The 71,676-nt window shown below is 44.2% G+C and overlaps 5 protein-coding genes and 3 non-coding genes across 9 annotated transcripts in view; 6 read left to right on the forward strand and 2 right to left on the reverse strand.

Annotated features, from left to right (window-relative positions):
* celf5a (cugbp, Elav-like family member 5a) overlaps positions 1-4,356 on the reverse strand; it is a gene marked incomplete in the record, with an annotated part of 114,830 nt that extends 110,474 nt beyond the window's left edge. For both annotated transcript variants that reach the window (XM_030373164.1, XM_030373163.1), the window contains 1 exon segment: positions 3,875-4,356. In XM_030373164.1, coding sequence (XP_030229024.1) covers positions 3,875-4,232 — 358 coding nt within the window.
* A 1,182-nt stretch (positions 4,357-5,538) lies between these two features.
* trnay-gua (transfer RNA tyrosine (anticodon GUA)) lies at positions 5,539-5,625 on the reverse strand. Its single transcript is given in 2 exon segments — positions 5,539-5,574; positions 5,589-5,625. It is a non-coding gene; the product is annotated as a tRNA-Tyr (tRNA).
* Positions 5,626-14,451: 8,826 nt separating this feature from the next.
* On the forward strand, positions 14,452-22,383 carry creb3l3a (cAMP responsive element binding protein 3-like 3a). The gene is made up of 10 exons (XM_030373406.1): positions 14,452-14,576; positions 15,040-15,156; positions 15,286-15,532; positions 16,760-16,896; positions 18,052-18,162; positions 18,730-18,836; positions 19,710-19,778; positions 20,006-20,090; positions 20,912-21,005; positions 21,614-22,383. Exons 1-10 carry the CDS (start codon positions 14,556-14,558, stop codon positions 21,919-21,921), a joined length of 1,296 nt encoding a protein of 431 aa, XP_030229266.1. The 5' UTR covers positions 14,452-14,555; the 3' UTR covers positions 21,922-22,383.
* Positions 22,384-28,293: 5,910 nt separating this feature from the next.
* Positions 28,294-29,803, forward strand: rxfp3.2b (relaxin family peptide receptor 3.2b). The gene has a single exon (XM_030371701.1). It carries the CDS (start codon positions 28,583-28,585, stop codon positions 29,801-29,803), a length of 1,221 nt encoding a protein of 406 aa, XP_030227561.1. The 5' UTR covers positions 28,294-28,582.
* A 32,308-nt stretch (positions 29,804-62,111) lies between these two features.
* Positions 62,112-69,424, forward strand: LOC115555426 (elongation factor 2). The gene is made up of 13 exons (XM_030372278.1): positions 62,112-62,241; positions 63,703-63,917; positions 64,054-64,235; positions 64,856-65,067; positions 65,212-65,390; positions 65,479-65,584; positions 65,845-66,097; positions 66,252-66,447; positions 66,851-67,217; positions 67,569-67,922; positions 68,023-68,205; positions 68,831-68,963; positions 69,081-69,424. The coding sequence occupies exons 1-13, from the start codon at positions 62,239-62,241 to the stop codon at positions 69,272-69,274; spliced, it is 2,577 nt and encodes an 858-aa protein (XP_030228138.1). The 5' UTR covers positions 62,112-62,238; the 3' UTR covers positions 69,275-69,424.
* LOC115556453 (small nucleolar RNA SNORD37) lies at positions 65,694-65,763 on the forward strand. The gene has a single exon (XR_003979030.1). It is a non-coding gene; the product is annotated as a small nucleolar RNA SNORD37 (small nucleolar RNA).
* Positions 68,353-68,421, forward strand: LOC115556452 (small nucleolar RNA SNORD37). The gene has a single exon (XR_003979029.1). It is a non-coding gene; the product is annotated as a small nucleolar RNA SNORD37 (small nucleolar RNA).
* Positions 69,425-71,289: 1,865 nt separating the features above from the next.
* Positions 71,290-71,676, forward strand: part of hmg20b (high mobility group 20B) — a 6,758-nt gene continuing 6,371 nt past the window's right edge. The window contains exon 1 of the mRNA XM_030372279.1: positions 71,290-71,402. The gene's annotated coding sequence lies outside the window, so the exon portion shown is untranslated. The remainder of the gene's footprint in view (positions 71,403-71,676) is intronic.

The raw sequence follows: 71,676 nt of genomic DNA on the forward strand, positions 1-71,676 counted from the left end.
TTTCAAAGCCTGCTGATGAATTCAACATAAGGAAATCCTCTACCTACTAATACCAATTTGGGACGACAATAATTGGCAGACCATCGACAGCGTGGGCAGAATTAATCATGTGAAGAAGCGGACTAGGCCGCAGTTTTTAATTGGTAGAGGCAGCCACTGTTGAAGGGGGGGGGGGGGGGGGGGTGGGGGGGTCGGGGTAGGCCAGCGTCAGCCCAGGAGACGGCCGCCTCACACAATGCACACTTACTAATCCCCAGGAGTGAAGTTATCATGGCCACACATTATTATCGCGCTTTACAAAATAATTCCGTGTTTTCCCCCGTGGATTACCAAGAGGGAAAAAAATGAGAGTAAAGAGAATGGGGGATAAACACCAAAATGAAAAAAAACTCAAACGCAACACGGCACGGACGCATTAAAGGGAACGCAGGGGTGATTGTGGACACACTGGACACACTCGCGGATTTGTCACTGTTTAGGTACGGTCTTATTCGGATGTCATCGGTCAAGCCACATACGTAGTATGTCGAAGATCTGTGCCGATCTCTGGGGACAATGATTCCACGCGACGACAACATCAAGGTTCCAAGGCTCACAGTGTCTTTTTCTTACTAAGATAATTGACAAAATAGCAGCATTCAAAATGATTGGCTTCTAATGGTTGCTTGATTAATTGTAGGCAAATGCGTAGGCAGGACTCATTAAGTACTAATCCAATTATAATAAACTACATTTTGCTAAACCCAACATATTTTTGAATAACTGATTAGTAAGGAAATTAAATAGAATTTGAGGGGGACGTGGTGAACTTGGTCCAGACACTTTCTTTTTTAAATAATTTGTATTACTCGAATACTTCTGGGATTATTTAGGGGCATATAAAAAAAGAAACAAAAAAGAAAATACTGAGGAAAATTCATGGCCGTTCTCTCTCATATCTTGAGTAGAGAGTATGTATGTAAAGTAAAAAATTGTCATTTTTTAAATGTGTCTATTGCACTGTAGGTGCATCAATAGGAGTTCAAGTCATAACACAAGCTAAGCAAGCTACTGCACTGAGCAAAACTCTCTTGAAAACCCAAACAATCTGGATTAACAATCAAAAGCAGTCAAAGGGTTCCTTTTTGTATCATTAAGCAAGCATATATCAAGCAGCAAAGCGTCTTTATCTGAGAACAATAACACCAATAGCCAATGATCACTACTGTTCATTAATAAAATGTATATTTTATTTTACATGTACTCTTTTCAATGTGTTTTTACACATTTTGATGGCCTGATCCCAAAGATAGGCAGCTATAGGGGATTTCTCAATTCATATAATAGAGTTCATGCGTGTTGCATGAATAATTCCATATTTTACTAATAGCCCAAAGCAAGGGCAAGTACTAAATAACTTTAATGAAAGAATTTGTATTCAAGCTAGGCAATCAGTTTATAAATGGGTTTCATTTTAAGTTACAGCCTGTCAACAATAAAACACTTGGCCAACCCAACCACAACCTTCTTGGTTAACAAAATGAGGTTAAAGTTTGTATAATAAAAGAGAACTGGATCAGGAAGTACCAAAGTAATTTATACTTCGATGCATGCGTATGTTTAATACGAAACACATTCAATGCATAAGAACGAGAACGTTGGAAATTGGTCTCTCAATTTAATGACAATACTATTATCCCCACTGAGTGTACCCTGTGTTGAAAAGAAGGCGTGCACATAGTGTACACACATTGGATGATTTAGTAGCCATTACTATGCAGTGAACACTCCCCTCATAGGAAAACATGCAGTGAGACTCAAAGACAGCTCAGCAATCCTAATCCTACAAATTCACTTTTTGCGAAATTACTCAAAACTTTGAAAGGCAATTTCCTCCCTAATTCTAAACTGCATACCGGTGGCTACGGTCTCTCTGGCTGGTTCTTGCTTGATGTTGGAGCCACCGTTTGGAAAATTTGGCCACGAAGAGCCAAATGCTGGTTTTCATTCTTGCAACGACTAGTGAGTTGTTGTCTATTCATGTGATAACCTTTGGGAAATAGACACAACACTGGAGAGGAACGTGTTTCTGTCCATGAACTAAGTGCTACTATGATTACACACCGTGTCAAAAAATGCATTAGCATGATGTGGATTGATGGTTTGTACTTTCTAAATATCACTCCAATGTAAACAAGGGACTGACTTATAGCCTGCAGCCCTGTATCATCGCAGCATCGGCAGCTAATGAGAGTAGTAGCTGACAAGGCTATATGTTCATAACGTGGCCATAATGTTTATGTACTATTCGGAATATGGTGGAGGTCAATGATTATCATGACTCCTTTTAATGTTACTAGGGAATTCCAGCAATTCAAATAAGAACTATTCTAAAACTAATTGTATTTCAAATTCACCCACAAGAGGAGGATAATCTATATGTGATGCTCAGCCTCAGAAAATACCTTCTCTTTCAGCTGGCTTAAAGCTGTACCAATGACTGTCAGCACTACACACGTGAAACTGAATGCAAGGAGTATCCTGCTTTCATAGCATCACAGATTTGGATATTAAGGTGGGAGAAGGGATAGGAGGGATGTGATCTCTCCTGGATTTGATTGGCCAGCGTGGGAGTATCCTATTGCCCATGACTTACTTTCTAACTAGATCAGGCTCATTCCAACCTATTGGTTAGGAAATGGTGTCAGCCCACGCCGACTAGAGTGGGTTAGGAGGATTACACTTGAATGTAGAATGACTTATTACTATGGTTTACTTTATTGTAGGCCTATAGGTCATAATTTAGGATATAGGATGTTGGGAATTTTCACACAGTCCCAATCAACGCACCCCTCAGACAATGTAAACACTAAACTTGAGAAATTGACTAGAGAGCATAAGTCTAGTAATAGCAGCAGTGGTTGTAGTCGATGCTGTAGACGTAGGCTATGAAGGATCGTGCAGGCCTACGACACATATGAAGGGGGGGGTCTCTGTTTTTAGAACATTAAGGTCGAATCAACGTTGGTCTGCTAGGGAATAGAATAGGAATATAATGCAACAGAATAGAGGGAGGGAGTCCATCACTCTACAACCCCACGAACCCCACGAGCACTGCCATTTCGCCACGCACGGAGCACCATCATCGCTCGCGCTGTGGTGACGTCCGTCATCTTGAGAGAGTTCTCTCTCGCGCTACTATTTTGGAGATATCGTGGCGTGAAATTAATTTCCTCGACTCAAAATCGCAACCGGCTCGTTCCCTTTTGCACATCGGGGTGATGTTAAAGAAAGCATATGAATTAATTAATGATGCCGCCCCTTCTCGATCCGCAAAAGGATGGGACTGGCAGAGGAGAGGGTCTTTAAAAATGCATCTCCGGAGCGCCTCTGCCCCACTTATCGGAGCGCCATAATAAACACAGCGAACGGCCACAACCTAACGGGCGATACGCGGACATATAGTTTGGGATCCCTCGTAGTTGGAAGCACTGTTTTTAAGGGGAAATGTAGACGATAACCAAAATGAAACAGGGTTTGAAATTCGGATCTGAGAATTTCCTAAATAAAAAACATGGGAATAGGCTGCATGGAATATCAGGCAATGAGTGCATGCACGGGGAACGCACGGCGATGGTAATTACACAACCGGTGAGGAGGCTACACGTTATGTAATTACGTAATACACTAAATATGCATTCAATATATTTCGGTTACAGGTTTTTGGAAGTCCACCACTCCATAAATTCGAATAAAAGTAGCATAGCGGTGACATGGAAAGACAACTTGTGCATAGATCGATTTAGTATTACAACACTTTTGGAGGCAGAAGCCTAATGACGTGTGAGTAGGCGACAGGGCTGCAGGCCTACTGTTGTGAGGAGCTACACGTTACCTTTGTGCATGCCGGTGTAGCGGTCCTTCAGTACTGTCAGTTCGTGGATTTTCCCAAACTGTTCAAACAGAGGTTTCAGGTCTTTCTCCTCCAAGTTCCGCGGGATCTGCCCGATAAACAGCTTAATGGCATCTTGGTCTTTCATGTTGCCGTTTTCCGGATGAATTGAAATGGATTCTGACCCGTTCATGGGTTTCGGAAATGTGATCGGAGGGTACTGGTGCTGATGTGGGATTAGGAAGAGTGGTTGTTGGGTCGGTGGTGCCCCCGGTCCGGCAAAAACCAGGCTGGAGTGAGCTGGCTGATGCTGCTGTGGATGCTGCTGCCTTCTGGTTTCAGTCTGAGTGAATCTGGCCATTCTGAGCTGGGAGCAGAGTGGATAATAATGACAACACACACACACGCACACACACTGTGGGAGAGCAAGCACTCAGCTGGAAACCAGGCTGACTTTCTATCCGACACACAACACGCAGTACGAGGAAGAGGGTGTAGATGGAGGCAGCGTGAACACGTGAAGGGGCGATATGCGCCGCTCTAGAGCGACACCCACAGGTCGTTGGGAGAAACTGCAGCACAAAAAAGCCGATAAAGCAAGTCATTGAAATGGCAGTTGCCTAACTGCAGGATAGTATAAAAAGGTGATATATATAATTGGCGGCAGGATTAATTGGAATATTCGCATTTCATTTGAACTCACATTTAACTTAAACAACGCAAACATAAACAGTAGGCCTATCTCATTTTAGATCTCATAGAGGTCAACAGACAGGCAGCACGTCATTCCTTGCCCATCATTACGATGCCCATTCGACGATACGTTGGGTTTATTTAAGCATTATATTTTATGATCTCTAAACAATCTGTAGGCCTACGATCAATACACCGCCTATTTTTTGCACATACATTCTGTGTAGGCCTAAAGGCCTGATAAACACATGTTTAATTTCAGCGATTACTTTTCCCTTAAACTAACGCTTTAAAGCAGACCTAGGATTATTATTTTTTTGATTATAGCAAACTTCCAACACATGTCTTTGATGTAGGAAGATCGGAAGGTGGAGATAGCCCTCTATGACACTGAATCTACGTCCAGTGCAGAGCTCTTTCTACAGCATCTTCCTTTTTCTCTTCTGTAGGCCTGTGGCGTCGCCAGGAAGAGCATTGATCAATATAGAAGCCTACTGCTCCCTCTACCGGATTTCAGAGAGAGAATTAATCATTTTTTATACACAGAACAAGCGAGCTTTGATTTGCCATCCATCCTCTACGCCTATCGACTGAGTAATTATTTTACTAATTGTTTTTGTGTCCGGGTCCTCCATTTCCCATGCATGTGCGTGTTATAATGATAATTAAAAACGGTTTGTATTTCCACCCCTCTACCATTATGTAGCCTACTCTATAAAGTGCAGCATCAAAGTTATAGCAGTACGTTTGATAGGGTCGGCCTGTGTGTTGCGGACATGCACGCAACTGGCTTCCGATTCAGGCAGCGGTTAGCACCGCCCACCTACATAAACGCCGTCCTCCATAAATTAATGTAAATAAATTCAACCGACATTATCGTGAAACCTAAATTAGTTAGACCAAAAGTCACATTGGACAATTAATTACATGAAGTACCTCATTGTGGCTGTGCATGTCGTTTGAGTGCGGAAAAGTCCTTCGAGCCGGATTTGAACCAGCGACCTAAGGATTTCAGCATTAGCCACTACAGTCCTCCGCTCTACCAACTGAGCTATCGAAGGGGGTGGCATGGAACACGGCAGAGATATTGTTCAAAGTACAAACACCAAATTCATTCTGGTCTACTTCTTTCTGAGAAGTTCGATAGCAGCATGAGTGTTGCGAGACGGCCGCACGCCGCGGGGGCGCGCATTGATGTTCCCCGGTCAATAAAGCAGTGGGTGACGGCTGCACAGAAACAAGGCTTTTGTTATTGTCAACATTTTTTTCAGGATGGGGTTGGAAATGCGAATTGCATTCCCTGTAACAGCATGTCACAGAAAGCTTTGTCGGGATTACCCATGGTGGCGTCTCCTAAAATCATCCCCTCCCATTCGAGGCACGCCGCTGCATGCGTTGTCCTCCGGCAGTGTTGCCAGAATGGGGCAGGTTTCCCGCCCAATCTGGCAACACTGCTGTACCAAGTTGCTAATGGGTTGCTAATTGATTGCGAATAGCGAAGGATGCAGTGATTCCGTCTGGACGAACGTACGCCGACAGGGAGAGACATCGCGGTAGTCGTGTCTGGCGGGTGGCTGGCTGGCTGCTTTTAGCCTTCTGACTGGTGGAAGCGGTAGACTGAATCTGATTTCCGTCTCTGGCCCACTGAACAATAAGAAGTCTTAGATGAACTTCTAGTGGGTAGAATGTGGTAGGCTATGAGGAGGAGTCGTTGCCCACCTTCTCTTTTTTTGTTGTTATTTCCCCTGCCTTATTATATTTATTGACCATTGCCTATTTGCCATGGAAGCCAACGGCAGGGTAGCGGCGGGGGGGGCTGGACCACCGGGTACCGTTCAGTCATATAGTGTTCAGACTTCAGAGCAGAACAGAAGGGAAACCTCTTACAACTGCTTACCTTGAAGCTCCTTCTTGGATATATGACCATTCATCGTAGGCTAGTTGTACTGCCACAACTGCAACTTGCAGACATGGACCATAATAAAGTCTGGAAAACAATGGACAACAACACCAGTGGCGTGGCGTGGGGATTTTTTTTTTAGGAAGCCAAGTGAGGCCAAACCAATAGTAGCCTACGTTGCAGCTTGGATGTATTTAATGCAACTACAAGAGCTATTTGAGCGCCTGGTCATTTACCAGGACTTACACATGCCTGTAATCTGACACACACACACACACACACACACACACACACACACACACACACACACACACACACACACACACACACACACACACACACACACACACCTAAACATCTCATTAAATTATACATTTTATTATAAATGCAACCCCTCCCCGACCGAAATGTACAAGCCGCTAGTAGTCAAAGAATCGACAGCGCGGCTGTCGGCTATTTCAAGTTTCATTTTCACGTATAACACGACTCACACAATCACAGTATTTTATATGATAAATAACATGTGGCTTTTTGATTTACCGTGCCTCTCGATTGCCCGGGACAAGTTGGGAAGGTCCACGAATCCTGTAGTGACCCAGGGATTGTTGAGGGAGCACGAATCCTTGTCAAAAAGAAGACACGGCCAGCAAAATAGTCGCTGAGGTTTGCTGCTGCCAGCTAGCCACTCCGTTCGTGTATAGTTTTTTTCATTGAACGTCCGAAAGAAGCCTTGCTTTCTCTCCAAGCGCAGTTTCAGCTTCGGTGTTGGCCTGCCATCGGATTTTATTTTGATTTGCTGCTGTTGTGGTAGTTTGGTAAAAGTATTATTAAGTAAATAATCTAAATCTCCACCCTCCATAACTGCACTTGCTAAGTAGGCTACTCAAAAATGAGAACAATTCAAACATGCTAATTTCGCGCTATTTGTTTTGTTATTGATTTTTCGGTGACGTTGATAATGATGCTTTGATTTGATTGGTGTGAAGCCAAGGGCCGAGCGGCTGCCCTTGGCACCCTCCTGACACCCTCCCGACCAATAAGAGGAGGGCAGTGTCATGACGGTAGCCTCACCTGATTGGTCAATTCTTTCTTTCTTTTTTCAGATAGAGCCCACTGCTCTATCTGAGAACTGTTGTTTTTTTCTTTTTTCAGATAGAGCCCACTGCTCTATCTGAGAACTGTTGTTTTTTGAGTACGCAAGGCAGAGATTTGAAATTAATCAAGGTGAACCAACAGTTGAGCCGCTTGACGCAATGCTTACCGTTTAATGGGAAAGAAGGCTCGTCGCCATTATTATGTCCATGGTCGTCGCATGGACTATACGTCATCCAGCTCAGGTTGCGTAGCCGTGCGTGTGCGCGTGTCGGCTCATTAGCATCTGTACCGTGGCGGCCCTCTCCCAAGTGGCCAAGTTGGCCTGGCCTGGCCAGACTGGCCACACTCACACTGGCAGATTTGACCACGGTTAGGTCTGAAGATGGCAACGGCCAGATGGCCTAGTGTGAATGAACCCTTACATGAACTTAAGTGCCCCCAGCAGGCCAGCTTAATACCGTGACGGGGCTTCCTTCTGTCTGCGACCTGCTCTTTTCGGACTTCTGGACCTGGGGTCTTTTCAACAAGCCCTCAAGACCCCCCTCTACACTTCACTGCGTGGGATCCCCTGCATTTAATTAACCTCACGGTCGTTAACAACGGCCCTCCCCCCCATGTTCTCACTCAAGGTAATGAGTCTACAAAACAGCATGCTTCCAGACAGTCGTATCCCATGATGCAGCTCGTTGCTGTGAACCGCTTCCACTTTGTTTCTAATGGGTTTTGGTTTTCTGTTTCCACGCGGACTCACCTACATTTGGAATGCGTTGTGTAATAACTGTCCCCATGTCTCCATAACCTTGATAACCACCTCTTAATCACCCTCTACATCGGATTACTCATATGGCTCAATGTCATATACCACACAGACACAGTCAAGAGCTAATGTGAAATAGATTCAAAGGTTAGAAGGGTGAAGGGAAAGTAGATCCTAACCCAAATTGAGTGGATGTCTGGTTTTATGGAGGCCTACTCCTGCCCAAAATCACTGTTACAGCTACATGTCTGATATCTGGAGGCTGAGAAGACGATACAAATTCATCATTCTGGAAAGATCGACACAGAATGACACTAACTAGCACTGAGGAATATTTGTATTTTTCTCTTTAAACACCATTGGACTATTTTAGCACCTTTGCTAAAAATATATTAGTTTCCTCTTGCCTCCTCATATGGTTAGTTGGTCCTTAACTATTGGAAGGTTGTGGGGTTATGGGAGGCCCTCAAACTATTTTGGGATGGGGTCCTGTGAAGCCCTCTGAGAATGTGCTTTTAAAAATAAAAAATCGTCAACATTGTGGTTGTAGCTATAGTTCTGGCGGGACACTCATCACACAACGATTAAGGCGTTCCATTCAAACGCACGTACACCGATAGGCGGTCGCTTTAAGACCTTCCATCTCAAACACGCTTCTCTGCTTCCCCACCACCACCCCCGCCTCTACCTTGCTTTGGTTCCGCTCTGTATTGAGTGTATCCTCCACAGTGGGTCGAGAGGTCTAATGTTACTCATGGGGGATTGTGTAGTGCTCCCTTTTGTCAGATGTGGGTATGCTGTTGGTATTCTGTGTCTGAGTCATGCTTTGAATCCTACAGTAGAGAGCACCACAATAAAGTGGCTACCATACCGCCAAATCAAACTGTGTGACCTTTGTATGCAATAAATGGTTTAATCAATGACCGGAGTGATCCCTGACAGAGCTACTTAAGTGTTTGTGGTGGTGCGGTGGGGGGGCACTACCAAATCGCCGTCCTTTGTGGGTTTATAAGCAGAGAGAGTTGAAGGTGTCCCCTGGCACCAAATGCACCGTTGCACGCAAAGCATGCGCACTCGACTGTGAGGTGTTGCTTGAGAGAATGAGGGTGTGATGTGACGAAGGCATATCACACTGGAGACACACTTACGGACGGACGGCTTCATAGGCTAATGAGATGTGATCAGAGCTAGCGAGCAGAGATTTGGTTCTATGTGCGCTTCACCCGTTTCCTTCCTCAGACTCCACGCCCGCCAGTCAGACCCCAACTTTAAAACCAAAACCTTTTCTGCCCATCAGGAAGAAGGGAACGTCCCCCTCCCCTAACAGCCTGGTCATTCAGCTCTGTTTACAGATGATCAGGGGGAAGCCATTGATCAGCCAGGTTAGAGAGACGCCTCGGAGTCCAAATATCCGCTCATCTTGGAAACTTGAAGTATGTAAACATTATTAACATAGAATAGGATTTAAACAAAGATTTTGGGCCTTCATTGTCATTGACATTGTCTCAAGGAGTTGGTTACAAACATGTGAATAAGAAATTTAGGAAGGCAGAATAAATCATGTTTTACCTTTGATCAATGATATTGTTCATTCAGGAGAATCAAGCCAATCTTGGAGTGGGTCATTGTTATTTGGTTGGTAAGTATCTTGCCAACGGACATTCAAAGTTAAAAGTCTCCAGGGTCACCTCTTTGTGAGTTTCTCTGTCCAGTGGAGGAACACCACAATGCGATATGCAACTGCAACATCTGCCGATTGACGTCCTTCATGGTTAGAATTCCTTGAGAAGTTGGCTCCAAAGAGACCAGCACACAGTCGTTCATTAGCATGGAAATATAAAATTTGTTGGCTTCTTAAAAAATGGGAGCATTTAGTTTTCAATGAGTCATTTGAGAAGCTAAGTCCCATCATCAATTTGAACAAATTGCCAACTATCAACATTAAAACACTCTAAACAAAGGAAGGCTTTAACACTTGATACATTAGTATGATATTAATTACTTAATTTTAAATCCCACATCTGCATAATACCTCCCTACTGTACTCTAGGATGTGTATGCCTACTAGGTTAGGTGTTTTTTTTTTTTTCCTTCCATTAAAAAAAAAAGGAATACATTGAGACAACCAACCTCACAATTGTATTACTAAAACACAATATGATTTCCATCATATTATCAGAATACATTTAGCCAGGGGGAAATTACAATGTGTCAATGTGTGTGCTTTTACTTTCATGACGTTCTCCTAAACATATTGACTCGGTGGCAAGATGCACCTGCACACTATGACCTTTAGGTGGAAACAGTACTCTGTTCTCTGCTTGGGTTTCTTGCCATAACCTGCGGTAACTACAGTATGTCCGGGCAGTAGGCTAATCAAAATAATATAGCACATCCATTTCATTATATCAAAATAATACATGTATTTTTTAATGTAGGCCTATTTGCTGGGGCATTCGGTACATCAAGGTATAAATATGCAATGCATATATTTTATTTGTTCAGATGCGAAGTGAACGCATAGAAGAGGATGCATGGTCTCATTATCTTGGCTGTGTGTGTGTGTGTGTGTGTGTGTGTGTGTGTGTGTGTGTGTGTGTGTGTGTGTGTGTGTGTGTGTGTGTGTGTGTGTGTGTGTGTGTGTCTGCTGAGTGGGATCGTGATATAAATAGATATGTGTGCATCAGGACAATATGCCGGGGTAGTGGTGTTATTGTCAAGCAGCATACTGCCTATTAACCTATCCATAACCTTATCTCTCCACAATGTGCCATGATGGACATACTTTAATCTATGAGATAGTCTCTGCAAGATTGAGTGTATTTACAGGATGTGGCATTCCCAACGGGTGCAAAACCATTTAGCAGCATTTCGTAATTATCACGTCACGTTAGAAGGCTTACAGCTGGCGAGTAGTTAATTTTATACTGACATTTAGGGTGTGTATAATTGACATTTAGATCTACATTATCGTTCTAGAAGCTACGGTCGGGCCCGTTCTGACACGGCGCGGTCTGACCCCATTTTTTAATTTATGGAAAATGAAACGAGGGTAGAGTGTATCATTCAAATGGGGAAATAATAGCGCTAGGTCCGGCGACATGCAGCCCCACAGACCCGAGACTCGAACCGACTCCACTTCAGATACATTATGCATGCTTGTTATACCTCCACTGTGCTCTGGAAGTTAAATTAAGGACACTTGTTGTTAGAATAGGGAATGGATGGAGAGACACGAGCGCGTTCCCTTGTGCTGTCGCCAAACGCCAAGCACACGCAGGCTTTTCAAACGGCCAGAAGGGGGGATTTTCTGAGGCTAATTGTGCAACGTGAGCGGGGGCTGAATGAAGAGTCGCAGATGGGTGTCGAGGTTTAAGTGATGCTGGCGCTGGTCATCACCATACAGAATGCCGTGGCATGTGGTAATGAGGGAGCCTCAGCCGAGCTGCAATCATATTTGGAGGTGATGTAGTTGATGAAAAAATTATTATGGATTTAGGCCTACTTTGCTAATTCCCTGAATGCTAAAATATTTTCCACTTGAATTGACACTTCAAGGGGAAAGCGACGGACGGTTTATAATGTAACTTTGAATCTGTATGCATTGGCATGTGATCAACTGCCTCCGAGAGAAGGTGATGGGCTTGGGCTAACGTTCTGTTTTCTTGACAAATATGCCCACGTACATTTTGAGCATTGCAAATGTTAGAAAGAAAGTTAGAAAATAAATATGGTTTTGGTTTTGGAGCCATGTCGTTTGATAGTAAAGTTATTTAAAAAGCTATACTTCCATATTCATTATTGAATTGTAGAAACAAAAACAGAATGAAATTGCTTCACTGTATCTGCAAAAAGGAAAGTAAGGGCAAATTAATTAAGGCTTTCATGTTTCAACAAAAGCTGAAAGGGTGAAGGTAGATAGTAGAGAATGAATAGCAAGGTTTCCTCAGTCTTAAGGATGGACAATCTAAACAGCATGAAACAATGGGTTCTATTTATAGTCCCCGGGCCTTTCATATTCGTGCCAATAAAGAAACAATTAAGCTTCAGAAACTGAACACTTTCCAGAACAGTGCTCAGCTGCTCATTGGCTTGTAACCAGGGTTAAAGTTAGGTGGTTTTAAGTTAGAATAGCAAGGCGTTGTCCATTGAAGACTGTTTTCTGTCCTGACCCCTATTCCTACATTTATTAAATACAATTAGGCCTAAAAATGTAAAATAAAAATACAAATAAGTTCATAAATCAGCAACTTCTTGATACATTATGCCGGTTTGGAATGAGGTTTAAGTGTATAATGGTGGCTTGGTTTGCTTTGAGGGCGATTTTAAAGATGGCGTTGACTTAGCTCTGAGTATAAGCCTTTCTTTATAGGTCCATGGTATAAGCTTGTCAGGGCAGATCCCCCTGGAGTCTCCCACATTATCAGTCTAGACCTTGGAACGACCAGAAGAGGATTCCCCTCGGACTGAAAGCCACTTCATTGGTTTGTTAAACAGAGAGACAGAGTAAAGGACCGCTTCTAGTGCAAGACCCATAACAAGCAAAGAAAGGAAACAGCTGATAAGAACAGCCTAAGTTGGTGCTGGTGTGTTGGGAAAGAGAAAACCTTGTGACCGCCGAGCCAATCAGCGTTATCACAAGGTGAGGTCAACAGGACTGAGTCATCAATATGAAATCTATCTGTATGGTTTATTATTGTAGGTAAATCAGATAAACATCTGATCTGTCGATTCATTATCATGCACCTCGCCTTGTTTTTAGGAAGAATAAAAAAGTTTATAAATAATAATATTATATGATTGTCTTTTCTTTTCATGAGTCAGAATAGGTTTTTTTTACATTTTGAAAGAACACTTTTGTGATCACTGTAATCCTCCTTTGTATTCTAAGATGCTTCCGTGGCTGTTTTTTGTGTGATGGAGATTACCAACAATTTTGGTATCTTTTAAAGTCGGCAACAGTCATAATTTGTGGATTAATCAAACCTTGATAAAAACCTGGCTGGGCTGCCAACTTATTTGTTGAATGTTGTATAAGGTCAGTCCTGACAGTTTGGATAATGGTTTGAAAGTGCCAAATACAACAGCCCATCACCATGGTATGTTCTTGTGGATTTCTAGTTTAAAAGATTTCTTCTAAAATTGCAAATCTTTTAAGCTGTGAGCTTTTGCAATGTGATGACATACACAAATAAACAATAAGCCATGTGAGATTTGCCTTCAAAAATGATTCCATGGTTGAGGGAGCAATCATTCAAATGTATTCCAACATTTCAGTAAAGGCTTAAAGTGGTAATCTCAAAGATTTTCATATAAATAAATGTCATATTAAATCTGTCGATCACCGATTGAGGTAACACAAAAATTATTTAGCCAATGGTCCTCTTATGAAAGCCTTACATCGGCTGTATATTGAATGTTTCCAACTGGTTGTAGTGGCGATACCGTTTGCATCTCTGTGAAAAATAACCGCTGATCGAAGGAGGTATCGCCAAAAAGAAACAGAAAATCCTCGCATTTGGAAATTGAACAATTTGTAACTTTTCCCCTGCAGCTATTCAATTTCACAACTTCTCATTTCTCATCGACAAGTCATTCCATCCTGGGAATATTTCTCAATGCATCCTTTCATTCTGGTCCGCTATTTACATAATGAAAACAGTGATGAATGTCGTGGTTTATTTTGTCCATGCCTCGGCTGACATTGATGGATGTGAATACTTTAACCCCGAGACTTGTATGATTAAGATGGATCCCTCCATCTTGACGAAACTTGGAAACCGAGAAAGTTTAGAAGTGTATCTTAAATTTAAAACATGAACCAATTGTAACTCCATTCACCATTATGCCACAAATGCTGTTCAACAAAAGTGTTATAGACATCGATGCTAGACTGATATCTTTCCACAAATCAATAATCGATCTGTAAAAGGAAAGCACAAAATTCTTCTCTTTCCCAATACTCCCAATGCATCCTAACCACCTCGATCATTCTCCCTCTACCGATGAACAAACTTTCTCTGTGCGCCCTCGCTCTCGACCTGCCACTCAAACGCTATCTCGCCCTGCAGCCAATGGGGAGGCAGCTGTAGCAGCTGGTCAGGGTGTGCTGTGTTGGAGTTTCAACTTTGGACCCGGCACCTAGGATGAGCATTACAGTATAGAGAGGTGTCCCGTGGTCTGGCACAAATGTTCCCTCTGTTTTGGGATCTCTCTTCGACCAGCCAAGGAGTGACAACATGTCCCACCGATCAGACCAGGTAAGAGTCTGAGTTTCTTTGCCATATTGTGTTGTTTATTATTATTATTATTATTATTATTATTATTATTATTATTATTATTATTATTATTATTATTATTATTATGTGTTAGTAGGTACAGTTAGTCTGTTTCTATTCGGTGAGCGGAAAGGCAACACATTCTATAAATCTTATTTCTGACCCTGTTGATTCTGCCTTACGGATATTTAATACTCGGATATTTAATAATATTTAATACATTAATGAAAATAGTGTAAAAATGTTAACTGTTAAAACACCAATATACTTGACACTATGGTATTCTGAGTTTGGGTACAAGTAGTCCAGAGAGAGCAGATAGTGCTGAGCACAGAAGGTACGGAGGGAGGGCCTTTTACGAGCCTCCACCTGGGTGTTATCTCCCTGCCGAGGTGGGCTAGGCAGACGGAGCGCTGTGTCTCTAAACGCCGTCCCGTCCTCTCAGGGCGCCGACGGGGTGGAGTGGCTCGACTGGCTGTTTGATCAGAACGAGGGCATCCTGCGCCACGAGGAAGCGGGAAACCACGGCAACCAGTTCGCCTGGCTGACCCAGGACCCCAACGTGCGTTGGTTGGACACACGCTGCGCACGCCCCCGTCCCTGACGGCGGTCACACTGCGCCACACACACAGCCCCCCCCCGTCGTGGGCGCAGACTAACAGCTGTTCGGTTCTCCCTTCGCTCCCGGCAGATGTTGCAGGCGGCGGCGGCGGGAGCGGCAGACAATGACTTCCTGAGCGCCCTCCTGAGCGGGAGCGACTCCGCCTCGGGCTCGCCGCTCTGGTCGCCCTCCCCGAGCGACAGCGGCATCAGCGAGGACCCCCTGTCGGACCAGATAGACAGCCCCCCGCGGCCGGGGAGCCCCCCCCCCGTGACGGCGCAGTGCAGCGGCAGGGCGGTGCAGCCGGCCCCCACAAACCCCTACTCCATGGACCTCAGTAGGTCCCCCCCGCGCACACGGCCAGGGGATCCACACGCACGACGATGGACACGCACACACACACACACATGCACAGATACACACACATGTACAGAGAGACACACATGTACAGACACACGTACAAATGCACCGACACACACACACAGATGCACCGACACACACACACACATGCACGGACACACACACACACACATGCACAGACACACACACATGTACAGACAGACACACATGAACAGACACACATACACATGCATCGAGACACACACACACATGCACAGACACACACACATGTACAGACAGACATAGATGTACAGACACACATACACATGCACCGACACACACATGCATGCAGTGACACACATACATGTACAGACAGACACACATACGTGCACTGACAGACACACACGACATGCACTGATCCACACATACATGCACCGACACACACACACTCATGCAACGACACACATACACACATGCACAGATACACACTCAGACACACGTGCATAGACATCAAGATCACAACACACAGACATCAACACGCCAACCCATGAATGCCCAAAAAGCCCACACGGATACACACGCACACACACGCATATGAACATACAAATGTAGGCATAAACAAAAACACAAATGCATGCACACACACGCACGCACGCACGCACATTTATCAACACGCAAACACATGGATGCACACAGTCCAATAGTCGCACAAGTATAAAAAACTGACAGACACACACACAAAGCCACAGACATCTAAACACACACACGCATGCATACACAGACACATGCGTGCGCAAACACACACTTTGATAAACACACACACAAAAAAAACTTGCGTCAACTTCCAGGGTTTCCAGGAAAAATTTCTCTTTAAGTCAGCACAAGTGAGCACGATCCGTATAACCAGAAAGCAGGCAGGGACGCTAAGGTAGGATAATGTGAGATGAAATGGGATATAGCTTGTCTACAACAGTGACTGATCCAATTTCATTTTGTGCGATTTTATGTGACAAGCAAGCCGCCCTTTCAGCAAAGGATTCGCAGATAGGATTCAGAAAGGGAAACTATAACGTATTTATATCCTGCAATGATAACCAGACAACCTTTTGCCCTGTAAACCAACGTCGCTGCTAGATTTAATCAAAACCAACAGGTAGGAGGGAGACCGGAGGAGGAGCAGGGGGGGGCCCTGTGTTTACCTGTTTATCTTTCTGCGGGCGTACAGACGGCTGGGAGGCTGACCTCGCACCTGGAGGGATGGGCAGGACGGCCTACCCAGGGGCCTTACAGCCGTCCCCTTTGCCGGCCCCCGCCTTCCCGCTCACTGTCAAAGACCTGCTGCTCTCCGGAACCCAGGAGCTAGTACGTACCTGTGTGTGTGTGTGTGTGTGTGCGTGTGTGTGAGTGTGTTTGTGTGTGTGTGTGTGTCTGCGTGTGTGTGTGTGTGTGTGTTTTATTTTTTGTGTGTGTGTGTGTGTGTGTGTATGTGTGTGTTTTTGTGCATGTGTTCTTATGTGTGTGTGTTCGTATGTGTGTATGTGTGTGTACATTTGTGTGTGTGTGTGCCTGTGTTTTAAATTTTGTATGTGTGTTTGTGTGCGTGCGTGTGGGTGTATTTGTGTGTGTGTACATTTGTGTGTGTGTGTGTGTGCCTGTGTTTTCTTTTTGTATGTGTGTTCGTGTGTGTGCGTGCGTGCGTGTGTGTGTGTGCGTGTGTTGTGTTTTTTTGTGTGTGTGCGTGTGCGTTTGTGTGAGTAGTGTGTCTGGGTGTATGTGTCAACAAATCATAATGTTTTTCTGGAGCCACTAACCTTCAGAAACGTGAGGGGATAAGGACGGGGGAATAGTGTCGACAGACGTGTGCGAGGCTGCTTGCAGATTCACGTACACTGTGAGACGCCAGCTGGACGCTAGCTGAACGCTAGCTCCTATGCTACGCGGCCCGCAACGTTACGTTCCCATATCTTGTCCTCCCACGGCAGAACAGCGGTTGTTTTCTGTGGAAATCAGCCCGGGAAAGTTTGTGTTCCCGTTGGATCTATATCTGCTCGCAATGCGTCACGTTTGTATCACAGTCACTCAAAAAGTATTCAAAGACTTTGATGAAGTCGAGCATTTTCTGGGAAGAAGAACGTCTTCTGTGAATAATTACTAATTATAATAATAAACGTGCGGGTAATGTTATTCCATTAGGCCTGCGGGCGGGTTAGCCGGCCCTTCTGGGTGATTAAAAATTCTGAGTAAAATAATGAGAAGTGCATGAAATCAGGGCCAGAGTGAGAGCCAAGCGTAAACAGTTTACCCATCTATCGAGGATTTAGGAACGGTAATGATAGAAATAATAAGTAGGGGATTTGAGTGGTAAAAGTAGGACAATTAAGTCCACTTTATATGCTGAAAAACATTTAGAAATCCAAAAAGCCGTTGAAAAGTGGACCGCTCCATCAGCGGGGCTTTTAAACCAGCGTGGATCCCTCACACGTGTTCCCCCGGTCCACTGTCCCCCCCCCCCTCCAGCCCCAGCCGCCCTCCCAACAGTCCATCCAGGAACTGGTGCTCAACGAGGACGAGAAGAAGCTCCTCGTCAAGGAGGGAGTCATCCTGCCCAGCCAGCTGCCGCTCACCAAGGTAACCAGCCTCCCCGCCCCCACACCCCCACACCCCTCTTACACACTTATTGTATGCTGCGTGTAAGTCTGTATGTTGTAATAAATTAATGTACGCACTTATTGTAGCACTTAATGCGCATTGTATTCATTCGTAGTACTTAATTGTGTAGCCTCTGCCGTAGCTGTATAATATTTATAATAATTATAATGTATAATAATTATTTATTTAATAATCATCCCCACTCCCCTCTGATGCACTTATTGAATGTCGTGCGTCCTGCCACTTAATGTTCACACTTATTGTATGTTGTACGTCCTTGCACTTAAAAATAGTACTTTGTGTAGCATCCTTATCCTAGCTATCTTTGATGTACACGATTGTAAGGGCGTGGCACTAGGTTCTATGAACATCCTTCCTGTACCGGCAGCGATATATTGTTGTTTTACTCTTTCTTCTGACAAATGTCCTTATTGAGAGTCGCTTTGGATAACAGCCCCTGCTAAATGTAACCGTGGTCCCCTCTCTGTTTCTGTTTCCTGCGTCGTCGTCGTCGTCCCACCCCCCCCCCCCCCGTCTGTCTGTCAGCTAGAGGAGAGGGTCCTGAAGAAGATCCGCAGGAAGATCCGCAACAAGCAGTCGGCCCAGGAGAGCCGTAAGAAGAAGAAGGAGTACATCGACGGGCTGGAGAACAGGTGGGTGGCCCACGGTGTGGGCTGCGTCTCCATGGGCTGTTTCCAGACCTATATACCATATCTATATATAGACCAGGTCTATATATAATACTTAGATTTATTCTACTTCATTTAAGAATGCTCGATTCTGATTGGCTGGGAGGGGTGCATTAATCCGGCATTTTGCCCGCTGACTTGTCGGTTCTACTTGCTGCTGACTGAGCACCGTAGATCAATACGCCGCTTGTATCGTTTTCTATCGCATACATTTCATACATGAGGTCCATTGTAAAAATAAACCTTGTTCAAAAAAGTTTCTAAAATGTGTCGGAAATCTATCAGAGGGTCAGTCGATACATAGTTTTGCAAGCGAGATACAATGTAACAACTACGTTCTTAAACTAGTGATCAGTTGCAGCCTTGTGTGGTTGCTATAGAAACGAGTTACCTGCAGCTGAGCTAACGTTATTCACCGTAGTTCTAAAGGGAACTACTTTTTTTAGGGAGATGAACTTAAACAGAGTATACATTTAATAAGCATGCAATACGAATAAGAAAAAGGCTAATTATTAAAGTATTGGAATTGTTTTATTATGTTGGCCGGCGAGAAGTAGAATAAACGGAATAATCACCTCAAGGCCGGGCAATAAACAGTTTGATATGCCCGGCTCGTGGAAGGTTACCGCCCCCGACTTCGTCTCGGACGGTAAGCCATCCACGAGCCGGGCATATCAAACTGTTTATTTCCCTGCCTTGAGGTGATTATTCCTTACATATATATATATACGACCGTGGCGACCTAAAGTACTTCCTAGTTCAGCAGATGTTTTTGGTCTGATGACCCCGCATATCCAATGACCCCCCACCCCCTCGCCCTCCTCTCTTCTTCTCTAGGATGGCGAACTTCAACTCCCACAACCAGGAGCTGCAGAGGAAGGTGTTTCAGCTGGAGAAATGCAATACGTGAGACCAGACTTCAATTAGACCCCCATTCTACAGGCCTGCTGATATTGGCCTGAAACGACTTCCTGATTACTTTTTGAATCCCAGCACCACCACCTCTCTCTCTCTCTCTCTCTCTCTCTCTCTCTCTCTCTCTCTCTCTCTCTCTCTCTCGCTCTCTCGCTCTCTCGCTCTCTCTCCCCCCCACCACCGCCGCTGTGTACATTCTGCTCCGTTCTTCTTCTCAGGACGCTCATGGATCAGCTGCGCCGGCTGCAGGCGCTGGTCATGAACAACACCCCCAAACCGGTCCAGGCCGGGACCTGTGTTATGGTAGGGCTCTCTCTCTCTGTGTCTGTCTCACTCTCTGTCTCTGTCTCTCTCTCTCTGTGTCTGTCTCTCTCTCTGTCTGTCTGTCTGTCTGTCTGTCTGTCTGTCTGTCTGTCTGTCTGTCTGTCTGTCTGTCTGTCTGTCTGTCTGTCTGTCTGTCTGTCTGTCTGTCTGTCTGTCGAATCTGTCAGTCTGTCAGTCTGTCAGTCTGTCAGTCTCTCTCTCTCTCTCTCTCTGTGAAAAGCGACAAACAGTTGCCCCAGATGCGACACAAATAAAGATCAGCATCGCTTGCTTGGAGCGTCAACAGGTTATGTGAGAACCAATAGCCACAACCACCGTACAACAACCGCAGTGTGTATTGCGTTCATAACTTGCAGCCAAGTATATGGTGATAAGGCAGATTAGGAGACAGAGTTTAGACTGAAATGAGCTCCCAGTTAATAAAGAAGCCCTCAGTCTGATTCTGAGCCATTCAGAGCCCTTGATTAAATGTATGTAGTCAAGCATACGTCTCTTGGCTACAAAGAGAGAGTTTAATTAAACACAGCCTGCAGGGCCATGAGTTCTAATGAATGCCAAGTCGGACAAAAAACAAGCCAAAATAAAAAAGCGTGAATAAAAAAAAAGAACCATGTGCCAAACCATGAGCTGAACCGTATTTGCAGAGAGAATATCCACTAGAGTTTGTCCCTGTGGATGTTCTAAAGCCCGCTGTCCTAACTTCGGCTGAGTGTGAAGGCAGCGCTTTCTCACCTGTCGGCTCTCCCTCTCATGCGACTCTCATCCTACTCTGGCCTGTTTCCTCCCTGTCCCTCCCTCAGGTGCTGCTGCTGTCCTTCTCTCTAATCCTGTTCCCTAGCCTCCGGCCGTTCTCCGACACCAAGGTCAGCCAAGGAGACTTTGGTCCTGTCAGAAGTGAGTCCCCCCAGTCCCCCTCCCTGACAGGCTTCCTTTAGCATCTCGTGCCGCCTCTCGGGGGAGCTGATCACAACCTCGCCCTCCTCTCACACTCAACCCTCACCTGTCCATCGTCGCCGATCCCCCCCGCCCCTGAGAGGGATAGCCGTCGCGGGGGGGGGGCTGTCCGTGTGTGTTTCGGCCGGGTCTGTGAGCGTTATTGTGCATGACGGGATATAGCGTCCCGGAGTCTTCGGTTAGGAAAGCTTTTAAACCTTCCAGACTTAATACCCTGATTTGTTAAATCTGATTTGATCCACGGCAAGCAAAGATGGATCGTGTAAAACCAGACAGAACAGCCGCGGTCACACACAGTTCCCTTAGGCGGTGTGACTGCCACTCATTACTTCCGTGGCGTTTCTTAGGAGATTGCGATAATGTGAAAATGGATAAGTGACAACATTGTGGCAGGTACGAGTAATCAACGGCGATTTTGAGGTTTGTTGAGGCTGGGAGCAGCACGGCTATAAATAGAGCTGTCCAAACTGGTTTTGAGGCTTGCTCATCTTCGCCCATCCCCCGCCCCTCTGTGATGTATTCTTCTTCTTCCTCTTCATCCCTAACAGTCCAGTCACGGTCCCTGCACAGCCTCCAATCCTCCCAGGTCCTGCGGGTCATGGACCACCCGTTCCCCTCGACAACGGGTCTCCGGGACGACCCCACTCCGGAGGAGGAGGGCCGTGACGGCGTCGAGGCGCTGATGGGGAAAATGGGCAGTGGAAGGTCCAATTTGGGGTCCGTCTCCCTCAACCAGAGCCACAAAGGCGAGGTCGGCCTCTCCTTCCCCGGGGACCCCATTACCGGGCACATCGCCACGGTTACCTTGGACGCGTACCACCGAGCCCGCCAGCGGCCACACGCCGACGACATGTGAGGAACATTCCCTCACCGCCGGGTCCCTCCGTTCCCAGCCACGTACTGTCGGGAGCCCCCCCCCACCCCCCGCTGATGTCCGCTGTCAGCACAGCCACCGGAGTACTGGCTCACTGCCTTTGAAATGCTTTCATGTATTCTGAATGAGATTCCTTTGTTCGTTTTTATTTCTTTCTTTTTTTTTATTTGTTATTGTGTTTTATATTGTCGTGCGGATTATAACAATCAGACCTGATCTCTGTTCACTGCATCTTGTTGAATTTCATATTGGAAATTATTCCTTTGAAATGTGCTTGAAACAACTGTTATGTATTATTTTCTCCTGCTACTATTTGCTACTTTTGACTATTTCCTTTATTTCTTGGATGATTTGTACATTTTCTAGTTCAAAAGAGATATTAGTCGTGAAACAAAGAAGCCTCCATCAACAAAAAACAAATCTTCAATAAAGTACTGGAATGAGGATTGTGTTCAGTTCCTCGATAGTTTCACTTTGAAACCAGTTTGACATCGGAACGAACACGATTCACCAAAAACAGGTGACTTCATTGAAAGTAACCCGAGGGGAGTTTAAACACGATCCAACAAGCAGGCGAGTTCGACCCTGTAGGAGAAATACAGTATACAAAGACCATAAGACCAGAGGTCAAAGGTGGATCCAGATAACCTCTCATCAGAGAGGACCTAGCACCTCATCGCTATGACCTTTCCACCTGGTTCACAGACGCTCTCCTTACTGCACATCGAGTGACTGACACACACATATCACACATATCAACCCCCGCTTTCTGCCTCTCCGTCTCTCGGCAACTCGTTTTACCGCTTGAGAGCTTGGTCTTTTCCTTTAAATGTTAAGTGATGCGCCGGGCATTAAGGAAGACTACATTTACTGTCCGTGTCCTTTTGGATCAGGATTGTTCACAATTACATTTTTTTTTACATCAAGGGAACGAAAGATTCTTTGACTGAGGATAGAAGAAGATGGTTGAAGAAGAATTCTTCAAAGAAGAAGGATTCTTCAACCCTTATGGAAATTCATCCTACAGCAAGCCAATACATTCATAAGGATGCATTCATATTCATTCATTGGCAATAGACTCCATATCCCACTCAAATAAAGTGCAAAAATTCTATGCTTTGATTTCAGAGTTTGTTGTAACTTGTATTTCAGCCCGTTTTGTCTTACCAAGGGACCGATGCTGCCTTAAATCACCAGACCTCAGATGCTAAAGCTTCAAAATTGGATTTGTGCAATTATCTTTTGCAACACAAAGTTGTTAGTGTCCAGCCGTTCCGACCCAACAAACTCAGACTAGGAGTGGAGACGTGGGGTTTGTTTACTCTGGTAAATTGTAAAAACTCTGAAAAGATTTTGGGTGCTGGCTGTAATTTAAAGGAGGTGGGGGAGGGGGGGGGATGGGGCTGTCGAGTTGCAGTTGGGGTGTATTTCACAAATCACTTCCAAAATAGCCTTGAGCAAACCTCATTCAACCCAGAAAAGTAAATAAATGGACTGCATTTATATAGCGCTTTTCTAAACATTGGCCACCCAAAGTGCTTCACAATATTGCCTCACATTCACCATTCACGCACACATTCACACACCAACGGCGGAGTCAGCCATGCAAGGCGACAGCCAGCTCGTCGGGAGCAGTTAGGGTTAGGCGCCTTGCTCAAGGACACCTCGACACTCAGCTAGGAGGCGCCGGGGATCGAACCAACAACCTTCAGGTTACCAGCCAACCCGCTCTACCTCCTGATCTACTGCCGCCCAGAATACCAGAATATACACCTCTCCAAGACCGTGTGTGTGTGTAACACTTAAACCTGGATTTAACTTATTCCCAATCAATGCAGAGGGAGGCTGTGTGTGTTACAGGCACAGGAAGGGAAGTCTTGAGCACGTCAACTCGATGGCCGCTCCATTATCATTCGTGTCCAGGGCCCCACAAAAAGGCCCAAGGCCGCCTTAACACACCATTAAATTGAAGCACCTTCGTCTGTATTCGTCAGGTTTAAGCCTCATGTTTGGCCGTAGCATCGGGCAGCCTACTGGATTTTCTCTCCGTCCTCTTGGGGACGGACTCAATCTATCTCCTCTGCTTTGGCCTGGCGTCCCCTTCCCGTTGAGTCACTTGTTTGTCTTTAATCAGCAATAGGGGACTCTGTCGGGCGCCGGTGTCTCTTATCAGCGTCTAAACCTATCGCTTTGATTAGTCTAACTCCTCTGGTGCCTTAATCCCCTCCTGGCAGCCCCCACGTCCCACCCAGGGGAGTTCAGTCAGGAAGGAAGCCAAGGCTTTGATCGAAGACCATCCCATTCTCTTCTTGTTTCTTTATTTTCATCTGCAAAAGTGAGTTGACTTATTCAGCGGCGTGAGCCTGGAGCAGTTCACTTGAATGCGTTCGAGGAGAGATTCCTTGACACCATTGGACCTTCTTATTAGCAGAATTGTTTTTCTAATTTAGGAGGTAGAGGCGGTGAAGTGAAACTCCAGGCAAAAGACATCCATCAATATCTTATTAGACCGTCAGGGGTTGGTAGAAAAGACCCCAATTTGGCCGAGGCTTTTTCATCTCTCTCTCTTTTTAAGAGATGCTTCTTATGGCCTGCTCCGTTGGCATCATCCAGCATCATAATGATATGTTGATATATTCAAATCATAAATAGTGGTCTGAAGTCTGGCACACTCTATCTGACCTGATAACATCTGATTAATATTAATAGAGTGTGCTGCTGCGTGATTGAAGAGACTGATGCCTGCTGAGCTCATCAGGATACGCACTCGGTGGCGGTGGCAGTGGTAGTAGTAGTAGTAGCAGTAGAAGAAGTAGTAGGAGCAGTATTATTAGTAGTGGTGGTATATTAGTAGCAGTTGTTGTAGTAGTATTATAGTAGTTCTAGTAGTAGTAGTAATAGTAGTAGGAATAGTAGATGTAGTAGTTGTAGTAAGAGGAGGCCTAGTTGTTGTAGGCCAAGTAATGGTAGTAATAGTAGTAGTAGTACTAGTAGTATTGGTAGTAATAGTAGTAGGCTTACTAGTGGCCATAGTAGAAGCAGGAGTAGTAGGAGGTAGTTTATGCAACATCTCATCGATGGATGATTTTTTAAGACATGTTGATAGATCTTATGTATAACATAAGGAGTATTTTCTGTACATATTGTCATGATGTAATGTTTTTCCGAAGGTTGCGCTACGTTATTGTGTTGTTTAAGAGGCAAACATAGTTACACCGCATGTAGCTTCGTTCAATCTTTAAACGTTCACCGCCACGCCAAGAGGGTGGCCGAGCTGTCTGCCGCCATCCCAGGGATCAGGGATCACACAGACATAAGGGGACCTCTTTGTAATTAACTCCGCCAGACAGATGAACGCAGATAGACTGAGTGTTAATTCATGCAATACAGCCGAGCGGAACTAAACGGAAATTGTCCTGCACAATTCTCTGGCAGAGAGTGAACCATCTTAAATGATGCTGCCCCTTAACACACACACATATACACACACACACACACACACACACACACACACACACACACACATACACACACACACACACACACACACACACACACACACACACACACACACACACACACACACAGACACATAACCCCCAGTGACATCGCTTGAGCCCAGGCGCTGAGTCACACCTGTATGTGTGTGTGTGTGTGTGTGTGTGTGTGTGTGTGTGTGTGTGTGTGTGTGTGTGTGTGTGTGTGTGTGTGTGTGTTTGTGTGTGTGTGTGTGTGTGTGTGTGTGTGTTCGGTATGTGTGTGTCTGCGTATGTGTGTGTGTGTGTGTGCGTGTGTCTTTGTGTGTGTGTGTGTGTATGTGTGCCGTGCGTGTGTGCGAGCATGCGTGCGTGCGTGTGTGTGTGTGTTTGTGTGCGTGCGCAGAGCTCTAGACAAGTGGCAAATTTCTATCCCCACTTCAAGAAGCAACCAGACATTAACACCTGACAGCTTCAAATTGTTCACGTCTGTCCACGAATACTAATCCACCGCCCTGCCGGGGCGCTATAAGTGTCACGTGAGTGTTGTGTTGCCCCAGCCCGGTATTGTCAGTGTTGTCCTGCGTTGATTTGTACAAGTGTTGTGCAGCCACCCTGCTGGCAACGTGTGGATTTAGGGCTATTAGTTGGCCTCCTGCCAGTCATCCACCTGCTCTTTGTCGGGCAGGATCTTCACAAAGGGGACATAGACGCTGTGCATTGCATGTGTGCAGCTTGCTCGTGTGCATTCCTTGATTCAGCACACATTTGCTTGTGCCTTTATGGATGGATGTGGGGATTAAAGCCTATTTTATTTAAAAATATAGTTGAAAAAACATATTATTACTGCTTGTTTACTGTCTCCTTAACACTATGCGTTACAGTTTGCATGTGCTTTTTTAGATGTCACTAATGTTTAAACACAAAGTAAGCCCTGCACGCTGGCACCTTAAATGTCTGTTTGACTGGTGTTGTTTTTCAAGAAGAACTGCATCACACAGCAGATTAATAGAAGAGGATTAACTTTCAATCCAGATGTGTCTTTTAAGGTTGGTCAGAATGCCTTGAGGGTGTTCCTTTCAGAGCGAAAGATCAAGGTCTGTAGCTACCATGTCTCAACCATTAGGAGTGAACCATGACTGATTGGGAAATGAAACCTAATGTTTTTATAATCAATAGAAGGTGCATTTATTTGCCTGTAGGCTATTTCGCGTGGTAAAGATGGCATTTTGAGCTGATACATTCTGCTTCCTACTGGCTACACAGAATTATTTATTCATCATTTAATCTCACTCTCTATAAACACATAAACTGAATTAACATAGTCTGTATTATAATGATTAAACAGACTTGCTATGTGTATATTGGTGGAAACTATGGCAGACTTTTTTCTACTCCAACAACATTGCAGACCAATGTGTACAAGAGAACTCGTTCAGATTTAGACTGTGTATTGATTCGAGTTTCTTGGCCTTTCTGGCCTCCCTTGTGTTGATTTGTGAACTCTGTATTCTGCAGGGGAAAGCCAACATCAACATATCTCCTGCACATGATCCTATTTTGATTGAGAATTTGCTTGGAGAGGGGCTTTTCACAGACCATTGTCAGTATGTCGTGAGAGAGAAAGGAAGAGCCGATCAATATGTCGTAGCACCTACAACATATTGATATGTTGCTTCTGCTACAGCATATTGACAGTAAAATAAGTTCCAATTTTAAAATAAATGTCAATGTTTGCAAAACACTACTGATTGGGAATGGCGTCATCCTTACAGATGAATAAAAGATTTAAAAATGTGAATTGCACCTACAACATATTGATATGTTGCAGCTGCTACAACATATTGACATTAAAATAAGTTCCAATTTTAAAATAAATTTGCGAAAATGTTTGCGAAACACTATTGGTTGGGAATGGCGTCATCCTTACGGACGGATAAAAGATTTTAAAATCTCAATTACCCGCCCAAGTTAATGCACGGAAACAGTGCATTACTTTGTTGGTTGGCGTGAGCCACTTCACCTACCACATCACAGTTACATCGATATTCAATAAATAACGTCTCTGCTGAATGATTTGGTGTGTTTCCCCGGAAGTTATGGGTCAAAGGGCATATTAACTCGTTGACCCGTGACCAAATGTAACGGACCGGAATAAAACAACGGATTTCTCTGGGTTAGAAACAAGTGAGTTGTGCATTTACGGTACGTACACAACTCAACAAATTATATACCATATTTTAATCTGGAAATGTTAAATAAAATACCTTTAAGTAAACCTTTTAAAAGTGAGGTAGGCATCTTAACAGTGTTGTTATGTTTGACATTTCGTTGAGACGTTCTCTTTGAATTACCTTTGAAAACGTTGCAATTTATAAATACCATCAATATGTGAGACTCCGGTATCGTGATCATTCCTCCTTATTGACTCCCACATCTCCCACCATCTGTGTCACACCACTAGCATTCATTTAATCACCGACTATTCAGGCAACAAACATTTAAGAGCTGAACATCTAATTCAAGGATGCGAACTTTTTTTCCACAAAGCTTTTTTTCCACAGTCCACAAAGCAAACAAAGCAGTCTGATTAAATGTACCAATGGGTGAAAAGCACGACACCAACAACTTGAAAAACGCAGTTTATAACCGCTCGATGCTCGGTCTCCTATATCGCTGCTCTTTACGCACGCCTGGTCCGCGCGTCAGGTGGCTCCCCAGACGCACTTTGATTCAAACCGACAAAGCACAACACATGATTACCTCAGAACGGCCTGGGTGTCACAATACATTTTGTTCCGACTTAGACGCGACTCCTCTAAACGTAGGTACGTTCGGTCTCTAATCACCCGGCGCTCCGGTGGCGAGTCTGAGCTTTTGCGCGCGGCCGTGGAGCGTATAAAACAAGGTGGCGCGCAGCAGGGGATGTCAGATGGAGAGGATGGAGAGCGAGTGAAGATGTCGGTATCGCACGGACCTACATGCGCCTTTGTTTAAATTAGAATCCACTGCCATCGTTGAGGATAAAAAGAAAAAGCAACGTGTTTTCCAAAATGACAGCATAAGTTTTTCTTTTTTGACACGTTTTCACCTCCTTTCCTCACACATTTTTAACTTTCCCTCACCAGAGGATGTGTGAGTGAGCCGGCCAGCCCCCCCCCGCCGCCATGCAGCTGAACGAGAGTGGGGTTCAGACGCCGGGTCCGGAGCAGTGCGAACAGGGGCGGCTCCAACGGCAGGAGGCGGGCGCGGACGTCGCCAACTGTAGCGGCGGTCCGTCGGCCAACCTGTCGCTGCACTGCTGGTTGGAGCTGCTCACCCGGGAGTCCCTCTCGGAGCTGCAGGGCGACGGCTCCAGCATGGCGCTCCGCGTGCTCATCGCCTGCGTCTACTCGGTGGTGTTCGCGCTGGGGCTGGTGGGCAACTCGCTGGCGCTCTACATGCTGCACTCGCGCCACCGGCAGAAGCAGTCGTCCATCAACTGCTTCGTGATGGGGCTGGCCGTCACCGACCTGCAGTTCGTGCTCACGCTGCCCTTCTGGGCCGCGGACACGGCGCTGGACTTCCGCTGGCCCTTCGGCCAGGTGATGTGCAAGATCGTCAGCTCCGTCACCACCATGAACATGTACGCCAGCGTCTTCTTCCTCACCGCCATGAGCGCCGCGCGCTACTACTCCATCTCCTCGGCGCTCAAGATGCACAGCCGGCGGGCGGCGGCCGCGCGCGCCAAGTGGACCAGCCTGGGCATCTGGGCCGTGTCCCTGCTGGCCACGCTGCCGCACGCCGTCTACTCCACCACCGCCACCATGATGTCGGACGAGGAGCTCTGCCTGCTGCGCTTCCCCGACGCGGGCCGCTGGGACCCCCAGGTGCTGCTGGGGCTGTACCAGCTGCAGAAGGTGCTGCTGGGCTTCCTGCTGCCGCTGGCCACCATCACGGCCTGCTACCTGCTGCTGCTGCGCTCCGTGCTGGGCAGCCGCGTGGCGGGCTCCTCCGGGGGCCCCGAGGCGCAGCAGTGCCGCCACAAGCGGCGCTCCAAGGTCACCAAGTCGGTGGCCATCGTGGTGCTGGCCTTCTTCCTGTGCTGGCTGCCCAACCAGGCGCTGACCCTGTGGGCCGTGCTCATCAAGTTCGACCTGGTGCACTTCAGCAAGGCCTTCTACAACGCCCAGGCCTACGCCTTCCCGCTGACGGTGTGCCTGGCCTACACCAACAGCAGCCTGAACCCCGTGCTCTACTGCCTGGTGCGGCAGGAGTTCCGGGCGGGGCTGAAGGAGCTCCTCCTCCGGGCCACGCCCTCCTTCAGCAGCCTGGCTCAGAGGCTGCCCCGCCGGGCCAGGGTGGCTGAGGCGCCCCCTGGCCTGGTGCTGGTGCAGATGCAGGTCTGAGGGTCCCCCCCCCCCCTCCCCCACACACCCCACCCGGCCTGGTACTGGATCAGATGGGGGTCTGAGGCCCCCCCCCCACCCGGCCTGGTACTGGATCAGACCCCCATCTGGTGCTGGTATAGATGGGGGTCTGGCCCCCCCCCCCCCCTACCCAGGACCCGGGTTGGGGTGGGGGGGACGGGGGGGGGGGACGGAGGGAGGGGTGGATGGGAGGAAGAGAGTGAGAGATTGAGATGGATCGAGCAATGGAGTGAGTGAGGGAGAGTGGCTATGTGAGTGGGTGTGTTCGGGAGGGAGGGAGGGAGGGAGGGAGGGAGGGAGGGAGGGAGGGATTGAGAGAGAGAGTGAGAGAGAGAGTGAGTGAGTGAGTGAGTGAGTGAGTGAGTGAGTGATAGAGGCCCAATCCCATTTCTACCCCTTACCCCTTCAAAACAAGGGGGAGGGGTAAGGGGAAGGGCCAAGGGGTAGAAATGGGATTGGGCCTGAGAGTGATTGAGAGGCGTGAGCATGTGGGAGGGTGAGAGATTTGGTTAGAGAGATGTGAGTGAGCGGGCGAGTCAGGGAGTGAGAAGGTGGGGGAGTGAATAATTGAGTGAGTGAGAGAGAGATTGAGTGGGAGAGAGTGAGCGATCGAGAGATCGAGAGAGCGTGACGGAGGGGATGAATGAGAGCAGGTGAGAGATTGAGAGCATAGGTTAGAGAGATTGATTGGAGTGAGCGAAAGAGTGAATAAGTGAGTGTGGAGAGGGTTGGCCAGGGGGTGATTCAGTGAGCAGAAACGACCCGGACTGCCACAGGTGGAAACACGGACATGGCGGTGTCCATTGTTTATTAGCAAGGGTCCGATAGGTCACCATGTCCCTGATGGACGGGACACATGCAAGCTCTTTCTGACTGACAGAAGGTGGATAATCAGGAAGGAAGACTATTGGGAAGTGCCCCACTTGCTCTTTTGTGTCTCTCTCTCTCTCTCTCTCTCTCTCTCTCTCTCTCTCTCTCTCTCTCTCTCTCTCTCTCTCTCTCCCTCTCTCTCTCTCTCTCTCTCTCTCTCTCTCTCTCTCTCTCTCTCTCTCTCTCTCTCTCTCTCTCTCTCTCTCTATATATATATATATATATATATATATATATATATATATATATATATATATATATATATATATATATTTATTTATTTATTTATATATATACTGTATATATGTATCTCAGTCTTTCTCTCTCTCTCTATATATATATATATATATATATATATATATATATATATATATATATATATAGATATAGATATATACATATATAAATATATATATACTGTATATATGTATCTCAGTCTTTCTCTCTCTCTCTCTCTCTCTATATATATATATATATACATATATATATATATATATATATATATATATATATATATATATATATATATATATATATATATATATATATATACTGTATATAAGTATCTCAGTCTTTCTCTCTGTCTCAGTCCTCTCAGCCCTGGTCCTCTCGGCAGCAGGTCTTCTCCTCCAGAGTCAGCCAGATGCTCCGTCACGGTGATCTGAATCAGAGTGGCTCCTCTCCCCGGAGACGGTCTGGTGGGCGTGGGGACGGGAGCGTGGTGTCCGTTTAAAGAGTCACTCTGAAGAGCTCTCACATTTATGACTCATGGATATTTTTGCAAAAATGATATGAATAAAATGCATGAGATATTATAATTTATATATTAATATATATATATATAAATAAATATTTACATTACTATTAAATGTAAGATGATATTAGACTGACCATGGAAACATTTATAAAATAAGGACTGACGTGTTTATTTTTGTTTGTTTGTTATGACACTTGAAAAAGATGCAACAGTTCCTTTCTATGTATACATTGATTTTATTGATTTTATTGATTTTTATTTTTTTTCCCCTACTGCGTAGTATAGGATTTATTGTAATCTAAAAAAAAATGATCATGTTAACCTGATTGTTTGAAAGGAGGATCAAAGTAGCCTGGCTAACACACACGGTTCGCATGTGCAATTAAGGCCAATGCTGTGTACATTTTGGGATGCATCAAGGCGCTGGTACTGTGTTTGTACCTGAGCTGTACCTGCTGACGAAAACTGTATTAGCTCTGTAAACCCCCACCACAACCACCACCACCGCCCCAACCTTTTTAAGTTGTTATTTTAATTGTTCTAGTTTTATTTTATTTTGCCTTTGAAGCATGGAAGAAAGAATCACAGTTAGAAGGAAAAAGAAAGAGAAAAGGACTAGGCAAGCGTGTGACAGCCTGATCCTCAAAGTGAAATACTTTTACCGAGTGGTCTGATTTGGTCTGCGTGATAGACTGGTCCCACTATGTGGTGGTTTTAATTATTCTCTTCTACAGCTGCTGTCACTGCTGCATCTCGTTCGTGTCTGGAACCCCTCGATCGCAATACTGATATGCAAGGAATTCCAAGATTAGATGGTTCAAAATATCCCGCCCAAATAGTAGCACAGCTCGTATGGGTAATAATAACAGATGCTGTGTAGCCTATTTCTTGGATTGTAACAGGCATTGGCGTGTTTTGTTCTGAGAGAGAGAAAGTTGGGATACAATGAGAAGTGATATTCCGAAAATATTCTACAAGAAAGAGAATAAAGTGGAAACGGCAAGAGCAAGCAACCAGCAAGGCCACAGAGGGCTGATTCTCAAGCCCATAGTGCGTAGCCTACTTTAGAGCAAAACCATGCTTTTCTTGCGTGATTCGTTGTGTGCACATGCCACGCACATACAAACGAAATGGGAGATACAGGCAGAGAGAAGCCAATTCCTCTTATATTAAAGAGGAGCTCCAGTTATGTGCGACTGGCCTTATTGCTGCATTCTGACCCCAATAATGTAATAAATAATAAGCAAACATTAACAGCAGCGTTTTTGGGCTATTTATTTCAGTCATCTCAAAGCTCTATGGTATCCATGGTGTATCGGTGCTGTGTTGTATTTGTGGACATGGCGGAAGTCACTCCTTGTAAACGAAAACCCAATGAAAGACATGAAGAGCGATCGGAATAATTGGGGCATGGCTAGCGTGTGCGGCGGCCGCGCCGCGGTGAATATGAATGAGGGGCGGGGGACTCGCGTGCGGACGTGCCGCGTCTCACAAAGAGCATCGTACATTCTTCTCATGTGAAAACGGCAGAACATTCAAACGTGCTTCCTGTGTATTCATGCTGACCCAGCTGCGTTACATTTTTTTAATGGAAAAGGAAATCCATTCACCACCTAAAACGCGTTCATCCACCTGGATGAACGCTAAGACGACAGTCCCGCCTCCATCATGTGGACGGTCAGAGAAAGAAGTTAAATTAACCTGGATATTGGTCCTGGCTCTCTATCAGTTCTATCAGGTCTCTAAGGTGAATAGAAAAATCAAAGCCGTCTGCACCTGGAAGAACATGCTCTTCTTTAGTGGGCTGAGTTATTCTCTATCCAACCATGAGTTAGAAGATATAGGGCCCTATCTGGCATCCGGCGCAATTGACTTAATCACTGGCGCATGGGTCGTTGCTAGTTTGCAACTGGCGCAGAGCGTGCTTTACCCTCCTGCGCCACGCGTCTGTAAATTAGGGAATAATCTTGCGCCCCAAGGGGCGGCTCGGCGAAAGGAGGAGGCGTGTTCTGGCGCAAAAGTTCCCTGTTGCAGATTCAAATGCGCTCATGGCTCTTATAGGGGATGGGAACTGGCACTCTCATTGGTTTGTTGCACGTTACGCCCAAACCACAATTACGGGTAATTAGGCTACTTCAGACCAACCCTTTTTAGATATGCGCCGGGCGCATGAGTAATTTTTCGCGCCGGTAAACTATCGACATCGTCGTAGAACCGCTCACAAAGCTACTTGCGCTTGGCGCTTCTCACTTCTCACTCACGGCGTTTCAGACCGTTAAAATAGGGCCCATAGTCTGAAAGGATCCTCCGACATAACTTACCCAAAGAATGCTTCAACGAGGGCCAAACGCAGAGAAGCCTGGGTTGTGCTCGTAATTAAAGCCTTATGATTCTAAGGAAGCTTGAAGCATGTTTCGCTGTGTCCCCCCCCCCCCCCCCCCCCACACACACACACACACACTCGACGTCACTGATACAGCTGGGGAACGTTCATGGTTAACAGCTGAACTTGCTATCTTTATCAGAGCATCTCCGCTCTGAATACGAATACCGTTCATCAAAGCTGTGAATACTCTCTTAGTGGTGTCGCTTGAATGTTAACGCTGTAGAGCCCCCCACTCACCCCATTTCCTTCTGAAATTGTTAATTTAATTGTTGTTCCACTGAGTTCCAAATGTGTGTAGCCTTTGAATATTGAAAGAAAGAAAGAAAGAAAGAAAGAAAGAAAGAAAGAAAGAAAGAAAGAAAGAAAGAAAGAAAGAAAGAAAGAAAGAAAGAAAGAAAGAAAGAAAGAAATAAAGGAATCAAGTAATCAAGAATAGATAAAGCCATGTGGTTGAGGGCATGCAGCGCCCCCTCACGTGAAACCGCGCATTAATCAAGGACTCTGTGTTCTGCTGCCCCTAAATTCCTGATTGCAATGGGCTAGCCAGCGCTCGCACCATGCTCCTGTAATAACAATCCTCACTGCCAAAGCTTATGCTGCTGCATCTCATTTGGGTATAAGGACCCCCTCGCTCTCTGAGGCTTTTTTCCGGGTCCAAAATAGAGCGTCTCCCTTCACGTCACGCCCCCCCCCCCCCCCCCCCCCCCCCCCCCCCCCCCCCCCCCCCCCCCCCCAACAGCGCAAGTCTTGTTTCATCCAACACAGTCTCACTCCGAGAACGTCAAATACCGACTGTTGGCAAAGGCCCTTTAGCGTCGGTGACTGACGGGAAAGGTACCCTTTTTATTCGGTCGGTGACGGTAAAGGTACCCTTCGGCGTCTTCTGCATACGGAATGGGGGGTGCCTCACTACGTCTCTAATAGACGATGTGAGCATCTTTCCTATTGGATAGTTTTTTAGGATATTCTTCTGTGAAAATGGCGGACATACTTTTTATCCTGGGTGGAAAATATGATATTTTAGAATAGTTACACCATTAAAAGTGTTTATGTAAACATTTTTAGCGAGAAATGTGCATTTTACTTTCATAATCGTCGTTCGGCGAATGTGAAGGATGTTTGGTTTGATAGATATGACGAAGAATATTTCATCGGGCGATAATGGCCGGCGTACAGGCATCCCGGGCTCACGAAAATAGGTGACACTGTCACGTTATTTAATCTATTGAAACGTGATCAGGTACACGTATTTTCTAAATGTTCGTGTCAAAAAGCAAAATTTTCAAACTCATGCATATCAATTGGAAGTATCTGTCGTGATTTGTCACTAAGCACGACTTCCATCTAAGGTTCTGTCCGGGAGCTTTCTCCCTATTGTCCCTTAAGGAGCTCCGTACAGAACATTTATTGTTAAAAATTGTCTGTGATAACTAAGAATATGACAGCTTTTCCAGTCTCACCAATATGCGCACAGATCGCACGGTTTGACACTTTCAAGATGCGTGCAGTAGCCTACATACGCCAAATGACCATTTCGTGTGCATACGATACGCAAAACCCAGCATTAACTACTGTGGAGGGCGGATACGTCCATTTCGCGTGCATATGATACGAAAAACCCAGCATTAACTGAATGGGAGATGCAATATTTTAGGACAGATTCACCATTTAACGTGTTTCTAATGACATTTCTAGCGAGAAATGTACTTTTCCCTTGAATAATCCTCAGTCAGTGAATGTGTATGATCTTTATTAATCTTTATTATCTGAATGGGAAATGCAGCTCACGTGTTTCCTGCTTTTGTGTTATTAAACCGTTACTTTATGTAACTTTTAATGATATCATCTTGTTAGAAACACGTACGTTTTCGTGAACACTGGATTACGTCGCATTTCAACATAAAATAGCGTGTTATACACACACACACGCACACACACACACACACACACACACACACACACACACACACACACACACACACACACACACACACACACACACACACACACACACACACACACACACACACACACACACACACACTGCATTTCGCTGCCAAATATATAAATACTAAGGCAGAATAAAGAATAAATTAATTCATTATCATTCAACTTCAACATGCGTTATTACAGTATAGTGGTGGAGGGATGACGTGTGTTGGCCAACCCGGAAGTGAGCGTCGCCCTGGGTTCCCTTGACAAAAAGCCAACGGGTTTTTCCATTTGATTTTGGATTATTGCAGAAAAATTAGCATCTTTGAAGCACCTCCTCAAAAACTGAAAATAAATAAAAATAACTGTGCTCCAAAGAAAGAAATGTAAACCAATGCATTCCGAATGGGAGTGTTTCTCCGATTTTTCCATGCTACACAGAACGAAATGTAAACCCATGCAAATAAAGACTTTATGGTCATAATCATTTAAATATCATTAATCTCCTGAGGGTGGTATTCTATTTTTTTCAACGGGGCTGAATCCAGTCACTTGACCGTCATGGTTGCTATGGTGGTTGCTATCCACCAGCCCCTCTAATCCTTACATGGCTCTAAAAACCACGCGGCAAATGAGCTGCCGTGATTTGTGTTGTTTTTGTCGTAAACTAGTGTCCGATGGTTAAAAAATAGACGGATATTCCAAGGTATCCTTAAAAGGCAGCTTGGATGTTTTTATTTTCTGCAGTTTAGACTTCTTCTATAACCTATTTTTGAAAGCAAAACACCAAGCTCATTGATTTAACGAGGCAGGGTTATTTGTTTTATTTATTAAATAAATATTTATGAGAGGTCATTCCTTCTCCTGAGTTTTCTTCCTATTTATGTCTAGTGTACAACCCTACTGTCCACAAGCATCACCCCCCCCTCCCCATATGGATTTGGAGAATTGTTGCCACGTCCCAGTGGTGGAGGTATCATATATATGAAAGAGGGCATTCAATTATACTACAATGATCAATTAGGAGGCCGAAGCCCTAAAGGAAGTGATGCAATAGGTGACTGGGTCGACGACATTTAAGTAAGCTTTACTTTGAGGTCTCTTATATATCAAAGGGGGTCTCAAAGGACGCATACGCTTCAACCTGTGGCTCCGGTCCTACAGGAAATGACTCAGCAAGTGCTCCATCTCGTTGCACCTGCACCCAGCGGCTCGCTTGCAAGATTTTGGCCTGAAGTTATTCCCAGACCTACACCGTAGCCATCCAACCTGCATATCTGAGAATCAGGCCTCTCTTTAATAATGACAAAATGTATGAGAGAAATACACATTAACTTTTGACTCATAAGCGGCGTGGTGCCGGCTCCTTTTGACCTTTTGACCCCAGACTTCTGGGGGAATAGCTGAATCAATTCATTAGTCAATCAAAAGCATGTAAATATCTTCCCGGTGACGTAAGAGGGAGAACAAGGTGTCCTTCAACATCTACGCTTCCAGGCAATTGCAACGGTGCCACACATGAGCATATTCGAACATGTTTAATGGTAGTAATTAGCTGTCGAAATTGGAGGCCTTAATCAATAATGAGCAGCTATTGATTTGCTTCCCGATAGAAATTTGTGACAAGTGACATGTTATTTAGCATCTACACGTTGAGCTGAGTCCAATGACACCAAGCATGCGGGTGGTGACATGTATTTTACATGGTACACCCAGGTCTAGGACATGATCTCGGTGTAGCAAGAGGGCGAGCTTGATCTCATTGGACTCAGCTTAACGTGTAGATGCTAAATAACATGTAATTTGTCAAAAATCTCCATCGGGAAGCAAATCTATAGCTGGTCATTATTGATAAAGGCCTCCAAAATCGACAGCTAATTACTACCCCGAAACATATTCAAATATGATCATGTGTGGCACTGTTGCAATCGCCTCGAAACGTAGATGTCAAAGGACACCTTGTTTGCCCCGTTACGTAACCGGGAAGATATTTTCATACTTCTAATGAATTGATTCATATTTTAAGGTTCTCGGAGTGATACTTTAAGCGGCTGCAGCAGAAGTGTTGAGACGAAAGATGATATCAAGACATTTATAGAATATTCACATTCACATTATGATTCTTCGTCATAACATCCGACCAAACATCCTTTACAGTCACCAAGCGAGGATTATGAAAGTCCAGGCCCCCCCTTCCGGCACTCAAGGTCCGACTGGGCCAAGTTTAGGGCAGGAAGGGCCCCCCATTCCGGCCCTCGGGGTCCGACCGGGCCAAGTTTCGGTGCGGGGGTCCCAGTTAGGCCTTAGAATAAGGTATTCAAATTTCAGGGCGGTAGGACCTTCCTATCTCAAAAACTGTTTTTCCACCACATTCTGAACCATTAGGTCTTGCAGGTAACACTTCTGAGGGGCTTTGTCCAAATGACAGTCCATTTGGGAAAACTTTTTTTCTCTAAGGGCTAGAACTCCAAATCTCGGATATGTCGTTCTCGGGGCCCCGGGAAATGTGTGTAAACATTTTAGCATCCCTAGCTATCTCGAAAAGGCCGGAAAAGGGGCGTGACCTCCCACAGTACGGTAAATGTACATAAGACAGAGGTTAGTTTCTAGTCCCCATTTTTTGTGGGATGGAGGTGTACATTTGTGGCTTAAGGTGTGTAGTCACAGCTGGCCTGTGGCCACGTTTTTGAAGTCTGGGGTCAAAAGGTCAAAAGGAGCCGGCACCACGCCGCTTATGAGATAACAAAAAGTGAATGTGTATTTCTCTAATAGCTTTTTGTCATTATTAAAGAGAAGCCTGATTCTAAGATATGCGTGTTGGATGGCTAGGGTGTAGGTCTGGGAAGAACTTCAGGCCAAAATCTTGCAAGTGAGCCGCTGGGTGCAGGTGCAACGAGATGGAGCACTTGCTGAGTCATTTCCTGTGGGGCTGGAGCCACAGGTTGAAGCGTATGCGTCCTTTGAGACCCCCTTTGATATATACGAGACCTCAAAGTAAAGCATACTTAAATGTTGTCGACCCAGTCACCTATTGCATCACTTCCTTTAGGGCTTCGGCCTAAAGGACAAAGCCCCTCAGAAGTGTTACCTTTCATAATCCTCGCTTGGTGACTGTAAAGGATGTTTGGTCGGATGTTATGACGAAGAATCATAATGTGAATGTGAATATTCTATAAATGTCTTGATATCATCTTTCGTCTCAACACTTCTGCTGCAGCCGCTTAAAGTATCACTCCGAGAACCTTAAAATATGAATCAATTCATTAGAAGTATGAAAATATCTTCCCGGTTACGTAACGGGGCAAACAAGGTGTCCTTTGACATCTACGTTTCGAGGCGATTGCAACAGTGCCACACATGATCATATTTGAATATGTTTCGGGGTAGTAATTAGCTGTCGATTTTGGAGGCCTTTATCAATAATGACCAGCTATAGATTTGCTTCCCGATGGAGATTTTTGACAAATTACATGTTATTTAGCATCTACACGTTAAGCTGAGTCCAATGAGATCAAGCTCGCCCTCTTGCTACACCGAGATAATGTCCTAGACCTAGGTGTACCATGTAAAATACATGTTACCATTTTCTAGAGTGGCATGCTTGGTGTCATTGGACTCAACTCAACGTGTAGAGGCTAAATAACATGTCATTTGTCACAAATTTCTATCGGGAAGCAAATCAATAGCTGCTCATTATTGATTAAGGCCTCCAATTTCGACAGCTAATTACTACCATTAAACATGTTCGAATATGCTCATGTGTGGAACCGTTGCAATTGCCTGGAAGCGTAGATGTTGAAGGACACCTTGTTCTCCCTCTTACGTCACCGGGAAGATATTTACATGCTTTTGATTGACTAATGAGTTGATTCAGCTATTCCCCCAGAAGTCTGGGGTCAAAAGGTCAAAAGGAGCCGGCACCACGCCGCTTATGAGTCAAAAGTTAATGTGTATTTCTCTCATACATTTTGTCATTATTAAAGAGAGGCCTGATTCTCAGATATGCAGGTTGGATGGCTACGGTGTAGGTCTGGGAATAACTTCAGGCCAAAATCTTGCAAGCGAGCCGCTGGGTGCAGGTGCAACGAGATGGAGCACTTGCTGAGTCATTTCCTGTAGGACCGGAGCCACAGGTTGAAGCGTATGCGTCCTTTGAGACCCCCTTTGATATATAAGAGACCTCAAAGTAAAGCTTACTTAAATGTCGTCGACCCAGTCACCTATTGCATCACTTCCTTTAGGGCTTCGGCCTCCTAATTGATCATTGTAGTATAATTGAATGCCCTCTTTCATATATATGATACCTCCACCACTGGGACGTGGCAACAATTCTCCAAATCCATATGGGGAGGGGGGGGGTGATGCTTGTGGACAGTAGGGTTGTACACTAGACATAAATAGGAAGAAAACTCAGGAGAAGGAATGACCTCTCATAAATATTTATTTAATAAATAAAACAAATAACCCTGCCTCGTTAAATCAATGAGCTTGGTGTTTTGCTTTCAAAAATAGGTTATAGAAGAAGTCTAAACTGCAGAAAATAAAAACATCCAAGCTGCCTTTTAAGGATACCTTGGAATATCCGTCTATTTTTTAACCATCGGACACTAGTTTACGACAAAAACAACACAAATCACGGCAGCTCATTTGCCGCGTGGTTTTTAGAGCCATGTAAGGATTAGAGGGGCTGGTGGATAGCAACCACCATAGCAACCATGACGGTCAAGTGACTGGATTCAGCCCCGTTGAAAAAAATAGAATACCACCCTCAGGAGATTAATGATATTTAAATGATTATGACCATAAAGTCTTTATTTGCATGGGTTTACATTTCGTTCTGTGTAGCATGGAAAAATCGGAGAAACACTCCCATTCGGAATGCATTGGTTTACATTTCTTTCTTTGGAGCACAGTTATTTTTATTTATTTTCAGTTTTTGAGGAGGTGCTTCAAAGATGCTAATTTTTCTGCAATAATCCAAAATCAAATGGAAAAACCCGTTGGCTTTTTGTCAAGGGAACCCAGGGCGACGCTCACTTCCGGGTTGGCCAACACACGTCATCCCTCCACCACTATACTGTAATAACGCATGTTGAAGTTGAATGATAATGAATTAATTTATTCTTTATTCTGCCTTAGTATTTATATATTTGGCAGCGAAATGCAGTGTGTGTGTGTGTGTGTGTGTGTGTGTGTGTGTGTGTGTGTGTGTGTGTGTGTGTGTGTGTGTGTGTGTGTGTGTGTGTGTGTGTGTGTGTGTGTGTGTGTGTGTGTGCGTGTGTGTGTGTATAACACGCTATTTTATGTTGAAATGCGACGTAATCCAGTGTTCACGAAAACGTACGTGTTTCTAACAAGATGATATCATTAAAAGTTACATAAAGTAACGGTTTAATAACACAAAAGCAGGAAACACGTGAGCTGCATTTCCCATTCAGATAATAAAGATTAATAAAGATCATACACATTCACTGACTGAGGATTATTCAAGGGAAAAGTACATTTCTCGCTAGAAATGTCATTAGAAACACGTTAAATGGTGAATCTGTCCTAAAATATTGCATCTCCCATTCAGTTAATGCTGGGTTTTTCGTATCATATGCACGCGAAATGGACGTATCCGCCCTCCACAGTAGTTAATGCTGGGTTTTGCGTATCGTATGCACACGAAATGGTCATTTGGCGTATGTAGGCTACTGCACGCATCTTGAAAGTGTCAAACCGTGCGATCTGTGCGCATATTGGTGAGACTGGAAAAGCTGTCATATTCTTAGTTATCACAGACAATTTTTAACAATAAATGTTCTGTACGGAGCTCCTTAAGGGACAATAGGGAGAAAGCTCCCGGACAGAACCTTAGATGGAAGTCGTGCTTAGTGACAAATCACGACAAATACTTCCAATTGATATGCATGAGTTTGAAAATTTTGCTTTTTGACACGAACATTTAGAAAATACGTGTACCTGATCACGTTTCAATAGATTAAATAACGTGACAGTGTCACCTATTTTCGTGAGCCCGGGATGCCTGTACGCCGGCCATTATCGCCCGATGAAATATTCTTCGTCATATCTATCAAACCAAACATCCTTCACATTCGCCGAACGACGATTATGAAAGTAAAATGCACATTTCTCGCTAAAAATGTTTACATAAACACTTTTAATGGTGTAACTATTCTAAAATATCATATTTTCCACCCAGGATAAAAAGTGTGTCCGCCATTTTCACAGAAGAATATCCTAAAAAACTATCCAATAGGAAAGATGCTCACATCGTCTATTAGAGACGTAGTGAGGCACCCCCCATTCCGTATGCAGAAGACGCCGAAGGGTACCTTTACCGTCACCGACCGAATAAAAAGGGTACCTTTCCCGTCAGTCACCGACGCTAAAGGGCCTTTGCCAACAGTCGGTATTTGACGTTCTCGGAGTGAGACTGTGTTGTTTCATCAGCGCTGAGCCATTGTACAAAAATCAGCCTCTGCACCAAGCCCGTCGACAGGCACCACGGGGCCGCTCTTATGTCTGGATCACAACTTGCCTCCGCGCGCAGGGAGACTTCAGGCCTGTAAGAGGGGTTGAACTCGCAGTCAGCTCAGCTTTGATCGCGACGATTCCTCGGTGCACCCAACGCTGCCGGAATTAAGTAGCCTATTGTCTTTTAAATCGCATGAGATTTGACATGAGGCGTCTTTTACTAAGAATCTGTTTTGCATTGTATTATTTTTCATTATCATAATCATAATTATTTTCATTATCATTATTATAAATCGACGGTTGACGTGTTACACTTGGTTTATGGGTTCAGACTAGTGATCTCATTCACAAAGTGCTTTTTTCATTTCGGTGTGGATCATCAACAACATCGTCTCCTGCCTCTCCCCCTAACCCTAACCCCAACCCTAACCCTAACCCCCTAACCCTACTCCCCTAACCCTAACCCTCGAACCCTAACCCTAACCCCCTAACCCTAAACCCCTAACCCCCTAACCCTGACCCTAACCCCCAATCCTCTCCCCCTAACCCTAACCCTAACCATAACCCTAACATCAGAAAAACCCCAGGCCTCCTACCTTGTTCCCTTTTCAACAAGGCTTTGTTCTTCAAAATATTATTATTTCTTTCTTTCTTTATTATTTATCGTTTATTTGACAGGGACAGATGTAAATAGACAAACTGAGAGCAGCTAAACGCAAGTATCAGTGTGCTTCTAGCGGAGGCTAATTTGCCACACCCGTCCCTAGCAGGGCTTTTGTGGTAAAAAAAACCAGATTCAAACCACAAGGTAAAAAGAAGTTAAACAGAAAACAGCCAGATACAATAAAGCACAAGATAAAAAGAAGGTAAAAGAGGTTCAAAAAAGCATTCAATGTTAGCATGACACCAAGACCTCGACACTTCTTCATCTTCTACATCTGAGTGTAGAACTTGTAGTGAGATACGCAGTGTGAGATTGGGGTCTCATCTCATTTTGATATTCCCAGTTGTGTGTGACCCAGTATGTCTGACTGGAAACAGATGTTAACTAGTCAATATTTTGGCACAGAGGCACAGTGGGGGGCAACTAGTGAGGGATTCGTGGAACATTCTCCCCGAACCTTACTGCCCGGAGGCGGTGATCGTTCAAACCACCATACCTTGTGTCTTCTCCACCTGATGACACGCACGCAGTCGCACAGAACAACAGCCCTCTTATCTTATCGATTTAGTGTAAGATTACTTCCTCCTCGTAGGTCAGCGATGTCCACAGACTTGGCTTATCACGCCCAGCAGCGAGTGGCACAGCAAGACCATCGTGCACGGGCAAAACAGAAACTGATTATTGTACATAGTGTCCTACAACAGTGCCTGCAACAGGACGCTCGCTCTTCAGAGAACCAGACTGCTGTTTTAGAGTGAGCAGGAACCTGAGCTAAAATACGATTTGATATCGTAGGTTTAGTGAACAAATGTCATCACCTCATAATGTTTGTTTACTTGGTAGGCCAGTAATACAAATGACAGAACACTCAGAAAAGGTAAGGTCAAAATAAATAACCAACGACCCTTTTATACCACATTTTGCAATTTCCTGGCTCATTATTAATATTCTTTTGACATGTTTTTCTGCACAGAACAAGTTTTTCATCTCCCATCATATTTTACAAACCCTTTGAATATGGCTGAATGCCGACGCCTTTCGACTTTTAGAACTATCAATCCAAGTGGCATGAATGGCCATTCAGATGTCAAGGAAATGTCTCAATCTCGCTTGCCCACGTTGGCTCCATTTGGAAAAGTACTATTGATTAGTAACATTAGGATTGTTAGATCATGTATTGCACATATGTAGTGCACATTTGTACATTTATTTATTGCATGCCAATCTGTCTCACAAGCAATTCCCAGAAGCGGCGTGTGTGTTTTATGGGATGTCATTCACATGTACATGTCACACGATCTCTGGCCGCAGTTGTCTGGTTGATCAATGCCATCTCCACTTGGACAGGAAGTCGGAGTGTGTTAGACCCCTCCACTTGACCTTCTCAAAAGCCTACTAAGAGCCTGAGATATATTTACTGCCCTAGGGATACTTAATTATCCTTCGTTAGCATCATCCAGGTGTGGACAGGGAAGCGCTAGGCTCTAGTGTTTACCTTTATGTGACAAAGTGGTAATCGCTTGTCAGTAGATGTGGTAGGACATAACATGTTAAAATAAGCTTTTCCACGCCGTGCCAAAGATTATCTGTACATAATAGTATTGTAGGACGCTTGATTTTCATGTGTCTAAGCTGCTGATGTAGAGTCGGTAAACACCTGAGTTAATATTAGATATTAGCAAGACGGTTGAGGGAACAAAGGTTGTATTTGTTCTCTTAAAAAGTTTGATACTTTGGCCCAACCTTAAAACAAGCAAACTCTAAGAGAAGTGAAAATAAATAACCAACGAGATTGCAACAGCTATTGGTTAAATAATCCACAACATTCTCCAATTTCCGGGGTCATGATAAATCTGCCTTTCATATTTATTTATCCACAGAGCGTCTTTTCCATTCCCGTTATGACTTCCAGTCCCCTTAAATATGGCTGCATATTTAAGGCCCACGAATCCAAATGGGGTGTTATCTCCTGAGGTCGTGCCCAATAACAAAGTCAAGCCGGTATCTTCAGAAGCCAATGATGAAATTCAGTTTGCTCTCCCGGAGGATTGGAATATGCATATGCTGGCATCAATTGAAAGGCATGGCAAGTGGTGGCTGAACGTGAGGGCCTCTCTCTAGGCTCCAGAGACTGCTCGGGCTCCATCCCCATGAAATAACCTCCTTCCAGTGCTCTCCATGCAGCCTGGATACGTCAGTCTTCAGGTAATCCATGGTGTAATAAAATAAAGACAGATGTTGGATAAGACACTAGCTAACTGGCAATGCTTGATGGTAAGCCTCAATCTTTACACAGATTCTGCTGCTACTTTAAAAAAGGTGAAAACAAAGTGAATAGAGAATGGAGAAGGATCAAACATCGTTTATAAGTGGCTTTGATCTTTAAGATGCTTTCTTCTAAAAGAAAAAGACTGTGAAAGATTAATGATGGCCGGACAGACTGAGAGATATATAGATAAATGAATTTACTGACGGACAGACAGACCGACAGACAGACAGATAGATAAATGATAAGGCCGACAGACAGTGAGGCAAATAAAGAGATATTTAGAGAGAATGACAGACAGACCGACAGACAGACAGATAGATAAATGATAAAGCCGACAGAGAGAGAGGCAAATAGACAGACAGAGATCCCATATATTGTGATGTCTCTTTTGTTGTCCATTTTATTCAGGGTTTCATCGGGAAGAGGCTTATTTCCAATAGGTGTTATTTATATTTCGCCGCCATAAAAGGGGGATGGGTACCCAGGGCCCCAATGGGGGGAGGACCCTCCAAAAGCCTGGGATGAAAAGTAGTTACCTGTTTTCAAATTTTATTTCGAAGTAACTAGTGTTGAAAGTCCCTTTAAGCAAGCAAATCGTGAGTTGAGCGACTGCTAATGCTGGAGCGCTAGTTTGCGCCACGATAGTCACGTTTTTTCCCCAAGAAAGAGAGACTGGGGACACAAAAATTTGAAGAAAGAGGTAAGGTGAGCCCCGCCGTTTTTTTAGTTTGAAGGCAGTCAGCAAGGAATATAGGTTTGAGCATAATTGCATCGTATAACATGAATTAATCAGTATCATTGATTAGTCAACATTGTACCTCCAATGTCATTTGACTTTATATATCAAATAGATAAAATACCTAGCAAATAAATTAAATACCTAGCAAAGCTTGACATCATGAAACGCATGGCCCTTAGTTTCAGAATCAGCCACAGAGATTGGATCAGAGCCTCATCCTCTCCTGAGATTGCTGAGGATGTGAGCTCATATCTTGGCAACTAAAAGTCATTCAAAGTAATAATTTGAAACCCTTTCACCTGAAAGGAGCTTAACAAAGCTATTATCAAGTAGCCTGTTATATTGTATGTTAGCCTGTGAGCAGGTTAAGAGGCTAATAGCAATCCTTCATGTGTCTTGCTTCTAGAGGGGTCTGTCCTCGTAGCAGATAGTGAGCTAGAAGCTGTGACAGAGGATGATGGAGGCGAAGAGACTAGAGTGAAGGCGAATGTAGGGTGAGGAGAAGGCTGAGGAGAGGACGGAAGAGGAAGGGGAAGAAGGGGAGAGAACTGCAGTACAGCATTTGCCAGAGGAACCAGGACGATGGCCAGAGAAGCTTGCTGATCACCAAAGAGGCAGAGTCTGTTTGCACACTGGCAAGTAAAGGGGCAGAAAAAACAGGCACAACCAAGATGGCACCCAAAGATATTGAAGGCAAACCGTTCCAAAAATAATAAATACATTTTTAAGATTCATGAGACGTATGGATCAAGAGACTCCCGCGTACGACTCGGTGTGCAGTTGGGAACATTGCTGGCGGTGGTCTTTTAAGTGTGAGCTATGGTCTGCTATGTATTTAACAATGGTTTCTGATGAAGAGAAACTTCTGTTTAGGACGCGTCAGTCAGCGACATATTTGATTTAATATTAGGGCATGATCATGGGAAATTAGTTACAGGCAGCAAAGTTACCAAGGATACATTCCGTGAGACAATGGGTGATCAAGATTCTTATAGGGAAACGTTTGCCTTTTGGGTAGGGAATACACAGGTAAGTGGGAGTGACCATAGTGGAGAGTTTAGGATTGGCGGGAGAGGCCAAGTTAACTGCAATACACTATGTGAGAAGTGGACATGTCTGCAAGTCTGCAAGCATGGCTGCAAGAAGGTTAAAGGAATCTCCATAACAAAGAAGTCAGTCGATTGGCATGGTATCAGACTTAGTGGCTCCAGTGGGAATGTAAATTTGAACTTTCTTAACCTCTCTCAGTTAAAGAGAGGAAGGGATGTATCTTAAGATACATGGAGAATGTATACAGTTCCTTATGTTGTAGATAGTAATTATATAAACAAGGTCAATATAATTTGTATATGATTGTATATTATAGTTATGATTGATATTTCCACGACCAAGGACAAAACTATTTGGGACTTGTGGACAAACGGTTTAGCTTTAGAGAGAGATATGTACCTTGGGGGGGGGGGGTGGGTAATCAGGTGTGGGGACCAATCACATGCGTTGTGTTAAGAACAAAACCATTCGCTACCGGCTGTGATGACTGCGTCACATGAGGGCGTGTAATGTAGAGATAAAACAACCGACAACGGGCGGCAAACTTTAGTTTGGACGGGAGAAACAAGATCCCTGTCTGACAACATGCCGCTGGTCTACCGTGAGTACATCCTAACGCAGCTCGCATTACAGCATCAGACATTTAAATGTGAGTCACAGTCTTGTATCTGTTGCTAAAGTTGATTTTTCAGGGCCCAGAAGTTACGGAGTGGAGGATAAGAAGCAACAGGATGACTACCGTCCATGTATGCAAATATTGTCTTTGAATATGTTTGCTACTTAATATTGTATTTATATGTAAAAAAAATTGAATAACTATAGGGGCCCGCTGTGTCAGGTTTTTTTGATACAGTTTCGATGAATATTCACCGACCTGTTGATGGGGCGACAAGCTTCGAAGTCGGTGAGGGGGAGACTGCTAGCAGGGGTAAGCTAACAACACGGATTATGCTTCATAAAATGGATAGAACTGTTCTTTTTTTGTATCTATAAAGGGGTGTCTAATGCTGTGTTTTTTTCATCTTTTAGATACCCTAATCATGCCCCCGAAAAAAACACGTTTCATCGAAGAGATCTAAAGATGTATCATGGAGAAATAAGATGTACAGCCCTATTTTGGGCAGTGATGATGTATCAGAACCAGGGCCGTTGGACTGCGGGTGTAAGGTGGACAGTTGTGGGGGGGGGGGCCAAGGCAGTGGGGGGCCCATGGGAATAAAAAAAAAGAAAACAATTCTGCGCAGGGTAGGGGGTATTCGGGGGAGGGGGGGGGGGCCCATCCGTACCTCTTGTATACGGGGCCCAGAATTTGGGGTGGCGGCCCTGATCAGAACCAGGACATTATGTCACTGAAAGTTATCCTTCCAACTGGGTTCCAACTGATAGGGCACGGCTACGATCCCCCCTTTATGACATCCCGAGGAGGTTCAACGATAGTTTACCAACTGGTTAACCTTACTATAGTTTTATTGGGGATGCTGTTCTCATCATCCTGATAACACTGCATAAGAAGTCCTTGCTTTTGCCAATGCTTTGGACTTCCCCTTGCGGAGCTCTTAGAGAGACGCAGGGCAAACTCCCATCTGATGCCTCAGATGATTGTATTTTAGGCCTCAGATTATTGTATGTATGTTTGCATGTTTTTTGGATGATTGTTGTATGTTTCATGTTTCATTACTCAATTAAATTTGTCTAATTGTTCAAAGTTTGGATGACTCTTTATTGTTCTCAGTTTATAGAGAAATTATTATATGTGCCAAATTCCCACCACAATGCTTATTATAGAACTTGTGGATAACGAATCATTCACAGGAAACGATGCTCAGCATCCTTTCAGATTTCAGCATTTCAATTGTTTAGCCCTTTACTGTGACAGATAATCATTTCCAGCTTAACCTTTTCAACCTGACTTTAGAAACAACTTGTATACCACTATTTTCAACTTCTTCAGGCTACAGGCTGTCACCTGAAAGATAGAGACGTAGCCATTAACCGCAAAGAATTCGGAGATGCCTACATGTTGATCTATTTCAACCTTCAAGCCGTCTGAGGGCCAGAACAGAAGATGCAAATGCAAACTGCCTTAGTTTGCGTTTGCAAACATACATACATGTGATTAAATGTTTTATAATCTCTGTTTCTCAAAGACATGTATCAAATGTAAAATGACATGAGGGGCCAGAAATGATCTGGAGGAAAGGCACAGTCACGCACACTCAAACACGCATGCAGGCCCTTGCGAGCGATCTTCATAACATGAACCATTAAGCACCACGTTTTCTCACATGCATTCGCCGCCGATAATACTACCTATCCCCATGAAACCCTAAATACAATCAAACTCAAAAGCGTCATTACAATATATTCACACACCGGAGAACCCAACTACCACCAGAAGTATACCGGAAGTTCTGACAGACATGCAAGCAGACAGACAGACAGACAGACAGATAAACATAGAAGCAGACAGACAGATAGACGGACAGACATGCAAGCAGACAGATAAATGCTCCACATGTAGGTGGCAGCCTGATTCTACCGCCAATCCTTTTCCACAACAGGGATTACAGTCTTCTCCGGGTCACCTGTAGGATAAAGGCGAAAGGCTCCAGACGAAGCGCGAAGCAAAGAAAGGCGTGCAGAAACCGAGCGAGCCACGATATGCATGTATGTCATGACCCCCCTTCCATGTCACGAACAACTACTCGGGTAGACGTGGACCTGGCCCTACATGAAGCCCCTCTGCTGTGACCATTAGCAGCGGCAGGAAAATAAAAGTTTGTTGAGCCACTAATTGAGAGTGCTCGGGGGAAACAGGGGAGCCTCGTTTGCTGGTGCGGCGGCGCTGACCTTTCCCTGCTACGCTGGCCCTGATAACGATCTTCCAGCCCTGGAGGGGACAAAGGTTGAGCTAGAATACCAGCCAGTGTTTCACGCCTTTATCTGCATGCTCGCCATGAAATAGAGGCGAGGATCAGACAAGTGAAAGCAACGGCATACACAGCAGGCAGACGCAGGCGCGTGCACCGTGCCACCAATCACAGGTGCCCGTTGTCACCCATGTCTGGGGCCGTAATTATCGCAGGGTGTCAGGCCCTGGGGAGGCGATGGAGAGGTGGGGGTGGAGGAGGGGGTGGAGGAGGAGGAGGAGGAGGAGGAGGAGGAGGTGGAGGAGGAGGAGGAGGAGGAGGAGGAGGAGGAGGAGGAGGTGGAGGAAGAGGAGGAGGAGGAGGTGGAGGAGGAGGTGGTGGAGGAGGAGGAGGAGGTGGAGGAGGAGGTGGTGGAGGAGGAGGAGGTGGTGGAGGAGGTGGAGTTGGAGGAGGAGGAAGGGGAGGAGGAGGAAGGGGAGGAGGAGGAGGTGGTGGAGGAGGTAGAGGAGGAAGAGAGGGAGGAGGAAGAGGTGGAGGTGGAGAAGAGGAGTGCCACCAGCTACTCCCTCGGGTTGTCAGCTGGTCTGATTGACAAGGCACTAAAAGGTTCCTTCTTATCTCACAGTTCTTATCTCTTGGACTTTATGCAGTATTTCTGACACAATAATAGCAATATATGTTTATGAAAACATGTCATTATCTCATCGGTGTATACGATACATCCAATAAAATCTGATTGAGTGTCGTGATTCATACGGAATCGTAGAGGAAGAACTGATTAATGATGTGTTCAGCAATGTTGTGATCCGATTCAGAGAACGTCTGATGCCTTTTCATTGAGTGGTTATTCAACACATCCAAAGTGAACACCCCTACAACCTTCTATCTTTCTAAGATTGGGCTCAGCTTCTCCCAACCAGGTACGGTTGCATTTAATAGTGTCAGGGACTTTGCGACAGGTGTGAAATATATCAAATAAAGACTGATTCCCAAGTTGGCTTCTGCCAGGAAATGAGGGCTGTCTGGCTCCAATGTAGGTCAGCCCAGTTCCTGCTGTGAATCGAATCTGTGGAATCCACATGGGATACTTCACGGCTAAATCTACCCTCAGCATCTGAAATGGCTTTGAGCTATTCTCTTTACCTGCCTTCTAAGAAACAAAACAAAAGACAGTGCTAGATGCCAAGCAGGTCTAAGCATTCTAACATGTCAGAAACCACTGGGGCGTTTTTTACATGAAAATGGGGATCTATTAAGAGCTATCAAGTGTGTGATTAAATGTTTTATAATCTCTGTTTCTCAAAGACATGTATCGAATGTAAAATGACATGAGGGGCCCGAAATGATCTGGAGGAAAGGCACAGTCACGCACACTAAATCACGCATACATACACATTAGTCTCTCACACACTCAAACACACGTACACACACACACACACACACACACACACACACACACACACACACACACACACACGCACACACGCACACACGCACACACACACACACACACGGATACAGAAACACACTCAAACATACGTACACACGCGCAGGGATACAAAGGGATACAAAAACACACAAGGACACACACACACACACACACGCACACATACTTAAAACAAAAAGGAAATGAAGTCTGTTTTTTAGTGAGAATTTGAGAGTATCAATTGAGTTGCCCCTGTCACATCTCTCTGTGGTGCAGTCGTGTTGAAAGCATGTCTTCAAAGAATGCTCAGATGAAGTCTGAGGGTTGCTGCGTGCCTTCCCTTGGCTTAGAAGGACACACATCAATAAGGCATGCTATGCTAGGCTAATTACTCTGGAGAACAAAAGTCACCCCAGCAGAAGGTAAGACATAATCAGCAGAGAAAAAGGATGGGGGAGTTCTCAGCAATGGTAGGAATGAATCGTAAATGATTGAACATCAATTCAGTCAATTATCTAATTCAGTTAATTGTATTTGATGGAAGAGACAGAACGTGGTCTTCCATCAAACACCCCACACAATGCAACAGGAATACAATCAGATGTGTGACTCACAGGTTCAGGCATGGGCCTGAAACTGTAATAAACACTTTGTCGTAGCAGCCATCTCGACGCACACTCGGGGACAGCTCTCCTGCATGGCTGGAGAGGAGCACCATCATGTTCTTCTACTGCAACTCTTACAATACACCGGAATTGCTCACATCACCACCCTGGGACCTTTACCTGGAGGAGGCCAAGTTAAGACGCCTATGTAGTGTGGCAGTTGCCTAGCATGGACATTGCGAAACCCATTTATTTTAGGCAGTCTTAAAGGTTGGGGGGAGGACTCTCTCAATCAAAGCCACAACAAAATCCTTAGTTTGAGGACGTTGTTTCCGGTGAAACTCGATCTGACGCGACTCACGTTCGAGGACCAATGCATGAAAGATGGATTACGTTTGATCGCGTAATGTCATTTCAATGCAGATTCACTAATGTCAGTCAAAGTAGCATGAACCTGCCAAGTTTAAATGAGCTGCAGATGAGTTATATGGAGAAGTACATCATTGGCTTAGTCGGTCAAGCACTGTTATCCGTGTTCAAAACAATTGTACAAAATATAAAGTTTTCAGCGTATTGAACGTTGCTATAACTTTATATCGTAGCACGTCGTAGTAGGCTTTATCGATATTCAAATGTCACATCACTAATTAAGGTATGTAGCCTTCTGTAACAGTTTTCACTGTTTTGGAAAGCTCCTGCATTGGAGTTCATTGCCCTATTCATGGTCTTAAACCACCTTGGTTGTCATGGCATAAGCACAAAAGCATTGTAATAAACCAAAGTAGGTATAGTGAGAGACTCTCACAAAGAATGCACTTGCTATTTACAGAGTGAAGACTGTTTAACGTGACAAATATATTGCTAAATGATTTCTGCACTCAATATTAGTAAGTAAAAGTACTTGTAACCCAAATACTGTATGTTGCAGGAAAACTGATAGGTCCTCATTGGATGTATCAATGCCAATCGCAGGAGAGAGCAGGATAGTGAACAGGATACCTGACCAATACCCAGACTCAAATGGCCAGCACACTTGGTTCATGGCAGCACAATTATAATTACCGTTATCAGCATCAATCCTGTTATATTCTTTAGAAATATATTCATTTTTAAAGAATGAATGGTAAGTAATTTCTTTGTTCATTTTATAATTTATTCTTGTTATAATATGATATGGTTCCATACTGTGTTCTCTATAAGGCATTGCATATTCAAATATAGTAAAAGTATGAGGGATTAAATACTGAAGCAATGTTTTTATACACAGTACAAGACATTTTTATCTATAGAAAATGATATTTGTTCAAAATGATGCTTTGCAATGAATGTATTAACGTTAAAAAGTGCAGCTCGTTCAGTTGACCCGTTGATTTTGGGGTTTGGAGGAATGAGGTTGTAGTTTACGCCTAGTCACTGGTAGTGTAGAGTTGGCCCCTGACAAGTCAAATACATTGCATTCAGATGAGGAGAAATAACCATAATTTACCATCTCATAAAAATGTAGACCACGTTCATACCACTATTCAATCAGGCATAACAGTGGCATATCCAACTTCTACTATTACAGTCTGATAAATATATAGCCCTCACTCCTCATCAAAGTGATATATTCACATTCTGTGGAATGCTAAAGGACTTTAGTGTATAGCCTAGTGTTCATGTAAAACCCACCAACACCACATACCCTTTATATAACATCCCCTTTCATGTAGGACCTCTGATGATATTTCTGAAATGGAAAGGCCTTTCATTCCAGGCTCCAGGAAACAGTGGAGAGGTGATGTTCTAATAAATTAATCTCCTTACCTTTCTGATGAGGCTGCTACTGATTAAGCCATTAAGACTCGACAAAATTGCCCAGGATGATTTCCTTTCAAAAGTATGGATTTCCCTGAGTTTAGCAATGTTTGGAACATAACATAGGTCTAGTCATTTTTACAAACCCACCACCACCACCACCACACAGAGATCCGACTGATCTGCATAAGAGTGGGCCGTGTGATTGAGCTGGTCCTAAAGTGGCAAGAAACCAGAAACCGTGACAGATTATACAGACTAAAACTCATTTGGGTTGAGTGAATGTGGCTTCCAAAATGGGATTTTAATGAGTGCCTTTCCACATTGGCCAGTCTACATGGTGACAATTAGAAAAACTTTACAGCAGTAAACCATTTTACCGTTTACTACTGCTGGCCAAGTTTGTGCGTTAATGACGTGCTGAAAGATTCCCGCCCGATGATTGGTAGGAACAAATGAAGCCAAAGGAAGTGCAACGCACCGTTAACCCAGATTTCACCAGGATTGAAATATTAATGTGAATTTTGATTTGTGACAGTTTCCTCCCCACTAAAAAAAACATAAACAAGGCTCTCTGTACTCGTCCTTCATCTTCCCCACGTCACCCTCTACTCTGAAGTCACTAAGAATAAACTACAAATGCATTCCAACCTCAATTGAAAAAACTAGCCCTGGAGGTAAGAGGAGAACCAATGGAAAATACAGTTCGAGATGGCTTCTGAAACCGAATCCTCGTAATGTCACCGCTATTCCCTGCTCTTTTTCAAACGGGGGGTTTGCGCTCATGTAAAAGGTTGTACGTCTGAAAGGGGATTCCAAGTAGTGTGAGGACAAGAAGATGTCGGTTATTTATTCACATGACTATCAAGGACAGGGGAGTGAGTGTCCCAGGTATTGTCACGCTTTCAGCAAGCAGCTGCTCCCATATATACTCAGCTAATTGCACAGAGTTGAACAACAGTAATCTTTTCTATTCAATTTTGTAGATTGTTCATTTGAAATCACTACAAAACGATGTCGCAATTTCCGGACACATTGTCTGTGTAAACTAAATTGCTCTTTTTAGTAGAGACACCCTCACCGGTTCCGTTAACAATGTGATATTTTTTTCTCATTTGTGAATCATTTTGGAAAGAAAAACGTCTAGAAAAATTCAGCAGTTTTTAATAGCTTTTGAAAAACGGTCCCTTTTGCAACGGCTGCTCTCAGTTGTAACAAATACTTGTGATGTGTAGCCGCTGTAGCCGAAGCACTGGTGACCTTTGACCTATGACCTTTCCCCCAGTATACTTCTTCTCTGGCTTCTCTATTTCGTGGAATACAAACACAGGTTATTGTATACAAGCTGTTTTCCACCGAACATTGAAGGAAGTGTTGTTCTGTGTGGGTAGCTTCCCTCACCAGGACACTTAATCAGTCCATCGTCACCATAGCTACGAATCAACAACATCACAACGCCTCACAGAGCACAAACACATTCTGTTCTCACTTCTTCTCTTAAGTTTGTGCCGGTAAATATTCGTAAACGTCCACCTTCTAAAGAGAGGTGGTTTTGTGGTTGCTTCCAAACCTTTACTCTATTAAGCTGGGGCCTAGTCTCCGTTGATCTGTTCTGTGAAGGGCTGCACGCGATCCTAATGCTGAAAGCTTGCTCGTAAGAGTTACGCAGAGCTCCTTGTCGCTTGCGTTGCCATCTGCTGGGTTGCTGGTGATTGAATACTCTCAAATGTAACTCATTTAAAATTGAAAGGGCACTGAAGTGCATTTTTATCAACATTTTGATCTCCGTTGAGGCAGAACTAAGTAAAAATGATGAATATGTAAACTGCATCTTATTTGAATGAAAATAGAGCTAGGCTCTTTAGGTTTATTCAAATATAAATGGGGCCTTCAAATGTGTCTACGCCTCTTAGGTTCGTAAACTTCCCTCCCGTAAGGTGGTGAATATTCCTTCCCTGTTAATGAAATAAACTTTGTATGGATTCTGGATCAGTCTTTTGTTTTGTACAAAATGAACTCATAACTGTCAGGTTCTTATTTTATCATAGCATTCAATTTATCTTATGGTCATTAGGATAATTATTGTCATTTTATGAACTGTAACTTGTTTTAGAATGATATTTGGGTTTTGTTCAACCTAACCCTTTTAGAATTATGGCTGGAAGCAGTTGGGGATTTTTCTGTATTTTCCATCTTCATGCTGGGATTGTACTCTTGAGTGCAGCTAGTGCAATCAAGACGGTCCGTTAAGAGGGAAGATTACTTCTCAGAACGTAACTGTTGACTGCTGCCCCTGCCGATGCTATTACAGATAAGTATCTCCAAGCCCTCCGTTTTACACTCAATGTGTCAAATGTTTGAAAGCAGTAGCGCTGAAGTATTACCTCTTAGAATTGGGGGTCAACTGAAACGTCGAGGTCATTAAATCTGAAATATTTTTATTCCTAAATTCAAGACATAGAATTGTGAATTTAACATTTCAAGATGGCTCAGAATTGAGTTGGTTTAACAGGTATTCAACAGTTGAAAATCCTTCATCATTATATGAATCATTCATCTCATTGGATTAGCTCATTGCTCATATAGCAGACTAATTTCTTTATATAAAGAATATGATTAAATATAGAAGGTGACCTGCCCTTGCCGGGTTACAGGAGTCTTACAAATTTGATTACTGATGTTAATTTGGAAAAGATTCTCGTTGGAGGAAATGAGATGGCTCCTCTTTCTATTCATTCACCAGATTTTTATCATTGCAATAAGGAATTGTCATATACTTTTAGAAATAAGGCTATAGGTAATTAGACCATTGCAACACAAGTTTTCATAGTACCCTTGATGAATACACACACAACACAGGCGGGTGTATATTCCCCTGTAGCAGCAGGGAACGATAACATAATCTGCCTTTTTTTTAATCTTTCTCTGGAGCTAGATTGATTGCGTTTGATGCTTTGATTGTGGCCACAAATAGAACTCAGAGGACAACGAAAGTCAGTGCTAGATGACTTTTCTTAGCGATCAACATGTAACCGACATGTTTTGAAGATTTATATTCAAAACAGCCATCCCACCACGACAGATTGGAGAGAAAATCAACACATAACTTGTCTAGATGTCTGTTTGAAACACATCTCTCTTTTGCTTCCCCTCAGGGGTGGAAAGTGGTTAGTGAATGAGTTTGAGAATGAATGAGTGAAAGACCTTTCCTTGGTGTTGAAGGGTAAGGCAACATGGCCACGTCAAAGCATGCTCCTTGATCTTCACGGCTGGATTCAAACCCTCCACAAGCACATACGGAAAGATTTTTATTGTACATACCTTATAGGATGTTATAGACTTAAACAAACTCTCAGGACAATGTCCGAAATATATTGGATCGATTTATTGCACGATACACACCAATGTGTATCTTTATCTACTGAAACACACAGGTCAGGGTGGATTTGTGGGCAGTTTCCCCATGTGACATGGCTAACCTATTTCTGGCCCAGGCAGTAATTAACACCTGTGGTCTCCTACCATGTATGATGCTGCAAACACAGCCTCACCCATAAGAAGAGGTTTTACCTTACGATTACATTTTCGGAAAAGCTGTTTATCTCTGGATTCACCAAGGCTTTGTGCCTCCCTCGGGTAAGGATTGGTACTATGATCACATTTAATTAATTGAGTATGAAATTCAGCGCATGTCACAGAGAGTCTTGGTTGTTTATAACAATGTAACATTGCAGAGCTGATGATGTTGAAAACATGAAGGTCACAATAAAATGTTCACTCAATAAAAAGCGAGAAATGTATCAACTAAAATACGCTTGGCTTTTCGCCTTCTCCGCTCCTCTATATCCGACCCACGCCTCTTGTCATTTCCTTATGATTTCCCCAGCCGTGTTTCAATCAGTTCCAGTCTGCTGCCGTTCACTCAGAAATATTATGTCAGAATAAATACATTGTATTTAGTTAGCTGAAGCTTTTGACCGAAGCAACTTACAATAAGTGCATTGAACAATGACGACACAACCCAAAAAGGTCAAGAATCATGCGACTACATACAATTCATCAAACTGCTTTAAGTGCTACACTTTTTTTCTTTTGTTATTTTGTTGTGGGCAAAGATCATGTCTGAACAGATACGTTTTTTTTCCCTCTGCACTGGAAGATGGGCAGGGTATCAGTCCTGTTCTCAGTGGGGAGACACTGCAAGTAAAGTACTTCTTGTTGACAAAATGCGTGAACTTTTGCCACCCCAGACCAATGCCAGAGGGATAATCCAAGATTCTGAGAAACACTTGAATGAATCAGGACATCCCACTTCTGCCCGGCAGAAATGGGAGAAGAGTTATCGGCTTCTTCTTTGGTCAAAAACCCGTGGATCTGACGACAAATGTATGAAATCTGTCATTTGTTTTAAGAACATTTATTTATCAAACCTTTTACAGGTACAACCCATTGAGATTTGAAATCACCTTTTTAAGGGTGACCGTCTCATACCATCTTGAGATTAATATGTGAATACAGCGGTCCTGTAAATTCAGCAGCCATTCCAAAATAAATCAGAAGAACAGAAACAAGATTGTTTCCTCCTGGGCTTGAATGACAAGAGCCCCTGTCCTGCAGTTTGGTGTGAGACGAGACCTGTCCTCTTTAGAAAGTCTCATGTCATTTCAATCCATATCCAATTACTCAGCCAGGGGTGGCCTGTCATTTCCTGCTGTCAATCATTATGTCCAGCCACTCCTGGCCCGTCTTGCCTATATACTTGATATCAAACCGTTTTCCGCTAGTATGGGTAATAGGGTATCCTAATCACTGTCACACGTGATTCAATTTGCGACGGTTTGTGTTGTTTCCTTGTGTTTGCATGCATGATCTGCTTTCAAATTTTGCCCCTACCCCCCAGTCTAGTTGGATTCATCAAATCATTCCATCGTCTCTTTTTCTTCAAGGACCTTTTTCTCTTTTTGACACCATCACGTCGACACAATTACTCACATTAAGGTCAATGTGTCCCATTTCATTTGGGACACATTGACATTTTGATAATGCTGATTTCTCTCTTTGCAATGTCAAAGAACAGAACAATATGAGTATGTATAATGTTCCGAATGCAATTCTATTGAATATGTTTAGTAATTTTCGGGGATAATTGTAATAAAACTTTCCAGGTTTGTTTATTTTTCGTGACTCTTCTCTTTGTTGTGTGATCTTTCCATGTACTTTTGTTGTTCAGAATAGTTGAACCAAGGGTAGGGCTTCATATAAGAGTTGATGGACAGGCATTTCCAGGGGCCATCTCCTCACCCATCACATCTCTGATCTGCTTCTATGTTATTAACACACTAGATCCACCGAGCGTCTGATTCTAGTTCCCAGGGTCCAAACCGAGCATCAGGGAGCTTTTATTTTTCATGTTGCACATGCCTAGCCTGGGGGCCATCCTGATCACATGACCTCACACTCGGCTTCTGTCTGACCCTCTTGTCGCCAGCATCGATTTCCAGAAATTATAATGTAATCGGGGCCAATCACGGACAGTGTCGTAGTTTATTACTTAAAAAAGCCAATCTGGGACTGGGTCGTAGTTTACGACCTAAACAGACCAATCAGGCACACTGTCGTATTTTAGGACTTTAACTGGCCAATCGGGGACTGTGTCTTATGACTTAAACCGGCCAATCAGGGACTATCGGGAGTGTGTCGTAGTTTAGGACTTAAACAGGCAAATCAGGGTCTATCGGGGACTGTATCGTAGTTTAGGACTTAAACAGGCCAATCAGGGACTACCGGGGACTCGTCGTAGTTTAGGACTTAAACTGGCCAATCAGGGTAGTTAAAGTCCTTAACTACGACTTTAGACTTTCGTCGTAGATGACGAAAAACAGTAATGGTGTCTCACTGTCTCCTGAAGCAACGAGTGGTAGAGTTAACATTGGCAGAAATAAACTAAATGACTACTCAACCAGAACAAGAGGATGCACTAACAGAGTTTGTCAGCGGGAAATTGGTTTTCGCCGTTCGCCTTATCCGGTGTATCCACTGAACAGCGCACTTTACCACCCTGATAGACTGAAGGATTCTGTCTGTCTGAAGTCGATGGTGGCGGTCAGAGGTCCGGTCTGATCTTTGTAAAAGAATGTAAAGTCAGGTGATCTGAAGGCTGTCCAGGCTTACTACTAAAATGATTGTTTGAAGTGTAAAATGTATACAATTATTATGATTATATAAACACCGAAAAACCGCCAGGATTGGGTAACCGTAGGTTTTCCTTTGTCATTAAAGTAAGCAAGTCCAGACTTTTTCTGATTAATTGTATATTTTTTCGTTTTCCTTGGTATTCGTCAAAATTCGTCACTTACCTTAAAATGACATTTTCTCTTCACTGGGATGGTGGGTGGATTGTGGCAAGAATGTGTGCAAGGCCACAAACACCTATTGTGATATTTCGCATTCATCGATATACGTCAATACAAAGGCCGGTGAGTGATACATTCTGATATCTTCAGCTACGTTGATGTTCCCCGCTTCAGGGCTGGTGGATGTAATTCAAATATTATACTTTATGGGTAAAGAAACCTGTTTCCCACAGGTTTCCTGATGCCAGAAGAAAACCGACAGACAGTAACGCATAACATCCATTGTGTCCCCATGAACAACATGCAACCTTCATGTGAAACGCGCAAAAATGAAACCTCAATCCCTGTCTTACCTTCTTTTTAGATCACAATCAAGCATTCATGTGCAAAAAATGAGAAGCAACAATATGTACAGGACCTGCTTGTCATTTTTCATCTGTTTATTTTACCCCAGAGATGATGATAATACCGTCCGGATTCCATACCGTTTGATGTTGTGGGAGGTGACATAAGAATCTATTATAAAGTAGATAATATTATTATGTTCTGGTGGGATTGATAAACTCAAAGGAGAAAGAACCACTTTGTGGACATGTTTATAATCCGATTGGATTTTGTTAACTATACATACCTAGGCTCCACCATAGGCCAATGTCAATTTATAAATCACTGTAATATTACATGAGTTTGTAGGCCTACAGAATGTGACTATCCTGATATGGTTCTCCTGGGTTTTGTTCCTGTTGTATAATAGGGTGTATGGTTCTAGTATCTTTCAACATGGAATATCTTTAGATATAGGAAACAATATTATAGCGCCATCTATTGGAGTTATAACAGCATGAACCCGGCTTTTTCACCTGCCTTCATGACGTGACGGGGATACACACATTTAGCTAGCGGTGCAGTGATACTCCACCGAGTGCGCGTGTGGCAGTAGTCTAGATAGATCGGTAGAAGATAAAAAAAATGTTCATTGTTACTCATAAACCAAAACAATAACCTCTATAATATAACCGGGTGGTGTTTCAGGCTTCATAGTTTCCTCTCATTGATGGAATGATAAAATTGGAAAATGACCCCATTATCTAACTGTTTACATTGCTTGATTTAAATACCATGTTTGGAAAATAGCCTTATACATCAGCTACTTCTGTAAAAAGACATACAACAAAGACCATTAGTCAAAGGCAATACAGCCTCAACAAAGGCAGTCTCCGGGGTACACGTTCAGTAAAGAATTTTACAATCTTAATATGTATCCCTCCTCCCTATGTTATAGGCCTAATCCTCACCCCTTTTTTTGTTTTCATTTGTTTCATTGATATTGTCTTGTTTAGTCGTTTATAATAATAAAAAATCAGGATTAGGCTAAATCTGTATACATGCGGCCTCTGTGAGATCATTCCATCAATTAAGCTCCATTGTGCCGCGTATCGTTCTAATTAAATATAGTCGATCACGTTAAAGAGAATTTGATAAGCCTAAACCCCTCATGTTTTTCAAAATTGAAAGCGTTTGTTTTATAATAAACAAGGGTAGTAGGCCACTATAGCTGTAAATTCAGGAGGGCAATCATGACCAAACACCAAAGTGAACCACATTCTCAAAATAGAAGCTCAATTTACGATATGTCGACATAGGCCTAGTCACTAGTGGTACTACACAACTGCTGATCTAGGACAAGCATTTTCATTTTTTGCCATCCATGTGATGCGAATTTCCACCGAAATGTGCATTGAGATTCCACGTCACTGCATCGCTCTGCATCAGCTTTTTTCCAAATATAATGAACCCTGTTTCGGGTCACGGTAGCAGGTCAGATGTTGGGCTTCTATACGCACTTCCAGCTAGTGAAGAAATGCAATAGCAATGTATTCAAACCAGAATTTATAAACGTTCTTATTCTACTAATGTATCAATCATATATATATATTGAATCGATATAATGTATAATAATATTAATATTGCAGTGAATAAATGCTTGTCATGCCCCACTAAAGTTTGTGTGCTGAGTTGGTGGGTGACCGTGATCCGAGTCCTGAAGCAAGTCATTCTGACACTGCCCACACGTAACCACGCGCACGATCACGGCGCCGGTATATAAACTCCGTTGTTGACGTCAGCGTTCTCTTCCCTGCCTGTGCCTTCGTGAGGTGGGCAGTGTAATAAAGGATTCTTCCCTCAACTGAGTGAATCCAACGCCATCCGTCAAAATGGTACGTTCCAACATTCATTTTATGCATCTTTTGGTTTCTTTCTGGCTATATGCTACCGTGACTGACCCTCTTGACGTGTTATGTTGGAGTTTTAAACGGGTCCTGGGTCCTTATTGTTTCCGCTATGAACGCTGCGTCTATCAAACTGGCCACCATTTTGAATTTTGGTTATTGTTAGAACTTTTAGAAAATGAGAACTTTGCCTAGCCAGGTGTGTTTAAGTATGGTTGTCTAAGGACTAGTCATATAGATGTTATCTCCGATTGGATCTAAACAGCTGGGATTCTAATAAATGGTTGACTCGGTCCATGACGACGTTACCGGGTGCCAGGTTGTGTCTAGCCTTGGTTGTCGCAGCACAAATCAATTTCAACGGACGATAAACCCCAAACCCTGTGTTCCCTGCGTCATAGCAATGGTGAATAAGCGGGGTTGCCCTTAAAAGCCACTGGCTTTCAAAGGTCTAATGGCGTTTTGGTACAAAAAAAGACCGCTAGATGTTAGCCTTTGGCTCCGGGTCTGTACACGTGGCCTATTCATGACGTCTTGCCGGCTCGGGTTGAGGCCGGGCTGCTGGCTGCTGTGTGTTTCTCCCCCCCCCCCCCACGTCCATGTCCCCATCAACACGTTACGTGGCATCGATCCGTTAGCAACTTATAAACGACACTAATGACCAGTGGTGGTCATTTTCCCAAACGCTTCCTACTGCCTCGTATTAAAATATACATGGCGAATGCCTAACGCCCTTTTTGAGGCCTTTGTGCCAAATGCGGATTCTGCGTGATGGCCTGAATGTTAAGTGCCGGTGTTTGGTGCAATGAGAAGGCGTTTTATTTTTCGCTGCGTAGTTGGCCTCAATTGTCGTTGACAGTAGAAGCTTCAAATCTTGACATCTTTCTAGGAGTGTTGCGTCAGATATGCCCATGTATCATACATGGCAGGCGGACTCCAACCTGGAAGAACGGGGCGGATCTCTTGTATTCGCTTCATAAGTTATCTCAGCCAATCATGTCGGCATAGGCGAGGCTCTGTGGGCGCGTAATGGGTGAACGCAAACCCGGCCCGCCGTCTACTGTTATGTGTAACTAAATGTTTGAAATCCTCGTCGTGTAGACTGGCAACTGTCTACATTTGCGAATGATATTCATGCAAGAATGAGTTCACTTTTCTTAGAATATCCTTGGAAGAATATAACAGGAAATGAGCATTGTTGGGATCAGAAGTTTGTGGTATAGCATAGTTGGGACTACTGGATTCAAGCTGAGTAATGCCCAAACGCACAGTATTCAATATGTACAACAGAGCAGTCAGCTTTGAGGAGTCTGCAATTTGGCAGCACCCTTTACATGATAGTAGGTGAATATGGTAGTGGTACTCTGGAACGGTTAAATTATCTCTGAATATTAATTTTGAACACGAATTACAATCCCATTTCTCATACTAATCCAAATCTAATTCCAGGTGAACTTTACAATAGACCAGATCCGTGCCATCATGGACAAAAAGGCAAACATCAGGAACATGTCCGTCATTGCGCACGTTGACCATGGAAAGTCCACCTTGACCGACTCACTGGTGTCCAAGGCCGGTATCATCGCCTCATCACGTGCTGGCGAGACCCGTTTCACCGACACCCGCAAAGATGAGCAGGAGCGTTGCATCACCATCAAGTCCACGTGAGTGTCCTTACTAGCCCTTGTGTCGTCATGGGGCTGCTCCGTTGTCAATTATGGATGATGTAGTTCTGTGGATGTAACTCTGGTTCTGTCCTCCAAACATACGGTTAATACTTTACTTCTCTTCCTGCTGCAGCGCCATCTCTCTCTTCTACGAGCTGCACGATAACGACACTGCCTTCATCAAGCAAGGCATCAATGGCAATGGCTTTCTGATCAATCTCATTGATTCCCCTGGGCACGTTGACTTCTCCTCTGAAGTGACTGCTGCTCTCCGTGTCACTGATGGCGCCCTGGTCGTGGTGGACTGTGTGTCCGGTAAGGAAAATGGGCATTAACGCTACAAAAGGATTATCGCGTATTCATTTTAAGTGTTTGAATTGGTTGTATTAAAAACCAAACAAGTTGTGGGGTAACCAGGGATGAAGATGAGATTCTCTCATTGTCTATGGTAGCTAGATCAGCTCTTCCTTTTCACCAGAAAGACAAAGCATCGCTGACTACTTTCTATATAACAAAAGTTTTGTGCACCTGTACATACCAGCCCTAAACATCGTGCATTGCTTTTGTGTCGGGAAGACAAAAGAGACAAAAAAAAGACGCAATTGGCAATGACCACTGATCATATACATCAGGGTTGATATGAATTGTGCATGTCATTCTGTTATTAGTTAAAAAGGGTTTGAGCCATTCAAACCAGATTGAGAATTACTTGCATTGTGAATTAGAACAAATTCATAATGGGCTGTGTGCTAGCGGCAAAATAACCATGACATTACTTTTCAGGCATGTATGGACAGAGTTTATTTCTGAAATGGACTGGTTGTTATCATTGTTAAAGGGTTTAAGCATGAGGTGACCAAACTGGTATAGGCCCGCCCACCGTACCGTACTGGTTAAATCAGGACTCTACCGTAACCTCCAATTTCTCTTTACAGGTGTCTGTGTGCAGACTGAGACGGTGCTGCGTCAGGCCATTGCTGAGCGCATCAAGCCAGTGCTGATGATGAACAAGATGGACCGCGCTCTGCTGGAGCTGCAGCTGGAGCCCGAGAGGCTGTACCAGACCTTCCAGCGTATCATTGAGTCCGTCAACGTCATCATCTCCACCTACGGAGAAGACGACGGTGGACCCATGGGCCTCATCTTCGTGAGTCTTGAGCAGCTTTAGGCCCAATCCCATTTCTACCCCTTCCCCTTACCCATCCCTTGTTTTGAAGGGGTAACCCTTAACCTCCCCTTGGATAAATATTAAAATGTCAAGTCTAAAACGTTATGATGACCCCCCCCACAGATCGATCCAGTGATTGGTACCGTTGGCTTCGGCTCCGGGCTTCACGGTTGGGCCTTCACCCTCAAGCAGTTTGCAGAGAAGTTCATCGCCAAGTATGCCGCCAAGGGAGACCTGACCCTCACACCAGAGGAGCGATGCAAGAAGGTTGAGGCCATGATGAAGAAACTGTGGGGTGAAAGGTAAATCCTCGCTGCAACCCTTAGCCAAAGTCTAGTCATGTCCGTAGTTTGACATAAAGCTTTACCTGATGCACCTGTTATTTTCAAGGTTCTTTGACCCAGAGACCAACAAGTTCACCAAGACCTGTTCTGGATCCAAGAACACCGTGCTGTCCCGTACCTTCGTCCACCTCATCTTGGACCCCATCTACAAGGTGATGACATTCATTAGTAAGAAAATTTGCCTTGTTATGCTGTTGCGTAAGATGCCCCCAAGTTTTATTTGACGTAGTCTAAGTGCTGTAAACATGTAACTGAAATCCTGCAAGTGATGAGATAAAACCATTCTTCACTTTGACCTGATTGTCTAGTGATGATAACCTTGACTCTGAGCGTGGTTTAATAACGTGTCTTGGAATAACGTGGTTGCGATCACAGTGTCTGGCTTTCAACATTATGATCCTTTCCTCCATAGATGTTCGATGCCATCATGAACTTCAAGAAGGAAGAGGCAGCCGCCATGTTGGAGAAACTCGACATCAAGCTTGACACCGAAGACAAGGACAAGGAGGGCAAGCCCCTGCTGAAGGCCGTGATGCGTCGCTGGCTGCCAGCCGGAGAGGCTCTGCTTCAGATGATCGCCATCCACCTCCCCTCCCCGGTCACCGCCCAGAAGTACCGTTGTGAGCTGCTCTACGAAGGACCTGGAGATGACGAGGCCGCCATGGGTAAGAAGAGGAACCGTTTTAAGATGTCATCGGTCTGACCCAATGCTTTACTTAATGGTGTTCTCCCATTATTGTAGAGGGACTTCGGAATTGGAGTTTGTTGTGGATGTTTGGTCTTGTAGCTGGCTTGACGGTAGACTTCTTCCTCCCTTAGGTATCAAGAACTGTGACTCCGCCGCTCCCTTGATGATGTACATCTCCAAGATGGTGCCCACCACCGATAAGGGACGCTTCTATGCCTTTGGGCGTGTCTTCTCTGGCACAGTCTCCACTGGCTTGAAGGTTCGCATCATGGGACCCAACTACACCCCTGGAAAGAAGGAGGATCTCTACACCAAACAGATCCAGAGGTATGGACTTGTTTTTTGCTGTCTAAAAGTATTTTCAAGCGTCTAGTGGAACAGCAGGATTTTCTTAATGTGAACTATGAGGAAACGCCGCCTCCTGCTACATCCGCCCAGTCATTTAGAAGTGTTGTATTTTGCTCGTACATGCCCGATATCAATGCTCAAAAATTTAGATTCCCTGAATAGTCAGGAATTAGCCAGGATTAATCCAAAAAGGCTCCCATGGAGGAATGCACTGAAACGATGATCTCAACGAACATTTAGCTCGCCAATGGCCATTAATAACTAGTACAAATTAAATGATGGCTCTTAAATCTCCCCTGCAGCTCTTTTCTTTTTGCTGTATGATTATTATTTTATTTATTTTTCCCAACGTCGTGTTTCATTGGGCAATTAATTTTTTCAGGACCATTCTCATGATGGGGCGTTACACTGAGCCCATCGAGGACGTGCCCTGCGGTAACATCGTCGGTCTGGTCGGAGTGGACCAGTACCTCATCAAGACCGGTACCATCACCACCTTTGAGGCGGCCCACAACATGAGGGTGATGAAGTTCAGCGTGTCCCCCGTGGTGAGGGTGGCAGTGGAGGTCAAGAACCCCGCCGATCTCCCCAAGCTGGTGGAAGGCCTGAAGCGTCTGGCCAAGTCCGACCCCATGGTGCAGTGCATCATTGAGGAGTCCGGAGAGCACATCGTGGCTGGAGCCGGAGAGCTCCATCTTGAGATCTGCCTGAAGGATCTGGAGGAGGATCACGCCTGTGTGCCCCTCAAGGTAAAGTCAAGGATGCTTCAATTGTCATTTAACATCTACATGAAAAACGAGATACAGTACTCGGGTCTCGGTGTGCTACCTAAAACCCTAGAATTTGTTTAACTTACAATAAATTATAAATATAAATAAAGACGTACTAAGATACAAAAAATAGTAAAGTGGACACGTATAAGACCGGGTACAGGGGGCTCATAGATATACAACCTGTTAAGCCTGTTGAGACTGTACCCGTGATCCAGAGCTAAACAACTTTATTGAAATTGGATTAAAGGTCGAATTTAGAAATGAATGCAGCATTTTATCTGGCTTGTGAGTTCATTCTAATTTATTGTGTTTTTTTGTTTGTTGCAGAAATCCGACCCCGTTGTGTCCTACAGAGAGACCGTGAGCGAGGAATCCTCAATCATGTGTCTGTCCAAGTCGCCCAACAAGCACAACCGTCTCTTCATGAAGGCTCGCCCCTTCCCCGACGGCCTGGCCGAGGACATCGAGAAGGGAGACGTGACTCCCCGCCAGGAGCTCAAGGCCCGCGCCCGCTACCTCGTAGACAAATACGAGTGGGACGCAGGCGAGGCCCGTAAGATCTGGTGCTTCGGACCCGACGGAACCGGCCCCAACCTGTTGGTGGACGTCACCAAGGGAGTGCAGTACCTGAACGAGATCAAGGACAGCGTGGTCGCCGGCTTCCAGTGGGCCTCCAAGGAGGTTTGTTCATTTATTTTAAACGCTTAATGTAAACCACTCGACGTCGGAAGTGTCCTGTAATGCATGGTGCCGATGTGTAACGTTATGCTGCCTTCTCCAGGGTGTCCTCTGTGAAGAGAACATGCGTGCCTGCCGTTACGACGTCCATGACGTCTCCCTGCATACTGATGCGATCCATCGTGGTGGTGGCCAGATCATTCCCACAGCCCGCCGAGTGCTGTACGCCTGCCAGCTCACAGCCGAGCCCAGACTCATGGAGCCCGTGTACCTTGTGGAGATCCAGGTACGGGGTCCTCGAATTGTTTCAGTGTTCAAAGCCACGGCCGTTGTCGCTTGACTGATGTCTGGCGTTTATGTGACTGCAATAAAATACGGCTCATCCGTCCGGTTGGCTGGCGCCGTCTTGGTGCTATATGTAACTGAAATTCCTGCAAGTGATGAGATAAACCATTCTTCACTTTGACCTGAATGTCTAGTGATGATAACCTTGACTCTGAGCATGGTAGTTCAACATTGCGTTCAACATTGCGAACCTTATGTCCATCGATGTTTAATGCCATCATGATCTTCCAGAAGGAAGGCTTGTGCTTAGTCAGTATTGAGAGTTGACGGAGAAGATGGCGGTTGACCTATAGTTTCAAAGTTAATACCGGTAATACCGGTGTTGACACGAGCGTATTACTCGGTGTGAAAATGTCCACACCGCGGCAACCCTAATATCTGGTGTAAATGGCAGGAGTGAATAAAATGGACACCTGCAGTTTAGAATACATGTCTTAAATGCAAAAACCACCATGTCGTCTTTAATATATAATAATCTCGGATGACTTTCGGTGGGTGAAGGAGAATTGCATGGTTTTGCTAATCCTAGTTGGATGTGCTAACGTTGGCTGTGCTGTTTCCTTCAGTGCCCAGAGGCAGTTGTTGGTGGAATCTACGGTGTGCTGAACAGGAGACGTGGCCACGTGTTCGAGGAGTGTCAAGTCATGGGAACCCCAATGTTCATTGTTAAGGCCTTCCTGCCTGTCAACGAATCGTTCGGTAAGTCCAGTCCTGAAACGCCGGCGTCACTGCAGCTTTGTAATTCGGGCCAGTAATGGCCCCGACCGTAGGACGTGTCTCGACGTGGTCTTTGACCTCTTCCCCGTGTCCCTTCAGGTTTCACTGCTGATCTGCGCTCCAACACCGGTGGTCAGGCCTTCCCCCAGTGCGTGTTCGACCATTGGCAGATCCTCCCAGGAGACCCCAAGGACGCCACGACCAAGCCTTTCCAGGTTGTCGCCGACATCCGCAAGCGCAAGGGAATCAAGGAAGGCATCCCGCTGCTGGACAACTACCTGGACAAAATGTAAACGGATTCCACCATTCCCAGACCCATTTCATTAAATAACCTTCATGTTGGAGCAGGACTGTACAAATCATAATGAGCACTGTTTGCCAAATGGATTGAAATCACAAAAAAAAAAGGTAAACCATAAATAAAGGAATAATAAAAATTGCAATTCTGTCCAGACTTTTTGTGGTGGGAGGTGTTTGCACAAACCAGATGAATACGTTGCACATCATTGACAATGTTGATTTATAAAATGAGTGGACAAATATGGCAAAGTATCCAACCTTTATAAATGGTAACTCGTTAAAAACCATGTCTGCACTACTTAATTTGACTATTTTAATAAGGGTCAATGGGGTTGTATTCTGAATCAAGTGGTTCAGTCGCTATGGGTGTTTTTGCTACTCTGTGAACCTAGTGCTTCGAAATTTCGCCAACATAAAGTCCTCGCCCTTCAGTCGCACCCCTCTAGCATTGGAGATAAGGCTTTTGTCTACTGGTCGTAAATGATTGCCCCAGGATAAACTACTTGCCAACCGCTCAGTATTGACGAAGCAGTGGGTGTCTTGTGAACTGAAGGGGCTATTTAAATATCAGTTCAATATATTAACGTGTGACGAATGCTAATGAAGTTTAGAAATCTATAATCTAAATTGAATATCGAGTCTTCCCGAATGCAGCCATGCCTGTTTGACCACATCACGATATTCATTACCAACAGGTGGTATGCGCCACAATATCCTGAAAATGGAAGTTTAGCCATCACTTTTTACTATTTAGGTATTTTTGCTATCTATCTTTTTTTTTTTCATGTCTCACGTTTCATCGACTTGGCTCCGAGATCGAGATCTCCTATTTTAACCTATTAATGAGAAAAGCAAGGAATTTGATGTTTTAGCTGGGATATATTTTCAGAAGCGTTGGATAAAAAATACATTGGTTTGTGTCTCATCAGTTAGGGATGTCGTTTCTGTAAGGAATTGTGTAGATCTTTTATCTTCTGCTCTTTCAAACTAAACTCTTCCAAGTGTTAATGATGAGAGTGATGCTATTCTCTCAATATTCCCTCACAAAGAATCGTGAATAACCGTGCATACCACGTCACGTCTTGCTATAGGCCTGATTATAAACACGTACTGTATACAAATGCTGTGTGTGTAAGACACGGTAATCTGATAACTTTCAGTGGGGCAATAACGCTATGGTCTGCGAGTGCTAATGTATGAATTCATACGTTTTGTATGATAACATTCATATACACAGGTATAGGCCTACAGCAGAAATGCTTATCTTGATTTCAGGGCTCAAAGGGGAATGGGGAATGAGGTCTTACAGGCTGTATAAACGGTCCACCTCACTGCTTTTATGTTTGAATCTTTTTTGTATGATGAATTATTCTTTGGCTCTCTACAATAATAAAATAAATGCGATCCCCTACTGAATAAAAGTTCTACAGATAGGAGCCATCTTGGATCAGTCGACACGGTGCGTAGAGCAGTTCGGAGCACAAAGACATCACGATCAGACGGTTATAACAATAACATCCATTCTTGGTTCGGTAAAAATGTGACATTTTTTTATTTTTCCTCTGTTCATGGTCTGAGTTAATTTAATGCCATGAAGAGGGTTAAAGGATAATTCCTTGTGTAACCTAATATATTGAGCAAGTTAGAAAACTTAAGTTTCCAACTATGCACTCAGTTTGACCACTGTTCGACACTATCATTTCCAATTATCTAAATTATAAGAACAAAAACGACCGATGCCTTTGGCATAACAAGCACTTTTAATTCACACTCAATTCAGATTAGAATTTATTATTAATATTGAATAATAGCGTTTCCTTTACCTCCCAAAACGGCGGATGTACATTGACATCCAGGCAAAAATCGATCGGCACAAAACAAAATGAATTGTCTAATATGTCATGTGGTTTATATAGGTAATTTTATTACATTTTTAAAAAGTGTGCAAATTACCACCCCGTTATTCAAGTCCCAACTCGCATAACGCGCATGTAAAGCGCGTGCACGTTAAAAGGGGAACAAGGTGGGGGATGGGGGTGAGCAACCAATCAAGACCAAGCTCTGCCCTAGCCAATCACATTGCAGTTACTCTTCCTGCTTGGTCGAGAGGTTCATGATAGGGTAAGTAATAAACATTTAGATAAAAAAGTATAACGATTTTTACGAAGAAAACGCAATACAGATTGAAAACAATTATCACACTACAGATATACATTGTGGTTTGTGCATTTTCCCTCTGTGGGAAGAAACATCGATTACCATTTTACCTATTGTGCATATTATACGTGCCATGCGAACAGCGTAGTATGAGCCAACCAACCGGCTAGGCTCGTTTGGTTAGCCTCCCATTATGAAGTTGCTATCAAGTCTTTAATTATAAGAAAATATCCCGCTG

The sequence above is a fragment of the Gadus morhua genome, chromosome 12, assembly GCF_902167405.1.
Source record: "Gadus morhua chromosome 12, gadMor3.0, whole genome shotgun sequence".
Classification (NCBI taxonomy): domain Eukaryota; kingdom Metazoa; phylum Chordata; class Actinopteri; order Gadiformes; family Gadidae; genus Gadus; species Gadus morhua.

What these genes read in the sequence shown, in the direction of transcription:
- creb3l3a (XM_030373406.1), top strand. Translation starts at nt 14,556, where the DNA reads ATGTCCCACCGATCAGACCAG. An exon ending in GGCTGACCCAGGACCCCAAC is followed by an intron (nt 15,157 to 15,285) that starts GTGCGTTGGTTG and finishes CGCTCCCGGCAG; the next exon opens with ATGTTGCAGGCGGCGGCGGC. An exon ending in CCCCTACTCCATGGACCTCA is followed by an intron (nt 15,533 to 16,759) that starts GTAGGTCCCCCC and finishes GCGGGCGTACAG; the next exon opens with ACGGCTGGGAGGCTGACCTC.
- rxfp3.2b (XM_030371701.1), top strand. Translation starts at nt 28,583, where the DNA reads ATGCAGCTGAACGAGAGTGGGGTTCAGACGCCGGGTCCGGAGCAGTGC.
- LOC115555426 (XM_030372278.1), top strand. An exon ending in GACCCATGGGCCTCATCTTC is followed by an intron (nt 65,068 to 65,211) that starts GTGAGTCTTGAG and finishes CCCCCCCCACAG; the next exon opens with ATCGATCCAGTGATTGGTAC. An exon ending in AAGAAACTGTGGGGTGAAAG is followed by an intron (nt 65,391 to 65,478) that starts GTAAATCCTCGC and finishes GTTATTTTCAAG; the next exon opens with GTTCTTTGACCCAGAGACCA.